Here is a 72,089-nt window from a genome sequence, read left to right as displayed (position 1 = left end):
AATGTTTGTGTATACCAGGTCATGAAGGCTATTATTCAAAATCTTATGAGGCTTGGGACACATACAGCAGCATGCTTCTAGGGACACTTAGGTAATTCAGCAAATATATCCTCACAAACGAATGAACACACAAAAAATAAATAAAATATTTTTGGAGTTTTTGAAATTTGTAATAAAAATAAAATAAAAAAAATAAGTTAGAGAAAAAAAAAACTAATACTTAAAAAAAACTTTGGAGAAAAAAATGAAAAACCGAACCCGAACGTTCGGTTGGTTTCGGTTGGGAAAAAGGTTGAAAAACCGAACCCGAGCGTTCGGTTGGTTTCGGTTCTAGAAAATATTGAAAAACCGAACCCGAACCTTCGGTTGGTTTCGGTTTAGGAAAATTTTGAAAAACCGAACCCGAACCTTCGGTTGGTTTCGGTTCCACAAAATTTTGAAAAACCGAACCCGAACCTTCGGTAGGTTTCGGTTTTGGAAAATTTTGAGAAACTAAGGAATTTAGATATACAAGAGATAAATACTTTTAACACAAAGAAAAACAAAATTGTACAAGAAATTTACAACACAGAAAAACTACCTTTGAAGTAATGAGCGAGTCAGATGGTTGAACCGAACCCGAACGCTCGGTTGGTTTCGCTTCTTACGTTTGAGGTTTAGAGATAGTGTGAGGTACTGACTCTGATTCCATCATACCTAGCCCTTGCAATATTTTATTGAATGATGCTTCAGGAAGAGCTTTGGTAAAGACGTCAGCCAGTTGATCAGTGGTTCTTACGAAGTGAACTTCGACGTTTCCATCTTCCACGTGATCTTTGATGAAGTGATACCTCAGTGCTATATGTTTGGTTTTAGAGTGTTGCACTGGGTTATGACAGATCCTAATTGCACTTTCAGAGTCACAATATAGTGGGATCTTCTTCATATTGAGTCCATAGTCTCGAAGTTGACTCTGGATCCAAATCACTTGTGATGTGCAGGATGCAGCGGCAATATACTCCGCTTCGGCAGTAGACAACGACACACACGTTTGTTTCTTGGATTGCCAGCTGACCAACTTCCCATCAAGAAATTGACAGCCACCAGTTGTGCTTTTACGGTCGAGTCCACATCCTCCAAGGTCAGCATCAGAATAGGCTTGAACGAAGAAGCCTGAATTGGATGGATACCATAGACCTAAGGAGGTGGTTCGCTTGAGATAGCGTAAGATGTTCTTCACTGCAAGCATGTGAGGTTCGCGTGGGTTTACCTGAAATCTAGCACAATAACACACAGAAAACATGATATCAGGCCTGCTAGCAGTTAGATACATCAGTGAGCCAATCATTTGACGATAGAGCGTGATATCAACAGCCGGTTTGTCAAGAGATGGAGTTAGCTTGGTGCCGAATGCCATTGGGACTTTGACTTTTGAGTCTCCCATCATGCCAAACTTCGCTAGGAGAGTCTTCGTGTAAGCTTCCTGATTTATAAAGATGCCTTCGGGTCCCTGTCTTATGTTCAAACCAAGGAAAAAGTTAATAGGACCCATTGAGCTCATTTCAAACTTAGTCTCCATCAACTTTCTGAATTCAGCTGTTAAGCTGGGATTCGTGGAGCCAAAGATGATGTCATCGACATAAATTTGAACTATCATAAGGTGGTTACCTTCCTTTTTGCGAAAGAAGGTTGGGTCAACCGAACCTTGTTTAAATTTAGACATCTTTAAAAATTTTGTAAGCGTTTCATACCAGGCTCTCGGAGCTTGTTTGAGGCCGTACACAGCTTTATCCAGAATATAGCAATGATTTGGATACTTTTCGTTCACGAAACCAGGAGGTTGCTCCACATACACAGTTTCTTCGAGTTCTCCATTGAGAAAAGCACACTTGACGTCCATTTGGAAAACCTCAAAGTTTTTGTGAGCAGCATAGGCCATAAATATTCTAATAGATTCTAGCCTAGCTACTGGAGCGAAACTCTCTTCATAGTCTATCCCTTCCTCCTGACAGTATCCCTTGACCACCAGACGAGCCTTGTTCCTTATGACATTACCTTCCTTGTCCATTTTGTTCCTAAAAACCCATTTGAGACCAACAACCGAAGCATCTGGAGGAGTTGGAATGAGGCGCCAGACTTTGTTCCTTTCAAATTCGTTCAGTTCGTCTTGCATTGCTTGAACCCAATCAGAGTGATCGAGGGCAGTGTTAACTGTCTTCGGTTCAACTTTTGATACGAATGAGTTAAACATACAAAACTCAACCTTTGAAAATAAGGATGTTTGTTTTGCCTTCAGTTGAGATCGGGTCAGAACCTTTTCAGATACATCACCAACTACTTGAGAGATAAGATGATCTCTGGTCCATTTGGTAAAAGGAGGGTAATTCGGATCAAAGGTTGGGTCTAGTTCAGCATTAATCATTTCTTCTGGCTCAGATTGGCTATCGTAATCAAGAATCATATCATCATGCTCCCCCTCAATTGATGAGTCTTGAGAAACATGAGATTCAGGGGTTTCTTGTGGTGCTGGGCTTTCAGGCGTTGAAGCACCTTTGTTTGGAGAGGCATCTTCGGTTGGTGAGGCACCTTCGGTTGGTGAAGGACCTTCGGTTGAAGTTGTAGAGCTTGGCTCCCCCTGGACTTGTGAGCTTGGCTCCCCCTCGACATGAGAACTTGGCTCCCCCTCGACTGAAGCATTGTTGGATGGAGATTCATCAGTTGGCAATTCTCCTTCATGCATTCTTCTTGCAGCATCTTCGACAATCTGCTTCATATGATCAACTTTGTTGTCAGCTGCACCTGCTTCTGAGAGAGAAGCTTTTTCCGGTTCGTCAAAGAGTTCCAGAAATTTCTCGTATAAATTGGCGATCGAGACTGTGACTTGGCCAGTTTGAGGAAAGATTTCCCCGGCAGTGTCTTCTATGGCCTGTAGCTTCTTGACATAGCTATCGTCAAAGGTCACATAGTATGTCTCTTCAATCCTTCTTGAACGTTTGTTTAGGACCCTGTACGCCTTGGATGTGAGTGAGTAACCCAGAAAAATTCCCTCGTCGGCTTTGACATCAAACTTGTTGCGGTGTTCTTTAGAGTTAAAGATGAAACACCTTGAGCCAAACACATGGAAAAATTTTACATTGGGCTTTCTGTTGTTTATTATCTCATATGGTGTGAGCGTGAATCGCTTATTGAGATAGGACCTGTTCTGTGTAAAACAAGCAGCAGAAATAGCGTCAGCCCAAAAATAAAGAGGTAAGGAAGCGAAACTTAGCATAGTTCGGGCAGCTTCACACAAAGATCGGTTTCGTCTTTCGACTATTCCGTTCTGTTGTGGTGTGTAAGGAGCTGAGAAATTGTGACTAATTCCCTTTTCTGCAAGAAACTCTTCAAACTCCTTGTTCTTGAATTCAAGACCATTGTCGCTCCTGATGTTGCGAACGACCTTCTTGAGCTGGACTTCAATTTGCTTGATAAACACTTTCAGCTTTTGAGTCGCTTCAGATTTGAGTTTTAGAAAGAACACCCATGTAAATCGTGAAAAGTCATCAACAATAACAAGAATATACTTGTTACCACCGATGCTTTCGATAGATGAAGGACCACACAAATCGATATGAAGCAATTCGAGTGGTTCAACAACTTTTGTGTTGATTACAGATGGGTGACTTTGACGACTCTGCTTCCCCATTTCGCATGCAGCACATAAATGCTCTCTGTCGAACTTGAGCAATGGAAGACCCCTAACATGACCTCCAGTGACAAGTCGGTTGATATCTTTGAAATTGAGATGAGAGAGTCTTCGGTGCCACAACCAGCTTTCATCGGATTGAGCTTTTGATAACAGGCATATGGATGGGTTTCCTTTGATGGGTTTCATGTTTAGAGGAAACATTTCACCCTTTCGCTCTGACTTGAGAATCACTTTCTTTGTCTTTTTCTCTATGATTTCAGAACCTTCATCATCGAATGAGACTTTGAGACCTGTACCTCCAACAAGCTGAGATACACTGATGAGGTTGTGTTGGAGTCCTTCCACATAAGCCACCTTCCTTATAGTGAAGTCTCCATTTTTTATCATTCCATATCCCTTTATGGTGCCGAAAGAGTTATTTCCAAACTTGACGTTGCCACCATTTGCAAGAGATCTGTATTCCCTGAGCTCCTCTTTCCTCCCTGTCATGTGACGCGAGCAGCCACTATCGATGTACCATTCTTCGTCAAACTGCTCGTCACTTATAACCTGCAAAAATTAAGCAGATTTAGGAACCCAAAGTTTCTTGGGTCCACGTGAGCTTTTCATGGGAACGGGAACAGTAAGAGAGATGTCAACTAGATATGTTCGTTTTATTAGAGTTGTTTCATCTTTCTTTTTAATGGTAAAAACTTTTATTTTGTTAGGATTGGTTGTGTTCGGTTTGGACTCTGGTTTGGATTCATTGACCTTCTGCTTTCCCTTTTGTTCAGCTGATGAATGAGGTTTTTGAGAACAAGCGGAATTAGCTTTAGAGCAAGATGGAGATGAATAGGTGGAAGTAGAATGAGAGGACTTCCTGGCTGGTGACTCTAGGTGACCCTTTTGCTTTTGATCATTGGAGGGACTGACCTTAGAGTCTTGTTCTCTTTTGACTTCTGGACCGAACCTTTGCGTTCGGTTGGAGTTGTTCTTGGAACCGAACCTTTGGTTTCGGTTGAAGTCTTTTTCAGAACCGAACCTTTGCCTTCGGTTGGTATTTTCTTGTGAACCGAACCTTGACTTTCGGTTGTTGGAACATTCAGGCTTTCTTACAGGATTGTTTTCATACTTCAGATTCTTGTCTTGGTGTGAGTAGTATGCATTCTGGGAGTGCCAGAATTGTTTCCTTTCAGAAAGGTTTTTCCTGTATCTTTGGTTCCTTTCTATCTTCTTATTCCTCATCTGCTTAGGTTGATGATGAACGTTCGCTTTCGTTTTTGTTGTCTCCTTGGCTGGTTCCTTTTGAACTTCAGGAGTTTTACTTTGAGCCGAGGGAGCAGAGGGAATATCCGAAGAAGATCCAGTTTGCACTGAGGGAGTTCCACTTTGAGCTGTTGGAGTAGAGGGAATGTCCTCTTTTGCTGAACGATCATCCTCCTGAGGAATATCTTTCGTACCACTGGTACTTGGCTCATTGAAATTATCCGGCTTGTTCAATGGTTTAGGGATATATCTTCCTTTGCTCATCCAGGAGGTTCTTTCAGAAAAGCCAACGGTTTCGTTTGCATTATCAATTGGAGCTTCCCAGAAGTACTCATCACAGCCATCAACATTGTCTTCGTTAACAATAGCTGTGAGTTCAGTTGTTTGATGTTCGGTTACTCCAGTCACCTTGTATACTTGATTCGGAGTGGTCCTGACCTTTTGATACACAACTGCTTTCTCTACTAATTTCGGGGACTTTTGTTGGGACAATCGAGCGAACTCCACAGAATTTTCAGAAATTAGATTTTTGTGGTTTTCAGTTTCGCTTTTAACAAATTCTGAGCAGTCAACCGTATCCTCTACAGAAATTTCACTCATGATTTCGTCCTCGTTAAGCTCAGATGCATTTTCAACATCAATTTTGTTTTCTGAGCTTACGTTGGCGTTTAGAGAGTCAAATTTTTGCATGGTTTCGGTTCTCAGTTTAAGTCTGTCATTTTCATCCAAAAGATTTTTGAGCATGTCCTTGTGGTCTTTGGATTTAATGAAGGACTCAATTTTGTCCAGTCCATACATGTAGGTTGGATTGACATCATCAGACGATATCACACTCTCACAATTGTAGGCTTCGGCATCGATTTCATCCTCCTTAAACTCTAGGAAGGGCAAAATCATGCGATGGATCTTTTGGCCTATCTCACAGTCCAAGTGAAGTTGAGTAATATTGGGATACAAACGTTTAGCAATTAAACAAAAAACATTTCGTTGTTTTAACAATTTTAAATTGTCTCTCTGCAAATAAATGTTTTCGTCTTTAACTTTAACTAATTCCGACTCTTTTAACTCAATCCACATTCGCCGCTCCTCACTCTTCGACGCCACCCTGCTTAATTGATCAGTCAGGTTAGAATTGGTGACTCGAGTTTGAGTTAAGCTACTATCTAAATGAGAAATTCTTGTATTAACAATTTTTAGTTCTTTCTCATATGAGGATGGTGGTACTTTAGATAAAATAAAAACAAATTGTACCTTCTTTATCAGTTCATCGAGCTCATTGAACTGCTGGCTGAGTGGTTTGGCCGCAAAGCACATATCCTCCTGTACCTTCGGTCCATCGCTTCCTCCATCGGTGTTGTATCCCCTCATTTGAGATACATCAGTCACCATGAAGCATTTTCCTCCACTGCTTTCCTCCTTAGCCACATACGCCTTTCCATGGGTAGGCTTCCTCACTTCTTCGTCTTCTGAGTCGGTAGACCAAACTTCTGTGCTACCGAACTCATCGTCATTAACCGAACCCTGCACAATAAGAGCATTAATAGAAGGGTTAGCGGTAGACTTCTTTTTTCTCAACTCATCCAGTCTCTTCTGCAGCACGGCTTCCTCATCATTTCCATCGTCCTTTTCAGCCATCTTCTTAAGAACACAGTCCTTAGCATAGTGGTTCTTGCTACCACAGTAGAAACAACTTACTCCGGAATCGCCATCTGCCTTCGGTTCCTTCTTGGGCTCCTCAGCCTTCGGTTCATTGTTCATCTTTTCAGAGCTGTAACTCCCCTGCCAGTTTCGGTTTTTGTTGCTGGGGAATCTCTTCTTTATGAACCTCTTAGGATTGGACACCATCATGGCATAATCCTCAGGCGTGAGGTCATATTCCTCCAAGTTGAGCTCTTCATCCTCCATCACAGCTTTACTTTTAGATAGGAGGGCCAACGAACCAAGACTAGAAACAACGTTCTTTTCTTGTACCACAATCTTCTCTTGGGACTTTAGAATACCCACCAGTTTCGCCAAAGAGTATGATTTAAACTGCTCATGGGCTTTGACTGTGGAAACCACTGCTCTCCATTTAGACCTCAGTCCATTCAAGAAAGTAACCTTCTGTTCGATAAGCTTCCTTTCAATGTCGTGTTTGATCATCTTGCTGAGAAGATGATTGAAGCGATCAAACGTCTGGGTCATCGTTTCTTCGGCCCCTTGCCTGAATTCTCCAAACTCAGATAGAAGCAAGGTTTGGATAGAATGTTCAAGATCTTCGTCTGTGGAATACAGTTCGCGAAGTCTATCCCATACTTCCTTCGCCGTAGTACATGAGCTGACCAGTCTGAATGTGTCGGACTGAAGGGCGAATCTGATCAACCTTAACGCCTTAATATTGCACTGGAATTTGTCTTTTTCATCTTGTGCAATATCCTTCACGTCCTTAAGCAGATCGTTGTACTCTTTTTGTGTCTTAATGATTCTGGATGTTGCAGAATGAGAAAACGGTCCATTGATGATGGCTTCCCATATGAGGTAACCATTGTCCTCCGATCCAATCACGTAATCTTCAAAATGATGCGCCCATACTTCATAGTCATGGGTGTATAAGATTGGAATCTTTGTCGTCGAACCGATGCTGTTGGAAATATTAATAGGGTTTGATTGCGTCGCGTCCATTATGATCGTAAAAAAAAACCTGTTCAAAGATCAGACTTGTAATAAAGCAGATTAGGGCAAAACAATAAATATTAAGATACGTCAATTAAGATGACGGCTCAATAAATATCGATGATTGCGGAAAACCCTAATGGAAATTTTTTTCACAGAAAAGATGTGTATCAATTACACAGCCTCCTGCTCTGATACCAATTGATGGGATTAAAAATGACTTTTAATCTATGAAGATCGATTAGATCTTGAACAAGTATATGGATATAAAAACAGTAAGAACGCAATAAAAAGAACAAGACAAGATTGAATCAAACGAGTCGAATGATTAAAACAAAATCCTCAGAAGAGCTCGATTAAGAACATCAACTGTAGAGGATTGGTAGGTTACAAGAACGATTAAAGAAACCTTGAAATTACTATCGTTAAGCTCTCTATCGTTATTCTCTAAATCGTTAACCTAATATGCATGCAAGCATTAACTTATATACAATACATAAAAGGCTCTCGGTTGGACAGGCCCAAACCGGAGTGTACAAGGCTAAACTAACGAGCCCAAAAGACGCAACATCAAAACAATCTTCAGCCCAACAACATTTCATCATACACACAGTGAAACAAAGGGTGATACAGTCACACATTTATAACTGCGAATAAAAAAATAAAATGACAGTTGGACGTTATAGAAAACAAACCAAGTAAAGTAAATTTTTAATCCTTGCATTAAACCATTTTCATCTAAATAAAAAATATAAAAATAATGAATCTATGTGGTATAGAATATTGATGCCATTGATTTATCCAAAAAATAGCTTATCTCTGTTATTTTACAAATAATCAAACTATATGTTAAAACAAAGTAACCAATAAAATATTTCAGTTTATGGTACATAACGATATTTATTATTATACTTTTTAATATTGATGTAAATTTTATGTGGTTGAAAATTGGTGCCATTGATATTTGAGAAAAATAATATAAAAAGATTAATGCATCTTGAAGAAAATGTTACAGATCTGTCATATAACCTGAGATTTTAAGGAAGCTTTTTGGGCCTCGGATCCCTATGCATTGCATTGCCTTGCTAGCTTTCAAATTCAGAAAAAAAAAATACTATCTAAGGACCATAAGACAAAAAAAACCAAGCTTTTTCAAAGATCGGTTATTGATCTAGTCAACTGATGTGTTTTAAACAGCTTCAGGCATAGGCATATGTTTGACACATGTTGAATTCTTTTACATTGTTCAATACCAACATTCTTCTCATTGTCAACTGTGAAAAAAGAGATCTCACATGTAACCAATGTGTGTCAGTTACCAGATCTGTACCACATTATCATATTTTTTGTAAAATGCTAATGAAAATGTCCATATAAGTAAGAAAAATAAGGACGAACTAACCTCATAGGAATTATCATGAGAACCTGTATACTTCATTGAAGCCTACAATAATCAAGAAAGAAATAAAAAATTTTATTAAAAAAGAAAAAGTAAAAAAGAATCAAGAACAATAATAATTAACAAAAACCAAACTCCCCCTTTCTTGAAAGAAGCTCCACAAGGCTTGTATGAACAACAACAAATGGCTTTTTACCATTAATGGCTAAAGTATATGCATTAGGCACTGGACTTCGCCTCACATAAAAATCAAGAGCTTCAATTTCTAGTGCTTCTGCTACTATCTGTACCATTAATCGTTAACTGATGAAGTTTTAAAAGCTAAAAAAAACATAAACAATTTTGACCTATTAATAATATTATTTCTGATTTCTTCTATAGTCTCATGCATCTACAAGACAAGTCCTTTTAATTTATATATTAGCCAAAAAGTGGCAGTTTATAAGATATAGAGAGATCCTTACCAAGAACTATCTCTCTTTAGAAGCTACCAAACATTTAAAACACCTAATATAACCCAATATAAAAGAGGCTCTTATAACTTTTTTCTTAGAAAATGGTAACTAAAACATGACCAAGAACCAACTAAATTAAAAATATTACATTCTCTTGGGCATTTCGACAAACACTTTATGTGCACTTTCTTTGAGCATGCTAATAGCTTCTACAATCCAATTTTTAGAGTCCTTCCCATGAAATCCTCCCCTAGCAACCTCTATAACTCAATTGAAATACACCCATTTTGAAAAATAATTGATATAACATAAAATCATTTAAGAAGAAGAAATTTAGTAAATATTAAGCTTGAAAATCTCCAACAAACAAACCAAATCAAACCAGTTAGAAAACAATGAGCAAACGTGTGTTGAAGGACATATAGATAGAGATCGTTGATCTTGGGGGGATTATTTTTAGAGATAAGGGAAGCTATACCGTGAGAATGTGGGAATCCGCAGAACGAAATGAAGAGATTGTGCAAGAACCAACAATTGCATAATGGTGTTTGATGTGGTTCTCAGAAAGCATTATCTAACTGATGTTGGTCACAATGTTGGTGTATGATGGTACTCTGCCTGTAAAAACTGAATCCAAAGAGAACAGTGGAAGAAGATGAGAATCGAGCTATATGTAAATACCCCCAAATCAATTACGTGTAATGTCGAATCTCAAAGAAGCAAAATCGTGAAGGGTAAATTGGTTTGCATATATTTATAGGCAAAAAGACATGAACATCATCACTGTGAAAGTAAAATTGAACAAACTGCATGGGTGGGTGTCCTCCATCTGTTTGGTCGATTCCTAGTCATCGTTGATCACAGAGATTACAATCAACCATTCATTTCCCGTTGAATCTCTAAGGATGTTCATCCTATAAATAGCTTCACATGGGTATAGAGTTCCGATCCAATCGAATTACAATCAAATTAACGATTCAATCTACTATCATAGTTCCGAAATTATAATTCAAATGTAAAAAAAAAACTTAGAAATTTGTGAAAACATGAATTAAAACATACCTTGGATAGATTTCCTTCAAACGGAAAAACGTTTTTAATTTATCTGTGGTCCATATTATCGTAGGCTTAAGCAATTGAAGCAAATGTTGAAACGACTTAAGCAATTAGAATGAAATCGAACTCTTATATAGAGAATCGCTGGCAAGGGAAGTTACATAATTGTGGAAGAGAACCGTGCTTTGTGGAAGAAGAAAGAGGAACGTGGGTAGAAGGAGCTGAAAATGGTTGAACCTCCGATTAACCGTAATTCTTGAGTTATTACGACTGAGATTGAAAGAAGGGGGAGTTTTAACGGCCGGGACGAAGGAGACAGGTTTTCCACTCACCGATCGTCAATATAATTTGATGCCTGGATTATTGGGATTGCTGTTCAAATCCAAATTCAAAAAAGAAGATAATCTTAAATCGCACGAAGAAGACGAAAAGCAGGAGGTTTATAATAGATAAGGGTAACTTCGGAAATTCACTTTGATACGCAGAGCGCTGATAAAATGACACGTAGGATAAATTATATTGTTTTATTAGGATAGGGGATATATATATATATATATATATTCAAATAAAAGAATAGTTTTTTTCTTTTTGACATGTATCATCATATTATACCTCGTAATTAATGAATATTTTATTCTTCTTTTTCCATGTGTCACCTTATTTTGTCTCCTAATTACTATTTGTCACTTATCAACTTATTGATTATTCATTTCAAATTTTAAATTTTAAATTTCCCACTCTATCTACATTAAATTAATAGCATTAAAATAAAAATTAAAATAAAATTAATACAAATTATAAAGTGATATAATTTCACATATTTATTTAAATCAATGATTATAATTTTATATAACTAAAAAAATCTTTTAAAATAATTAATTAATAACTTTGAATTTTTAGTATAAAAGTACAATTAATTTTGTAACCGTGGTTTCCCACGGGTTATAAACTATATATATATATATATATATATATATATATATATATATATATATATAGAGAGAGAGAGAGAGAGAGAGAGAGAGAGAGAGAGAGCTAGGTTTAGGTATTAAAAGTAAGTATTGTGTTATTTTATGCATCAAGATAGGCCAATCACAATTAAATAAATAATTAAATAATCAAATTAATAAATAAGGGTAATTTAGTAATTTGTTTATTAACTTCCAAAAATAATCCCTATAATCATGTTATTGATTTATAACCTAAATAAATAAGGGCGTCTTTGCTTTCAAAAAGTGGATCTGCTTAAAAGATTAGGGATTTTAAACCCGTGTTTCTGTTGATTGGGCAAAGATGAACGTAGTTGCGTTTCCAACGAGAGCAGGTCACGGAGACCCAAGAAATCGGGTGCAGGAATCGTTTCGGGGTGTTGTCGATTGGTGGAAGGCCGAGGTTGTGTTTCCGGTGGTGGTAATCGATCACTCATAGTGGTGCCTTATGAACGGAATGGACACAACGAAGGCTCACAGAGGGCACAATGATTTGCCGATCGATTGCGAGCGGAGGAAGCGGCATAAGGCAGCGACTGATCGATTGACACCGCCGTTAAGGCCGTCGATTATACCAAGGCTATGCTTTGATGAAACAACAAATAGAACTTGCCGCTAAGTCTGAGGTTAGGTTTTTGTTTATTTCTACAATTGATTTTGCGTTTGTGAAATTCTCAATCCGATTAATGCTTTCCATATTTGATTTGGTTGAGGAGTGATGAAAAATGTATTTTTGCTTAATCAATTTGAAAATTGTGGTTGTTTACACTTATAATAACTGAAAATGTTGATATAAATGTACTCATTTGTAGAATTTCGAAGAGGCTGCTAGGCTTCGTGATTCTTTGAAATCATTCGAAGAGGAGGAACCAGTTCTATGTCTACGAGGTTTGATGAGAGAAGCCATTGCAAACGAGAAATTTGAGGTACTATTTTATTATTATTATTATTATTATTATTATTATTACTATTATTATTATTATTATTATTATTATTATTATTATTATTCTGATTTACTGGTTGCCTTACTCACTAAAACAAAGTATCATCATACAAATTTAAGCTTTTCCACTTGGACATTAGTTCGGGTATATACGATTACAGTTTACAAAGGAAAGTTGTTGAAAATGCTTTTACTATAATTTCTCCTATTACGCTCTTTCAGAATGCAGCAAGATATCATGATCAGATCAAAGAAATTGCTCCTCACTATCTATTCAAATGTTCAAGTGATGCTACAACTTTGGTACAATAACTCTCTCTCTTTTTCTTTCGTTCTATTTTACTTGTTTACTTTCTTTAGAATCAGTGCCTTAGATATCATTATATTTAAAGTGTAGCTCATGGGAGTATGGGGATTTAGTTAAATACATGATGAATTGACAAAAAAAATGATCAATTATTTTAGGGGATTAGGGTTCAAGTATAAATGCATTTTACTTCTTGGCATCTTTTTATATCTTTAAAAGACTTTATAAATGTGACCACTATTTTGACTATTTTGAAAGTGAAGGTAGTTTGTCATTATTTTTGTCACAACTAGAAATTTTGTGTCTTGTAATCACTACACTCAAGTAAAATGTAGAATCAAAAACTTAAGAGCATGTATGATGCTTACTCTATGACAACAAAACTTCAATCCAATACACCATACAAGTACTACAAATAGTCAACAAGCAATTGGAAACCCTAAAAGTTCTTGTTAGGTCCATTTTGGGCTAGGACTTCCTTATTGGACTCATTGGACCAATAAGCTTCCAATTTGACTATCATGGGATTAGAACCTTTAAATGGGCTCTAATTGGACCCAATTCCATTTAACTCAATATTTTGGGCCATATTGGGCCTAGATTGAGATAGATTAACTATATGAACCATTTTGGACCATAATTAACCTAATCTAACCTAATGGGTCATAAAAATCATATTTATATTTTTTTAGGCCAAAAATCATCCAACCTAGCTATAACATGGGCTTAAGGGAAAAAGCCCAAAAATCTCCTCTCACCCTCCCCATTCTCGGCCCAAGCCCAAAAGAAGAGGGGGTTGACTTTGTGAGTGACACCTCATAATTATCCAAGGGACTTCCATGCAAGAGGACTCATACTTCCATGCACCATCCTTTCATACTTCTCTCTTCTCTCCTTCCTTCTTGATTCTCAGCCGATCCCACACACACACACACACACAACATCAAAACTCTTCCAAACTCTCTCAAATATTCTCCTCCTTCCCACTTCAAAATCTCGAAATTTTGCTTGTGCATTAAGAGGATTTCAAGAAAATATCATCACTTCTTGGTAAGTTATACATATCCAAGGATTTTATAACTCTTTTCTCATGATTAGATCCCTTCTCTTAAACATTTGTGGTAATCATACTTTTCGAATCCCCTCAAGTTCGAGATCATCATCAAGGTGTTGCTAGGGCCGAAAACAACATCAAACTTCTTCCATTCTCCTCCAAAACCGAAACCACACCCAAAGGTGAGCTTCATACCCCCTATTTTTCGGTTTTTATAAGTTTTGTGTGTGTGGGGGGGGGGGGAATACAAGCAAATGTGTAGATCTATGAGTATATGTATGCTTTGTATGATTTTTATGTTTGTTTACATGTTCTTATGTGATTATGGTGTTGAAACTAGTCAAAAAGTCCTTAAAATCGAGATTTGCATTAGGATGTATGAAACAAGTGTTAAACATATTATTACACACAAATCATTTCTAGAAAAATAACCAAGTTGGTTAATATGAACTCATTGGGCTAAAAATCCCATTTTTGGACTCAAAATGTTAAAAATATAAGGTTAAAGGGCCCAAAATGACAAAATACAAATTCTGATGGATGAAATGAGTCAAAACAGTTTCAATAAGGTATTTTTCTGGAAATTTTCTCTTTGAAGGATTAAATGTGAAATTTTTAAGCATAATGGGCCAAAAATGAATTTTCCGGCCCAATAAAGCCAAATATGCGAGATTTTCAAATTAGAGGGGTTGAAACTGTGATTTTCTGTAAAACAGGGGACTACTAGTGCTCCAAGTCCATTTCAAGGGTTAAATATGCTTTTCATATTTAAAAGGGACCAAAAATGCAAAAAATTTCTATTTTGGGCTAAAAGTGTAAAAACTGCGAACATAAGGGTTTCAGTCGAGAAAAAATTCATTTGGTGGACTAAAACTGTTTTTCAAATAACTTTGGGCTGAAAAATAACTTTTCTACAAGTTTTGATACTAAAGTGTCAAGAAAAATGGTTTGAGGACTAAAATAGAAACTTATTTTATACAAAGGGTTAAATGTGTAAATTATCCAAAAGAAAGGGGCTGCAATAATGAAACCTCCTAATGTTTTAAACAATAAATCCGTCATGATGAAATACTAGCACCTCGACTATCGGCAAATTATAATACACCTTCAACACCAAAAATCGTTATCAAACGAATTGATTCGGTCTCGAATCAATAATGAATCCGAAATTACTAACACGACGAAACTTCAATACACACGCGGAAATTTCGGGAAGTCAATACACACGTGAGAATACACCAGACGTCGATACACCGTCTTTGGGCCCAAAAGTTTCAAATCGTGTTTGTTGGGCCTAGCTAGCCCAATGACATGATCTTTAGGTCCGAAGGAAACTCGCTTACATGTAGTTGGGTCTTATATGACCTAATTTCGTGAAAGGACTTTTACAGGCTTTGTGCTGTTGGACCCCAAGGGCCCTCTGGTGCTGCTAGTAAAGTCGAGAATTCACCAAATGCGAGTCGGGCTAAGGGCCCTTCGCATTCACGATAGCCTTGAACGACTTATGGAAAATATCAGGGCTTCGCACCCTCTTTTCCTCCTCGGTTGTGGGGCTACATGAAGTCCGGGTGTTTGGATTAAGTGAATAGTGCGAGCGACGCCTAAGGGAATCGTTTGTATGGTTGTAAACTAGTCATTTTCATTAATGTGTGTTTATAACAATTCACAATCCATAATTAATCCAACGTCACCGGGACTCAACGAATACACCTGTCGTAACGAAATAACAAGACATAAATCATTTGATGCAAAGTATTAGGAAAACATCGGGTTTTCCTAGGGTTTTCAATTAATACACCTACGAGTTACATACCGAGTTTTACAAATCGTACTTTTACATTTATAGAAACAAACAAGCATACTTACGGATCTTCACACTTTTTATACTAAGTTCTTTTCAGAAAATATCGGATTTTCTGGTGATTTTCAAAACAATACAAACCACTATATTTCAAACATTACTTATGAACTCACCAACATTTCATATGTTGACATTTTTCAAAATACTTGTATTCTCAGGTAACAGGTAAATCGAAAAGGAAAAATGTACTCAGTAACGTCTTGCTGTTGTTTTTAATTAGTACCGAACAATTTACTTTTGGGCATGTAATATTATGGATCAATGTACTGAATGTAAACGCTACAAGTTGTAATATTCCAATGTTTGGTATTGTATGATGTTATGTTTCATGTATATTCATTGTGATGGTATTCAATTGAGTCACAATAGCCCTCGGACGTTTCCGCCGTCTGGTTCGGGGGTGTGACAGGTTGGTATCAGAGCTCTGTTTATAGTGAACTAGCATATCGAACCATACATTGATATGCAACTATAAACCAAAAGAGGGCCTAACATAACTCTGAACAAAACAAGTAAAATACAACAATAAAACACCTTTGCTTGCATTAGGAACAAGGAACATAACGCCGAACCAAACAAAATAATGCTAGTATCTCGGTTAATTCAGGACTGTTCTTAGTGGTACCAAGGAGTGGATGTAGCATGATCAACTACATTCTCTCCAAAGTATAACTAACACACGTTCTGATGAGATCGGGATAGCTAGGGAACCTAAAACTATACCCCTTTATCACCAAAAAGAGAACGTCTGTTTAGTATATATCATAGTCGTGGGAGTGACGATAGTTTATACTTTCCCCCAGTCGTCATGGAGGGAGATCGGCCGGGTATCCAATTCCATCAAGTCCTAGTGGCTCACAGGATGCTTGAAGATGAACCAGAAGGGAATCCAGAGGAAGTACACGACGTACGACCTGACGAATACATAGACACCGACTACGAATTTGGAGAGACTGACGATGACGCCGAGGAAGGGCAAGACTTGGACAAGGATCACATCCCGTCGTGTGAGAACGAGGCGCAACCAGACCACCCCGCCCCACCAATGAACCCCCCAAGGGAAAACCGTTCCCCCGAAGTTGAGGTCGCCGCACTGCGACAACAGTTGTATGCTATGGAGGCTCGGGCAGTGCGAGCTGAGCATGAGAGGGATGAGGTTATTGGAGACATGACGGAGATGGCTCAGTTACTGGCGCAACATTTCGACATATGACCCCGCCACTACGTAGGACGCAGATCATCGCGGTTAGGGATAGACTTATCTTAGTAGGTCATTAGGAACTATGCTATGTACCCCGACTCTATGTTTAAGTGACTACACTACTCATAGAGCCGTTATGCTGTCGAACTAGTGTCACTCATGTATGCTCTTACGAGCAAAATTTTCATATATCAAATGCGGATAATATTAGTAAACTTTTACGTGCTTTGTTATGATATTACAAATTGCTATGTGTTGAGAATCTATGATTGTATGTTAAATGGTAGGAGTGTTTAAGTTCGTACCTTGCACCTAGTCAGTAGGGTCACAACCTCCCAGAAACCCCAAACACTCAACATCATTCCGTTTCATGACAGAAAGATGCCTCGCCGACCTACTCGCGGAAACCCTGGACCAACCCCACCCGAAGTTGACTCCACTGCATTCCAGGCGGCCGTGTCTGCTGCGGTCACCGCAGCTATGGCACAACTTCACCAAGGAAATAACGGAGGAGGCAACGGGCAAGGGGCCGGGAGTTCGAACAACGGGATGAATCAAGGACCCACCAAAACATGTACCTACAAGGACTTTACAAATGCCAAACCACGAACTTTTAATGGCACTGGAGGAGTGATCACTCTGAAGCGATGGATCGAGAAGGTGGAACAGACAGATGAAAGTGAAGTTCACGGCCTGCACTTTTGTCGATCAAGCGCTCACCTGGTGGAACGGACATGTGGAAGCCATGATACTCCCTGTAGCCAACTCCATGCCGTGGGCGGAGATGAAAGAAATGTTGATGGCTGAATACTGCCCATGAGGTGAGATTCAGAAAATGGAGCAGGAGCTGTGGAACCTCACTGTGCAGAATGCGAATATCGATGCCTACATATCGAGATTTAGTGAACTATCTCTGTTGTGCCCGGGTATGATCACCTCAGAAGGAAAGAAGATTGAGCGATTCATCTGGGGACTAACATCACCAATCCAAGGAAATGTGATAGCCGCAAACCCCGAAACATTTGACAGTGCAAAAAGATTGGCGAAGAAGCTGTATGACCATAACAACAAGAAGGGTGAGAAGCCAGCGGAGGCTGAAGGAAAGAAGGAAGGTGATGGCAAGAAAGGGAAGAACAACAAGAGGAAGGGGCGTCAGGGCCCCGAGACCTCTAAAAAGCAGCAGACAGTGGCAGTTAATGCTGTCACCGCACCGGTTCCAGCCACACCACATGCTCCAGCCTCAGCTGCTTCAAATGCTCCCAGACCTTATTCTGGTAATCTTCCCAAGTGCAACAAGTGCGGTTTCCATCACAATGGAGAATGCAAGGAGTTGCAGTGCACCAGTTGTAACCGATTTATGCATGTTCTATAATTTTTGGTTAATGGTTTTGGTGCAATTCACAAGTCCACGTATTTTTCCTAAGGAATTTAGTTTTTTATTTTTCATTTGCTAATGCATTATTGGAATCTAAACTACAATTTGGTTTTGTTTTCACAGAAGTTGATGCTTGAAGAACGGACCACAAAATTGAATGTGATTCTAAGAAGCATTATTCTTTTAGAATGTATTAGTATCGTTACATTTTGATGTTTTCTTTCCCGTTTTGAAAGTTTTTTTAGTTTTATTCTTTAACAATAAATGTAATTCTTAACAATTGTTACCCGTATTCTATAAGAAATAATATATTTTTTGTTTTTATTCTTCAATTAATTGTTTAAGAATTTGTTATTCTACAATAAGTTTTTAAAGTCATGATCAAGAAATAGGTTCAAGATTATTTTTATTATTTATGGTCCAAGAATATTTTTATTTTTGAATATACTCATAAACATATTCTGTCAGAATGTCTGAATTAAAAGAATTGTAATTCATAAAATCAGATTTTTAAAATTAATAGAATCTATGATCCTTAAAATATGCAATTTTCCTTTATTAAATCTATATTAATTGACTAAAATACCCTTGTAATTAATTTAGATGATATTTTTCAATTTTATTTAATTCAATAATATATATTAATCACTTTTTTAAAATAAGTAAAATTGATTGACCCATATTTATGCATACAATAACACAATAATTACTTTGAATAGAATAACCTAAGTCTATATATATATATATATATATATATATATATATATATATATATATATATATATATATATATATATATATATATATATGGACAAGTTCAATAGAGAACTATAATTATTGGTTCTTCAAGGAACCAAATCTTCTTTTCAATTTCTAGAGTTTATTCTTTATCGAAAAAAAATCTAAAAATATCTAAATTCATATATTAGCATTGTGAATGTGAAAAATATTTTTCGGATTCACCGTGTGAATCCGGATTCACGTTGTAAATTTTCAAAGATTCACATTGTGAATTTGACATAAAAAAAAATCGAATTTTATATCATTGGAAAAATGATAAAAAGTTATGAATTTCTGTATTTTAAGTTTTTTTTTTGATAAAAAATAAGTTCTAAAAGTTGAGAAAAAGATTGGTTCTTTGGTTAATTATGGTTCTCTATTGAACTTCACCCTATATATATATATATATATATATATATATATATATATATATATATTACAAAGTAATCTCTTCCTGATATGGTAAACGAGACTTGTACGTATAGGCCATGAACTCTGAATTCCGTAAATCAATATTACCACTTTTGAAGTACAATCATATCACTACTTAGCTATTTAAAATATTGCAACTTCATAAAGATCCATTAATATGTTTCAAATGAAAAGTGAGTTTTTGACTATAAAGCCATAAAACATTCAGTTTTTGATTCCTCTTGAAATAGAAAGTCCATGTGAAATAGAAGAGTAAACTTTATCTTTCTGTTCCGCGTGAAATAGAAAAGTAAAGTTTTTATGTAAAATAATAGACAAAAAGTCCATAAAAGTATGCGGGTTTTTAATATGTAACAAAGAAATGATAAGATGACGATAACATATAAATCTCTAAAATTTACTACATTACATTTCAAATCTTATTTAATATGTGTTTTCTAAATGTCCCAAAAATCAATCAGTTTTTCGTTTGTAATCGTGTTAAACTTCTTTGATAGTCAATAAAAAGAAAACATACAGTTTTAGGCTCATAAGGACCCACATGGCCACATTCTCACTTTCTATCTACATGTTATGTGGTATTACAGGAGTCATTTTAGCTTAATGGTGAATCTAAAACTAAAATCTTTATGTTTACTCATTTAAACTAAGGTATATCGTTAATTTTTTTCTAATACTAAAAGATAGGTCCTAAAAAATTTCTATTTAATTTTTAAAAAATATTAAAATTTAGATAGGTCATTAGAACCACCTTAAATGTATGTAGATATGCCCTACATAAGGAAATAAATTAAATTACCTTCAAAGCAAAATAAATGATGTTGTTAGAACATAAGATCTCACTTATGAATTTATCTTTTCAACAGGAGAGTCTTTCGAGTTTTGAGGTTGACTAGGAGAATTAACATGTTATGACTCAAATTGTTTAATAGCACTTATGATAAAATCTAATTTTCAAATATCTATTCAATAAATTAATGAATTTTAATATTATTTCTTGTGATATTCAGATACTATTAATTATGCAAAATATTATTATAATTAAATATGAAATATGTTATTTATAGAAAATATTTTCTTATTCAAAAATATTAAATGCATTCATTATAAACAATATCATACATATTTATAAAGCTAACATTTTTTTCTTGAATCTCATGCATTTGAAATCCCCATTCTTTTTTCCTTTCACCATATTAATTTGAAACTTCTATGACTTTTCAATTTCTTTATAATAATAAGTATAATTTGGTAATTAAACTAAATTTCGATATTAAAATAATATCTTTAATTCTGCTTATAAAATTATGTTTTTTAACTTTTAACATATTATATTTAATTTATTAGTTTTAATATATTGTTGGATGTAAACCATTATCGTTTTAAAGGTATAATTTTTGAACAATTTGTATAAAATACTTAAATTATTAATTAAAATATAACATTATAAGCTCAACTTAAATATAAATTTCACTTAACTTAAACAACCCAAAGATTATTTTATAAATAGTTAAAAGTGATAAATTGTATTATCTTTCTAATAATGATTGTAAGTTGGTTAATAAGGTTAAATAAATATCAAACCTAAAGTGTAATCATAAATAGACTAAATTTCAATCTTAAAATAATATCTTTACTTCTATTTATAAAGTTATGTCTTTGCATTTGAAAACCCCATTTTTTTTTCCTTTCACCACATTCATTTGAAACTCTCATCACTTTTCAATTTCTTTATAATAATAATTATAATTTGGTAATTAGGTTCAATAAACAACAAATCGAAAGTGTAATCATATATAAACTAAATTTCAATATTAAAATAATATCTTTAATTCTACTTATAAAATTATGTTTTTAACTTTTTACATATTATACTTAATTTATTAGTTTTAATATATTATTGGATGTAAACCATTATCATTTTAAAGGTATAATTTTTGAACAATTTGTATAAAACACTTAAATTATTAATTAAAATATAAAATTATAGGCTCAACTTAAATATAAATTTTATTTAACTTGAACAACCCAAAGATTATTTTATAAATAGTTAAAAGTGATAAATTGTAGTGTCTTTCTAATAATGTTTGTAAATTGGTTAATAAGATTAAATAAATATCAAACCTAAAGTGTAATCATATATAGACTAAATTTCAATTTTAAAATAATATCTTTATTTCTATTTATAAAGTTATGTCTTTAAATTTTAACATATTATACTTAATTTATTAGATTTAAAATGTTGTTGCATGTAAACCATTATCAGTTTAAAACTACAACTTTTGAACAGTTTGGACAAAATACTTAAATTGTTAATTTAAATATAACATTACAGTATCAACTTAAATATAAATTTCAGTTCCACTAAAAAAACCAAATAATATTTTGTAAATAGTTAAAAGTGATAAATTATAGTGATAAATGCAAAAACTAAATTGTAATATCAGTTTAACTAAAATATTTCCTAAATATATTTATATAATCGTTAAAAAATTTCAAATAAGTAGCTTAAAATAATTTATAATAACAATAGTTAAAAATAAATCTATATAAATGATTATATTGTTACCTTAAAAATCAAAAAATAATGTGTGATGTTTTAAATAATTATAATGATAGAAATTAAAACATTAAGCAAATAAATTTAAAAAAATTAGTTAAAAATAACAACAACTATAAATAATATTAAACCATATATAATATTTAATTTTATTGATGTGTAACTCGCGAGTAGAAGTCATTCAAACGATTGAGATTATGACGTTATAATAGATGTATATATTATCATATAATTCAAAATAATCAATATATTATATCAAATTAATACACGAATTATTATATCAAATTTAACAACATTAGTGTTATATTTAAAAATATATATATTTGTAAAGACTTCAACTATATAGGTGTTTCTGCGTATTACAATGTCAACTCAAATATAAATTTCAGTTCCATTTAAAAAACTAAAGAATATTTTGTAAATAGTTAAAGGTGATAAATTGTAGTGATAAAAGCAAAAACTAAATTGTAATCTCAATTTAACTAAAATATTTCTTAAATATATTTTTATAATCGTTAAAAGTTTCCAAATAAGTAGCTTAAAATAACTTACAATAACAATAGTTAAAAACAACTTTATATAATTGATTATATTATTAGCTTTAAAATAAAAAAACAATGTTTGATGTTTTAAATAATTATAATGATAGAAATTAAAAAATTAAGCAAATAAATTTTAAAAAGTTATTTAACAATAAAAACAACTATAAATAACATCAAATCATATATTATATTTAATTTTATTCATGTGTAACTCACGGGTAGAAGTCATTCAAACGATTGAGATTATGAAGTTATAATAAATGCATATATTATCATATAATTCAAAATAATCAATACATTATATCAATTTAGTATATACAAATTATTATATCAAATTTAACAACAACGTTATTGTTATACTTAAAAAACTATATATTTGTAAAGACTTCAACTATATAGGTGTGTTTGCGCAACGCGCGGGCATTCGCCTAGTTTCTTATAATTAATGCATTTTTATGCCATGTGGCATTCTCGAAGCCCTCTCCTAGCTTATATTCTCACTTACTAGTTTATAACCCGTGGGAACCACGGTTACAAAATTAATTAAACTTTTATAGTGATAACTTAAAATTATTAATCACTTATTTTAAATTAATTATTAATTAAGAGATATTTTTTTTAGTTATATAAAATTATAATTGTTAATTTAAATAAATATGTGAAATTGCATCACCTTATAATTTATATTAATTTTATTTTAATTTTTATTCTAATCTTATTAATTTAATGTAATTAGATTGAGAAATTTAAATTTTTAAATTTAAAATTGAGAATTAATATGTTGATAAGTAGAATGCATTAATTAGGAAGCCTAATAGGGTGACACACAGCAAAAATAGAATAAAATATGCATTAATTAGGAGGTCTAATAGAATGACACATGTCAAAAGAAGATTAAAACTATTCTTTTATTAGAATAGGGAGATTTATCAAAGTGAAATTCCAAAATTATCCCTTTGACCCTTATATGTTCATTTACCAGTCAAATACTTTCCTCTTCAATTTTCATATTTCAATCGGAAAATCAAGAAATTATCTTCTAAATCTTCAATATCCGTAAATCTCGGTCCCTTGATTAGTTGTGATTTGGATGTCAAAATCCCCAATTCACTCATTTCAGTTGTAAAATCAGTTGCCCCTTTAATATTTCGAAACCTTGAAAGTTTACTTTGACGATGTGTTAAATTCAAGAAGATGAAAAAGCCACGATAGGTTTTGTATCTTCCTCACATTAAAATCCCAAGATTTTTAATTCTGGAGGTACAACCTTCTCCTTCTTCCTCCAAACACTAAATGTATTGTGTGTGTGTGTGTTGATTTCATAACTCATAATATTCGATTTCGGCATGACTGGTTTCTCTCATTTCATCACTCGAGAGTTGAGAGCGAACGTTATCTGGTACGTTTTTTTCTTATTTCATCAATCTTCCGATTTCCTCAATTTTCAACCACATAACTTTAAAATAAATTTGGGAAATTTATCACTTTTGCTTCTTCTAACAAAGCTGGTATGTGAAGAGATAATAAAACTAATTTTGGGGATTATTATATTCTTTTTTGTGTTTCAAAGTTTGTTGCTTTGAAGATGCACGCCAAATGCTTGATGAAATGCTTGAAAAAACCTATAAGATTTAGTTTGAATTCATGATTACTATGTTGCTTTGTTAGCTAATTTTTCAACATTGAGTAGATATATAAGAACTTAGACTGATTATAAGTTACATCTTTTGTGTTTTTTAATATCGCTTGAGACCAAGAATGAAGACGGGAGCCGTTATCCCAAACGTGCAGTATATATTGATGTGACAACCCGAAGTTTGCTCCATCGCCGTAACCCGTTTCCGTCCATAAAATTCATCTTTTTCAAATTGTTTCCGTTTAAGTTTTTAAATTAAGTCATTAATTTTTAGACTTCCATTATGACTTAATTGTTATCCAAACATGTTAGAAACTCATGAAAACATCCCAAACTATTATTTAGAAAATTTTTAGTTTCGACCATATCGAGTTACGACAACTTAATCGGGTGCGACCAAAAGTCTTGCTTAACATCGGTATCGGGTAGAATTCCACCGTGTCCCAAACTTTAACCATATATAAAGTTGAGAGAGCCTTATTTTAAGCCTTTTTCCACTCTCTCTACCCTCTCTCCTCAATCCAAGTTCTAGGTTCCAAAATCATCAAATTCAAGCCCCAAATCTTCAAGGTAACTATCCTAGCTTATAGTATAACATCTTTAGCCTTCAATTTCGTGTTCAAATCATGGAATAGGACCATAAACATGTGTTTACGGCCCTGGAACAACCTTAGGCCGTGAACACATGCAAATGGGGTTTTTGAGCCATAAAACCCTTCTAAATCACATTTGGAGCTTAGATATGACTTAGGGGCTTACCATAATGGACTTAGAACACCTTGAACTCATCATTTAGGTTGTAAACATGATTTTACGGCCCAAGCGCATGCTTGGACCGTAAACACCATTTCTTGGGTAGTAAACTCCTTTTAAAGTGTTAAGATGTCCCTTAAACACCTCCTAAGCCTTAGAACAAAGTCTAGAAGCAACTACAAATATGTTAGGGACCTTAAACTTGATAGAAACCACCCCCTAAGGAGTTCACAGCCGTAAACCCCCAAAGAATGGGTTCCTGGGCCGTAAACTCCTAAAACATGGTCAAATGATGCCCTAAATTCCATCCAAGGCTTGTAAAGGACTTAGAATCACATATAATTAATCTAGGGCCACCAAAACATGAAAAGAATGAGTACATAGGAGCTTACGGCCGTAAAATCCTAGTTCACATCCGTAAACTCCATTAGATGGTCCATATGTTGGTTTAATCCATTCCTATACCCTAGATTTGATCCTAGCTAATTTTCCCAAGTGATATAAGGCCATTTAGCAACCTAGAACCCACCACCCATGAGTTTACGGCTGTAAACTCATGGGGATATGGTATTAGGGCTATAATCTCTTCAAGGAGTTTACTCTTGAAGAGAAAACTCCATATCTATGCCCCATACGCCCGTAGATGCCACCCAGGTCACTCCAAACACTTATTTTGAAGTGTTTTCGCGTCTTGGAGTGTATAATCATATCTAATTAGTGGTTCAAAGTCTAATTAGATACAATTGTGTATCATTTCATATTACATAGGAACCTCGCGTGTTTTCAAGCCTCGAACTAACGTTTAGCACCCAAACCGACACAATTCTCGTCTAGTGAGTTCATACTCCTACCCTTTTTCAGTGTTTTTCAATGTTTTCAGGGGGGGGGGGATACAAGCAAAAGTACAAGGATATCTTGTACTCAAACTTATTATTTCATTTGAAATGTTTCATATTCCACATGCTTTTAACAAACGAAACCGTATTAACCAACATTTTGACTTGTAGAGTTAGTTTTCAGATATTATTATATATTGTTATAATATATGTTTCTCACATGATTTTCCACTTTATTATTGTTAAAGGCATTAGTTTAGTACTTTTGATTTGTCCTCTGTAACACTCCATAGAGATACGCAATTGGAGGACCGCCCTTTGTAATCAGAATCGAAAACAGGATTTTCCACATTATTACTTGTAAATTCGTTAATCTTAATAATTGGAGACACGTCCTCTATAACACTCCACAAAGATACGCGAGTGGAGGACCGCCCCCGTAACCAGAATCTCCGGGAGGGAGAGCGTGACTTTAGTGTATAGATCTATACGGAGCTAACTACCCCGCACCTGGCTGCTAGCTACAACCGAACCGAAAGGTTCATGGGTGACGGAAGTCATAAATTGATGATGGACTACTTATTGCCATTTTTAGTCTATCGTATGGTTATGGAACTCGCAATTTAGATAACGGAGATTTACTTGTTGGTAATAATGAATTTTAGTAAGCTAATAACCTTAAGAATTAGTTTACTTTCCACACAATAGTTTTATATACGTGTTAAAACTAACATACATTTCAAGGATAACCAGGCATCCAGGAAACTTCACACAAAATTTTTAAGTATGGTAGATACTTGTACATTACATTTGGATTCGGTAACCAAACACAAACTTTTAGGAAAATAAGGGGTTTTCCTGGGATAACTGAATTGTTCTTAACTAGACCGTGTAACTAATGGATAACTAAACTTTACTTTTAAGAAAATATGGGATTTTCTTGGATTCATAACTTTTACAGAAAACCAAAGGAAACTTGTTCATTTTTCAGAAAAACAAACCGCTTATGAACTTACTAGCTTTATTCTGATTTTTAAACTGCTTGTATTCTCAGGTCCACATTAGACAGGTACCCCACGATCTTTTGGAAGTCGTAGTGTATAGAAGTGTCACAACTGGAAATTTTGTGTCATGTAATCTATACATTCAAGCTAATGTGAATAAAAAACTTAAGAACATGTGTAACACCTATGATTATGACTTCAAAAACTTCAATCAAATACATCATACAAGTACTACAAATAGTCATCAAACAATTGGAGACCCTAGAAGTCCTTGTTTAAGTCCATTTTGGACTAGGACTCCCTTATTGGATCCAAGTGGACCAATAAGCTTCCAATTAGACTATCATGGGCTTAGAACCCTAATTGGGCTCTAATTGGACCCACATTTATTTATTTCAACATTTTGGGTCATATTGGGCCTAGAATGAAATGAATTAAAAGCCTTGATACATGAATAACCTAAACTAGTCCAATAAAAATATAAAAAAATCCTACCACATTCCTTTAGACTTAAAACATACCCAAGATTAACTCTAATAGTGGGCTTAGGGGCAAAGGCCCAATTTTTTTTCTTTCCCTCCCAAAAATCTCGGCCCAAGGCCCAACTCCAAGAAGATAAGAAGAGAGTTGACTTTAGTATGCCACCTCATTATTGTCCCTTGGATATCCATACAATTTAGTCCATATTTCCATGCAACATCACTTCAAAGATCACTTCTTCCTTCTCCCTCTCTCACTCTTGGCCATACTCACACACACACACTCACAAAAATCTCTCAAACTCTCTCAAGAACACTCCTCCCTCTCCACTCTAAAATCTCGAAAATTAGGAGGCTTTCAAGAGGATATTTCCACCAACTCTTCATCCAAGGTAAGGTTATGCTTGGATCTATGAATTAAATTCTTTGTTTTATCAAAATCCTTTCCTAATCCATGCAAAAATCGTGATCTTGCATCCTAGAACCATCTCAAACTCGAGATCTTCAAGAAAAGGGTGCTAAGGCCAAAAATCACCAAGTTTTCTTCCATCTTTTCTTCAAGAACCGAAATCACACCCTAAGGTGAGCTTCATGCCCCCTATTTTCTGTTTTTATGAGTTTTGTGGGGGGGGGGGGGGGGGGGAATACAAGTGAAAGCGTAGATCTATATGTGCTTTGTATGCCTTGTATGATTTCCATGCTTATATGTATGCTTTTGTGTGTTGTAATGTTGGATCTAGCCATAAAACCCCTCAAAACCGAGATATACCTTATGTTAAATGATTTTAGCATCAAATATATTCTACATACAAAGTATTTCTAGAAAAATAGCTAAGGGATTTAGTAACTATTTCTTTGGGCTAAAAACACAAATTTTTGGACCTAAAATGTGAAAAATACAAAATTAAGGGCCCAAATTGACATATTACAAATTCTGATGGATGAGGTGTGTCAAAACAGTTTCAATAAGACAATTTCTGGAAATATACTCATTTAGAGGATTAAAAACATAAACTTTAAGCTTAATGGGCTAAAAATGACATTTTCGGCCCAATGAGGCCCATTATGCGAGATTTTCTGTTTTGGAGGGCCAAAACTGTGTTTTTCTGTAAAACAGTGGACTATAAGTGTTCCAAGTCCTTTCCAAAGGTTTAAAATGCTTTCTAAATTTAAAAAGGACCAAAGTTGCAAAAATTTTACAATTTGGGCCAAAAGTGTCAAAGTTGCGGAAAAGAAGGGATATTACCGAGAAAACTGCAATTTCAGGGACTAAAACTGTTTTCTATGAAAAATATGCTGAAAAATATTAATTTCAATAATTTTTGGTGTTAAAATGTCAAGAAAACTGATTTAAGGACCAAACCGGAAAGTATTTAAATAAAGGGTTGAAAAAGTAAATTTTACAAACAATGAGGGGCTGGAAACAGAAAACTTTCAAGGCTAACTCAATACATACAATTTGATCAAATGATGGCACCGCGACTATCGACGAAATACAATACACTACAATACCAAAAATCATTGTGAAACGAATCGGTTCGGTCTCGAACCAATGAAAATCCGAAACTACTAACACGACGACGCTGCGATTCATACAAATAACGTTTGGGAATTCAATATACATGCGAGTGTGCACAGACGTCTACGCACCATCTTTGGGCCCCAAAAGTGTAAAATCTTGTTTGTTGGGCCTAGCTAGCCCAATGACCTGATCTTAAGGCCCGAAGACATCTATCTTACGAAGTGTTGGGTTTTACCGATCTAACACAACGTAAAAGGACTTTCAATGGCTTGTATACTACTGGTCCCCAAGGGTCCTTTGGTATTGCTAGTAGAGTCTACCTTTTTATGCGAGGCGGGTCTGGGACCCCTCGTACATTTTTATCCCCAACCGATCAATGGAGTCATTGAGGTCTTCGTGTCCTCTTTCTCTTCGGATGTGGGACTACACCTAGTCAGGGCGATTGGATAACATGATTAGTACGGACGACGCCTACGGGATCGTTAGTATAGCTATAAACTGGTCGTTTGTGTAACGCGTGTTTGTAGCAAATAATCATGCTCAAAAATAATCCAACGTCGCCTGGGACTGACACTACACGCTATGCAATGGTTTCAATGTAACTTCATGGAATTCAAGGAATTAGGAAAACATCGGGTTTTCCTAGGGTTTTCAATACATACGGGTTCGAAATACATACAACTTTAATGAACAATTTTTACAAGCATAGAAACAAACAAGCATACCTATGGATCTTCATAAACGTTTTCAAAAGCTTTTCTTTTCAGGAAATATCGGATTTTCTGGTGGTTTTCAAACGACACGAAACATTGTTTTTCAAATACCGCTTATGAACTCACCAACATTTCATATGTTGATGTTTTCAAAATACTTGTATTCTCAGGGAACCAGTGAATCAAAGGAAATCATATTCAGTGATGGCTTGCAGTTTATCTATGTACGAATCGAACAACTTATTTTTGGGAATGTAATGTTTAAACAATGTACTTCATGTAAACTCTACTAGTTGTACTATATTAATGCATGGTGACGAATGTTGTTATGTTTCATATATATTCAATGTTATGGTATTCAATTGAGTCACGACAGCCCCCGGACGTTTCCGCCGTCTGGTTCGGGGGTGTGACAAGAAGACCCGTCTTATGTTTTGTTTATATAATATATATATATATATATATATATATATATATATATATGTATGTATGTATGTATGTATGTATGTATGTATGTATGTATAACACATGTAACTCTTTGTTTTCAGACAATGTAAATGAATCTATGTAATGTAAAGTTTTGTGTTTACTATGCTTACTATGTACATTGGTTGCGATACTTCATGACGTCCTCCGCCCCGGAACGTTTCCGCCACGGTTTCGGGGTGTGACAATTGAAAACTCTATACCACATCAGGTTTCCTGGTATGTCTCTTCCCCCTAAAATATAGTCTTTTTATAAGACTGTGGAATGAAGACTAATACATTTTTTGAAATATGTTGCTCTATTGGTTAGATACCCCTTTTAACAAGTTTGATTTGGAAAGTAGGTAAAACTGTTTTGTGTAGATTTTAATGATATGATTTATCCATCTCAAAAAACCTCATGTAAATCTTGGAACATTTAGACATGTTGATCATGGACAGACAACACTGACTACTGCAATTACAAAGGTTGGATACCTTGATGTTGGCTCTCACTCCATGTTCTCTTTGTTATTTCTCTCTTATGTTCAAAAGAAATCATATTTTATCTGGGAGCCCGATTTTAGTTGGCTGAGCTATGTGCTTTCTCTAAGTGTTAGCATATGAAGGGAAGGTCAAGACGATTGCCTTCTAAAAATTAATCGCATTGATGATGATTGTAATATTACCTTTTCAGTTAAATGCAAAACATAGCAAAGAAAATTGTTGTTGTTTTATATAGTGATCTTTCTTCTACAATTCACTAAGGCTTGATGTACGAATGTGTAACTTCCCTTATATTTTTAAGATAAAACTGGGTGAAACTGGGTACAGATATGAGATATTAATTGTTGATTACCAAACATTTGTTTCCCATCTACTAATGAAATGAAGGTTTGAATTTTCATATGTTTTAACAAAAATCATCCTAGTTTTAGTCGTCATGAAGGGAATGATGAGAAGGTCATGGTTGAAATTGCTTAAGAAGCCAGAAATATGGAGAGACAGGCCAATTAGAGGAATTGATGTTCTTTTTGTATGGGTAAGTGTTTTTTCGGGTCAGAGTAGTTTAATTTCTATAAGTTTAAGTTTTGATAGAAATATGATGTATTAGCTTATTTTTTACTTTTTGGAATAGTTTTCTATGATAGAAGAAATATACTGTGACAACCCGATATTTCAAGACGATATGTTGGGACGCAAGTCAAATTAAGGTCAAAATTTAACTTTCCTAAAATCTTATTTGGGGTAAATAAAGTAGAATGAATAGTATCAAGGTTTCCAAGCATATAAAGAACGCTAAAATCCGAGTTATAACGAAGGAGTTATGACCATTCTAAGTTTTTCCGTCAGAAAAACGACAATACGAAGTTACGTAAAACTCGAATCGGAGATCGAGCGAGTTTTGGCCGAAATGACCTAAACGAGAATTGAATGTCTCGTCAATGGTATTTCAGCGGTAAAAAGTCTAGCAAAAACCGACGTCAAATAAAGATGTTATGAATTTTTAAAGAAATTTCTTAATCACGTCATTTTAATAAATAAATAATAAAAATTATTTCATAATTTGCCAACGGAATCTAAACAAAAGTTGTAGATCATAGTCTCACCTTCGCAGGGATATAAAGAACGTCGAAAACGGAGTTCGTATGAAGGAGATATGAATTTTTGAAGTTTAATTAAAATAATTATAAATTTAATTAAAAACCCCCGGTATTATCCGAAGGGGAGTCATCGGATAGGACCGAAGTACGCCCTGCGTACATTCGTACGCCCCGCGTACTGAGATCAAGGGCCTCGGATCGTCCACGTCGCCCTATCCGAGGCATCCGACCCGTCCGACCCGTCCGAAGCGCCCGACCCGTCCGACCCGCCGACCCGTCCGACCCGCCGTCCCATCCGACCTGCCTCCCTAGCAACCCGTCCCATCCGAAGCCGAGGCAGTCGAGGCTTCGGTCATGCATGACGTACGCGTACGCGCTGCGTACGAGCGTACGCCCCGCGTACCGAGGCGGTTCAGCCTTCCTATAAATAGGATGCGAGGCTTTCCGAAAAATTTGCTCAATTCTCTCATTTCTCTCGCGGTCTTGCCTCGTTTTCCGTGCCCGTTCAAACCCGAAGCTCTGGCCTTTTTTGCTCAAGTCCCGAGGGTCGATTTTACTCCCAAGATTCCCGAGAATCCCGAGAAAAATCCGTTTCCCGAGACGAAACTCTGCCCGGTTTTCCATCTTGCTATCTTCAAACTTTCAGGTGAGTTCATAACCCTATAATCCACACTTTTAAATGTTTTATAAATATTTTTATATGCTTTTAAGGGGGGGAATACAAGTAAAACACACGATGATTATCGTATGTTATATAAAGTTTCGTTTTATACTTTTTATCAACGGAATCTTATGTGATTTATAATTATTATAAAGAAACTTTCGTATGCAAAATGTATCACGATAACATCATATCTTTTGAAATGAAAAGTGTTGTTATTTATATATAAATCAAACACACTGCTTATACTGTATGTATATGTGTCCACCTATCATACTACAAACATACGATTATTTTGGCACGAAAAACCCCAATATTTTGGGATACTTCTTGTTAATAAATCAATCTTATGCGATTTATAACTAGTATACAAATGGATTTACTACAAGTTTAACAGTTTCACTAAACATATTACTTCAAATGACTTTCTTAAATGTTTTTACATGATTAAAGCTCGTTATCAAACTGTCTTACATACTGTAAGATTCCTTTCAAAATCGGTTACAAAGGTGTTTTCAAACAATGGTTTTCCGTGTACTTAAACTGTCTTATCAAACAAAATACTTTCAATCATTTTATAAACTGACATCAAGTCACAAATTCTTTATTAGATTTTTCAACGGTTTTACAAAACTTCTTTATGCTTTTATATTATAAATTGCATGCCTCTATATGTATAGTTATATAAGAAATGTTTAAAAGACTTAGGAAGGCTATCCACCCTATTTCCTTTTCGCGCCTTGAGATGTGGTCTGGTGGGATATTGGGCATTCGTCCAAAAGTCGTTTAAATATTAGTTATATATCATGTATACATATATGGTCATAAATGTTCCATCAGTTAATTTAGTTCCGATACTCGTAGATAGCAATGGTGTATAAACCTACTTGGTCACTCATCAATTACATTCTAGTAAACTATTATAGGAATAGTTTAGAGTAAACAAAACATTTTCCCTACTACAAGAAATTACACCAGAGTCAGTTCATTCATGAGTCCAGACTACATGTTATATGAAGGAATACTCTTTCATGAATACTTATACATGAATACTTTTACATAGACATTATATGGCAAATTACTACTACATGTTATATGAAGGAATACTCTTACATGAATACTTATACATGAATACTTTTACATAGACATTATATGGCAAATTACTATTACATGTTATATGTCTAGATACGGTTATATTGTTTGCCTTTCTATCTTTACCTTGTGATTCAATCACATCATCGACGAGATAGACTGGGACTTTATCTCCTAGTACCACATCATACTTTGAGGGACTAACCATTCCGACAACCACTATTAGCTACAGAGGTAAATGAACAATCTACGGATGTTCTAGGTTGATACCATCGTGGGTATACATAAGGGACTAACTATTCCTAAACCCGGCTGTTAGCAACAGAGGTAAATGAACAGTCTACGGATGTTCTAGGTCGATACCATTTCAGGTATACTTAAGGGACTACTAATAATAGTTAAACAGGGAAAAACCATCACATTTTCAAGAGATGCGTTTCCGCCGTTCTTGGTTTTGGGGTGTGACAAATTGGTATCAGAGCATTGTTTATAGTGAATTGAGTATATCAACCCATAAAAGATATACTAACTATAAATACAATGGGATTAAAAATATTCTGATTTAGAGTATATACTTTAAATAATAAGATATTTAAGTAAGTATACGTGCTGCATTCATACTAAAATCAGTGTCACTAGGACAGTACAAAAGAATTACGATTGTTGGGCAACACAAGTAGGCTTAGAGACATATGGTCAAAACTGGGAAGATATAGCCTGATCGCCTATATTATCCAAGGGTTGACTAGCATGTGCCTAAGTTTAAGTGTGTAGTCGCAGCAATGCTAACATCTTACCAACCCTACCACAATGAGAACAATAGAACATAACATAAAAATTAAAATACTATAGGAGTATTTGGTGTTACTATAAGTACTTTATACTTGAGAATTAAAATGGGATCCTCATTACTAAGTTGATAGTTGCTAAGAGGATACACTAAGGCTACATGTAATTAGGATGTTATAGACTTAGAATCAGTGGTAATTTTGCCTTACCCCTATTCTGTGTGAATTTGGAAATAAGGTCACTTATTCGAAGGTCTATCCTGTTTAGATTACACATAGCTGGTATGCACTTCACAAATAGTGATGTAACTAATGAGGGTTTTCTAAATAATTATCTAGATAGTTCGTCTAATAATTATCCACTTACCCTAAATTCTCGCATAGAAATCATAGTTGGACTCCATCCCCTTGACAACCAGTATCTTCCGAATGAAGTCTTAGCTGGTTGGTTTGGAGAAGAACCAGAGAATTGATCATCATATCCCTTTGGATGATCACCATGATGAAAACCTTTTAGTCGATGCTAATTCCGAGCTAGAGGTTGAGAACCTACCCCGAGCAACTCCCTTTCCAATTCCTAACCCCCGTCCGGCTCTTCATGGCCCGACGCCTGATTCGGTGGAATGCTTGGAAACATGGAGCCAAGAACAAGATCAGCCCATGCCATTTATTGGCGACCGAAACTTTTGCGACCTGAGCAATGGGGGCTCAGCAGGTAGAATCTTGCCAATTATGGTCCGCAGAGTGGCCCAAAACGAGATTCAAGGCAGGACAGCCCAACATCAGATTGCCGAAGTTGTCACCGATGCGAGAATGCATACCCTCCACACCACTCATCTAGAAGATACTCACAAGAGATCAGAAAGAAACCATGAGAACCTGCTGCAAACACTAGCTGAAAACCCGAGCCAAAGTCATAGAGCTCCAAGTACGCCAGAGGGTGTACTAGAGACACCTACTTGACATGGAACGTCAATTGGTTGAACTGAGAATTCACCAGAGGAATTACCGTCGCCAGTAGTAGACGCTTTACTTTATTTCCCTTATAAAAAGAGGAATCGTATTTTCTGTCTATGCCTGATGTGGCATTTTCTATGAAATTATCTGGTACCGTAAGTACTTTAGTTAGGTCTTTATGCTGTCAGGAACTATCTCCTGTGGATATGATGTAAGACCTTTACAAGGTCATTTTCCTAAACCTTTACGCCGTAAATATCCAAGATATTGGCAGCCGGCTAACTTTTGTGTCATTTCCTTCATTCAAGTACTCTTATCATACTCTCATTGGAGTCTATCTGAAACCTGCTTTAGTTAAGTCATTGGACCATAGCAAGTTAAATACGGAGACGTTTCCAAGTCTCTTTCAGTGGTTGGATCTTTGTTATTCACCAATCCACGATACCTCAACTGGTACAACAAACGTCTTGAGAACATTCTACGAACTTACCTCTATTCATTACTAGGACTACATCATAGGGATGTAGGTCAAAACTTCGCGAACATACTTTCATTCTGTACTAGGACTGCATCATAGAGATGTAGGTCAAACTTTCGAGAACATCGTCGTACTCCTTACATGAACAATCCAAGTACATCAGGGTCAACCCTTTATACACACACTTCCATCCAGCACTAGGAGTGCATCATAGGGATGTAGGTCAATCCTTCAAGAACATACTTCTATTATTTACATGGACGATCGAAGAACGTCTAGGTTCAACCATACTCGCTCACAAATTCATTTTTCTTTTCGTATAACAGAATCATGTCGCCGAAGAAAAACGAACAACCCATCTACCAAACACCAACTCTTCAGATTGATGCAGCTACCTTTCAAGCTGCAGTCTCGGCTGCCGTGTCAGCTGTTCTGACCCTCCTTAACGCTAACAACGCGAATGTTAGCGGGATCGTTAACAATAATTCCAATCCAAGTAACAGTCAAGTACCTCAACGAGAAACAAACTACCACGACACCCCGAATCCCAAGCCCAAGAATAACAAACGAAAGTTCTGGGCTAAGACTAAAGGCAAATCACCTCAAGGGATGAGCAAAAGACAACAACATGTGGCAACCTTCGCAGCCACGACTTCTGTACCTCATATTACCATCCCTAACCCGGCCAAACAATATGCTGGCAATCTCCCAAAGTGTAACAAATGCAAATATCACCATCATGGATTTTGTGGGAAAATGCAGTGCTTAAACTGCAATAAAAAGGGACACACCGTCCGTTACTGCAAGAGTCAGATCCAACACATTACTTCAACCACCAATGTCGAAATTTCTCGAATATGCCATCTATGTGGCGTCATGGGACGCTTCAAGAGGGACTGTCCAACAGAGGAGAATGATGGTGAATCCGGAGAAGTTTGAACTCATTATGGAAAGAGACAACGAAGGACCCTACTATAGTATAGGTTCACTTCCAACCGTCAGAAATATGTATGTTTTTATAAACCATCTAGAACTAGTGCAACTAGAGTCTTTGTCTGTATAGGAATTCTCGTCCTGCGTATACTTGTCTTTTGTAGTATATCATATTCGCAGCATTAGTCTTGTAGTAAATCTAAAGTGCCGAAACACTGTTGATGATTGCACGGTTGTTTTGTCTGTAAACATCTTTTGTTCAAATCTAATGTCTTTAAGTTTCCTTATGATTACGACATTATCATACTACTTGATTCAATTCTATCCTCACAAAAACAGCTTCATACGTACATCTATTCCTCCAAAATCGTCTTTCTAGCAAAACCGTTATTCCGGAACAACAAAGTACTCGTTCATAGAGCACCTCATGTTTCTCATCCTCTCCAAGGAGAAACTTAGCAAACCGCCCGAAGTACCACTCGTTCAATACGTCAAGTTCAATCCAAAGACCCACAGTTTCAAGCTTATTTATATAGGACTCGTATACCCGAGACTACGATTGGTGAGCCTGATATAGGTTCTACTATGAACTTCAGGACGGAGACTGCCCAAGATTTACAAGTGATTATGCTACCATGCGAATAAACTTAGAAGCCAACACGTGCCCTTTCTGTCGATTGGGACAAGAAAGTCAGATAGAACAAAAGTACCTATCCTTTTTCCTTAATTCATGAGTAATCATACTTTATTTTTGATCTTCACGTCATCTACTCAACCACAAGGTTATGACTTCATAATCAGTATGAATTGGTTTTGTTCTTATACAAGAGGAAAGGTCACTGCCTATACCTCGAGTCAGCTTAAGACGCAGGAAGTTAACTATACAGCACATAATCTTGAGTCAGGGATAGCGATAATTGTATGGAAGATCTGGAGGCACTGCTTGTAGGATACAAGATGTACTATCCTCGCAGTCCACAAAAACATTCAACATACGTTCGACCGAGAGGAGTTATCACACCGGTGAGGCCAACAAAAGAAACAAAGCCGTTCCCCACTAGTGAAAGGTTCGCTGGAAGGCCATGCGAGGATCTAAATTCACTTAGGAATACAAAAGATCAAATAAAACTTCTATCTGTAGCGCAGTATCAATTCTGCTTAAACTCTAATTTCAGGACGAAATTCCCTCTAACGGGGGGATGATGTGACAACCCGATATTTCAAGACGATATGTTGGGACGCAAGTCAAATTAAGGTCAAAATTTAACTTTCCTAAAATCTTATTTGGGGTAAATAAAGTAGAAGGAATAGTATCAAGGTTTCCAAGCATATAAAGAACGCTAAAATCCGAGTTATAACGAAGGAGTTATGACCATTCTAAGTTTTTCCGTCAGAAAAACGACAATACGAAGTTACGTAAAACTCGAATCGGAGATCGAGCGAGTTTTGGCCGAAATGACCTAAACGAGAATTGAAGGTCTCGTCAATGGTATTTCAGCGGTAAAAAGTCTAGCAAAAACCGACGTCAAATAAAGATGTTATGAATTTTTAAAGAAATTTCTTAATCACGTCATTTTAATAAATAAATAATAAAAATCATTTCATAATTTGCCAACGGAATCTAAACGAAAGTTGTAGATCATAGTCTCACCTTCGCAGGGATATAAAGAACGTCGAAAACGGAGTTCGTATGAAGGAGATATGAATTTTTGAAGTTTAATTAAAATAATTATAAATTTAATTAAAAACCCCCGGTATTATCCGAAGGGGAGTCATCGGATAGGACCGAAGTACGCCCTGCGTACATTCGTACGCCCCGCGTACTGAGATCAAGGGCCTCGGATCGTCCACGTCGCCCTATCCGAGGCATCCGACCCGTCCGAAGCGCCCGACCCGTCCGACCCGCCGACCCGTCCGACCCGCCGTCCCATCCGACCCGCCTCCCCAGCAACCCGTCCCATCCGAAGCCGAGGCAGTCGAGGCTTCGGTCATGCATGACGTACGCGTACGCGCTGTGTACGAGCGTACGCCCCGCGTACCGAGGCGGTTCAGCCTTCCTATACATAGGATGCGAGGCTTTCCGAAAAATTTGCTCAATTCTCTCATTTCTCTCGTGGTCTTGCCTCGTTTTCCGTGCCCGTTCAAACCCGAAGCTCTGGCCTTTTTTGCTCAAGTCCCGAGGGTCGATTTTACTCCCAAGATTCCCGAGAATCCCAAGAAAAATCCGTTTCCCGAGACGAAACTCTGCCCGGTTTTCCATCTTGCTATCTTCAAACTTTCAGGTGAGTTCATACCCCTATAATCCACACTTTTAAATGTTTTATAAATATTTTTATATGCTTTTAAGGGGGGGAATACAAGTAAAACACACGATGATTATCGTATGTTATATAAAGTTTCGTTTTATACTTTTTATCAACGGAATCTTATGTGATTTATAATTATTATAAAGAAACTTTCGTATGCAAAATGTATCACGATAACATCATATCTTTTGAAATGAAAAGTGTTGTTATTTATATATAAATCAAACACACTGCTTATACTGTATGTATATGTGTCCACCTATCATACTACAAACATACGATTATTTTGGCACGAAAAACCTCAATATTTTGGGATACTTCTTGTTAATAAATCAATCTTATGCGATTTATAACTAGTATACAAATGGATTTACTACAAGTTTAACAGTTTCACTAAACATATTACTTCAAATGACTTTCTTAAACGTTTTTACATGATTAAAGCTCGTTATCAAACTGTCTTACATACTGTAAGATTCCTTTCAAAATCGGTTACAAAGGTGTTTTCAAACAATGGTTTTCCGTGTACTTAAACTGTCTTATCAAACAAAATACTTTCAATCATTTTATAAACTGACATCAAGTCACAAATTCTTTATTAGATTTTTCAACGGTTTTACAAAACTTCTTTATGCTTTTATATTATAAATTGCATGCCTCTATATGTATAGTTATATAAGAAATGTTTAAAAGACTTAGGAAGGCTATCCACCCTATTTCCTTTTCGCGCCTTGAGATGTGGTCTGGTGGGATATTGGGCATTCGTCCAAAAGTCGTTTAAATATTAGTTATATATCATGTATACATATATGGTCATAAATGTTCCATCAGTTAATTTAGTTCCGATACTCGTAGATAGCAATGGTGTATAAACCTACTTGGTCACTCATCAATTACATTCTAGTAAACTATTATAGGAATAGTTTAGAGTAAACAAAACATTTTCCCTACTACAAGAAATTACACCAGAGTCAGTTCATTCATGAGTCCAGACTACATGTTATATGAAGGAATACTCTTTCATGAATACTTATACATGAATACTTTTACATAGACATTATATGGCAAATTACTACTACATGTTATATGAAGGAATACTCTTACATGAATACTTATACATGAATACTTTTACATAGACATTATATGGCAAATTACTATTACATGTTATATGTCTAGATACGGTTATATTGTTTGCCTTTCTATCTTTACCTTGTGATTCAATCACATCATCGACGAGATAGACTGGGACTTTATCTCCTAGTACCACATCATACTTTGAGGGACTAACCATTCCGACAACCACTGTTAGCTACAGAGGTAAATGAACAATCTACGGATGTTCTAGGTTGATACCATCGTGGGTATACATAAGGGACTAACTATTCCTAAACCCGGCTGTTAGCAACAGAGGTAAATGAACAGTCTACGGATGTTCTAGGTCGATACCATTTCAGGTATACTTAAGGGACTACTAATAATAGTTAAACAGGGAAAAACCATCACATTTTCAAGAGATGCGTACTTTCAAAACAGTTAGGTCTAGGTAAAAGACTACTTTCAAAACATTCGAGTCTTGGTAGAAGACTACTTTTATACTAGTAGGAAATATGGGATTTTCTAGAGCTTTTCATACTTATACTAAATGTTTCATCATTCATTTACCAGTCTTTCATATCAACTAATCAAAGCAATGTCATTAAATACTTATGAACTCACCAGCTTAAATGCTGATCTACTCTTTCAAAATAACTTGTATTCTCAGGTTACAAATAGACAGGTGTCGATACAAGGTTTAGAGAAGACAGAGCAGTCAAGACTCGTCTTTTATTTTGATAAGTTATCATCATGTCTTGTATTATGAATGAAAACACTTGTAACTAAAATTATACTATTAATGCAATGGATGATGTTGTTGCTTGTTTACTACTTTACATTGTTGTTGATATTATACATGACGTCCTCCGCCCTAGAACGTTTCCGCCGTTCTTGGTTTTGGGGTGTGACATATACATTTCATTAATTTTTTTATTAAAGTATCCCACTTTCATTTCTATGTGTTACCAATTATGAAATGGATCTCAGGGTACTTAAAGATCTGACATTTTGAGCGAGGGTGTTGTTAACTTAGTTGATGATGTCGATGCATTACAACCAATTGATATGAAGTCCCCTTTAATGGACCTAGTCAAAATATAAATGTTGTAGCTCTCTTAAACACTACAGATATCATTTCATCTTTCATGAATTTAATCAAACTTCTATCAATTTATTTTTTATTTTGTTTGTATTTGATCAATACAAATTATTAGTCAATTGTACAAGTAAATAATCTCACAGATCATGTGCTCCTTTGATTTATATGTTACTTTCTTCTTGATTGTTTTGATGGACATTTCTTTAAATTTGTTTGTGATTAGAATTCATACTTGATTTTTTTACATATTAATATTAAGTTTTGACATCTGCTTAAGTATTTTGTGGATGTTAGTTGTGGTAATAGTTGATTGTTATTTATATTAATTGCCTAAAATGTTATATATATATATATATATATATATATATATATATATATATATATATATAGATATATAAAGGTTTAGCACTTAATTATTGTTAAACAATTGATTGTATATATATATTTTTTTATTTTTATATTCATCTCTAAACAAGAAAAGAAAAAGAGAAATATGAAAAATAAATTGGATAATTACTTTATTGTTACTTGTATAATTGCGAAAAACATAATTAGTTTTCCAAAGTTATTTTTTGTATTAAACAATTAGTTATATGAAGTATGTTTCATTTTTTTTAAAATTCATCCAGAAGGACACCTTTTATAAGAAAGCTTACATGTGTGTCTAAACTATTTCAGAACTTACAACAATAAGTCTCAAATGTTTAGACCTTTTGCCATTTCTCACAATTCGAACTATGAAGAGGGATGCCGCAATCATAATTAAATTTGAGGATGCAAATATCACAATTGCTAACTCTTTAAAATCTAATTAGTGAAAGTGTTTCCTCACAATCATTTTCATGAAGCGGAGTGAAACCTTATGACACTTAGACTTTATGGTGTATGTGTACCTATCCATGTGAAACTGTCATTTCCAACCATTATCATAAGACAAGGTCTATGGCAGATTCAGACTCGTATGGACTCAACTTGTTCAATCTTAATTTCTTTCCACTTGGTAGCACGAGGGACTACCATGTCTTCCAAATTGTTCAACAGATCACCCTTACTGATCAATAAACTTTCACTGCTCAAGGTGCTTTGCCTTATGCAAACAATTAAGAACTCATAGAACTCACATGAATAATCAACTTTAACTTGAATGGGCACAAAAACAAAAATATGTCAACACGATAGGTTTCAAACCTCAAGTCGTGTGCTAGTGATTAATAGCAGGTTTATTGTTGATTTGTTCTTGAAACTTTTCAAGATCTTTTAAGACTCCCACTGACTTCTCGACATATAATACTCTCTTGTCAAGAACATTCCTTGACAAATAAATATTCAAGAGTTAGTGAGATTTCTTATCAAGATTAACACTTGACACACTTGGTCTTAGTTGGTCTTTGTCTTATCCAAGACATCACAACTTACCAATTTCAAATGTACAAGAGTAAGAAAAATTTTACTCTACATTTCATAAGTGTTATAAATCTTTCTTAAGATTATGTCACTCAATGTACAATCTTGGAGTATGACTCTAAGATTTGATCTTGGAATGAAGTATGAATCATCTTCTTGATTTAACAATTTCAAAAATTCACGATTCCTCTTCTTAGCCATACAAATGCACTAAGGTATCCTTAGAGGATCAATTGTGACATGGTCCCATAATCATAAGGATGATCATAAAGCACGATACCAAAGTACTCTCCTTTCCTTTCAGATTGGAGGAACTTTTATCTTTCTGCCTAATTGATTCTTCTTATTCGATCTGCTATACCTTGAAACTTTTCCAATGGTTCAAAATTATACTCAATCTTGTAACCACAACCATATTTACTAAACTTTAGTAAATCATGTCGAATAGTCTTATCGTTCTTTGTGGTGGACCTAACCAGCGCACAACCAAGTATACCCGATCCCCTAGTCCTTCACTTGACTCATATATACATGTGAAAAAGGAATTAGTCTTAATTTCCCAAAGATGAAAATTCTCATCCATCATGCAATACAAGTTGCATGATTCGAAGTTTCTATGCAATTGAAACTTGGGTGATGAGAATATTTCCTTATTTGGTAAATTAAGACACCACCACAAACGAAAGAATCAAATCCATTTTCAACATTGCTAACAATATATAAACACCAATTTTCACAAATGCCATTGCAAGGAAATATAAATAAGATAAAATCAAAATTTTATTCTATATTTATAAAACGCGGAAAACTTGTCCTTATAATGCAAATACATATGAAAACTATGTTACTACATATTTCTAAGCAATCTATCATAACTCCAACGCATCGTTCCCGAGTTTAACAAAAGAAAAGAAGAGAAGAGAAAAAAAAGTCATGAGAGAAAAGAAGAGAAAGAAAAGGAAGACAAAATTTTCTTTTGTGTTCCCGAGTTGGAGAGAAGCGGAAGGAAAATGAATCATTTTGTTCTTTCTTTCCAAATCCTCCCAAATCGGAAGGAAAGAAGGGAAAGTGATCCTCCCATTTCCCTCCACTTCCTTCCACTTTCCTCCTTTAATGAAACTCGGGAGCACCAATTTCTTTTATTTTCTTCTCATTTCCACCCATTTCCATTCCTTTCTCTCGTTAAGTTGAACTCGGGAAGGGGGTGCTAAGTAGCAGCTCAAAACTCTGATGATCGAAACATGCGATTGAAATCCATCTTTTCACGATCAAACTCAACCTGGTCTTTCTTTAAGCTTCCTTTCTCTTCTTTGATCCTACAAAACATCAAAATGTAATCTGATCACATCATGTGTTAAGAATCTAGAAATAGGAACTTAATAGAGTTAGATAGTGGAATTACCTGAAGCAGAGTCAAACTTTTTGAGTTTGCCATCCCTATGATCCTTCAGGTAGATACGGCAGCTTCGCAACCAATGCTCCTTCTTTTGGCAATAGAAATAAACAGACTCTTTCAGAACGATACATGGGACTGTTGGATTAATGTCTAAGTCCATAACTATAATTGGTAAGACTTGACCCGACCCGACATGGTCCATTTGGGTTGCATACCATCATGCACTTGGATATACTATAATGAGAGAAATAAGACACTTATGGTTATTAATATATTATAAGTTCTAGTATATTAATAATAAGAATAATAAGATTATTTAATTAGTATTGATCAAGAATTAATCTAGGATTAATTAAGTGATCAAAAGAAGACTAATTAAATATATGGGTTGATTGTGTAAATCATCCATACTTGTATAGTGGGCTAATGCTCCATGGATAATCAAGTTGGGCTAAAACCCATAGGATGGTCCATGGATGCTCCATGGTGTATTTGTACCCATGGATCATGGAAATGAAAGGCCATGTCAATTAGGGTTTACATGGTGTAACCCTAACTATATAAGCATCTTATTCTTGACCAAAATCGGCACTAGATTGTGAAGTGAAAGGGCTAGCCGATTTCATGAGTTGTAGAATTCTCTCAAGCTATTCTAAGTGTTTTGATGATTGTGATTCCATTTGAGGTGTCACACTTGGGGCACTAGGCACTCAAGCTTCATGAAGACTTTCTACACAAAGAGGTATGTATTCTATCTTGTTATATTCATTGTTTTATATGCTAGATTAGGATAATACCTTGGAAGTTCTTATTTGCATGTATAATAGAGAAAACATAGATCCAAGGTATTTAAGGTTGCATGTACACTTAGGAGTGTTAGAATGCTCAAAACCCAACAGTGGTATCAGAGCCTAGGCTTGTTTTCTTGTTATACCTGCAATAGAAGCTAAAAAAACGAATTTGGTGCTGTCTGATCATCAGACTCGGCGAGTCCATCAGAGGACTCGGCGAGTCCATGCCTAAAATGTGATCAATTCGATCCAACTCGCCGAGTTGGTTCATGCACTCGACGAGTTGGACCCCCAGACAGCATATTTTCGAGTTTTTTGGCTAGAAATGGACTAGGAACATTACCCTAAGTTGTTTTTGAATTTATAAACTTGTTTTTGATGTGGTAATGTTCATGCTAGTCCATTTTCAAAGATAATTGTCAATAGATTCATGTTTTGTATTAGTTTAAGGTTTAGACTAATTACATGAAAAAGTTTGATTTGAATTATCTTGTACTTATGAGTTGCTTAGATTAATAGAAATGTTGAGTGAAATAGTTGTTTTCAATCCATTTTAATCTAAGAGTTGAGTATAAAATGTGTTTGTGTAACTTGTCCTCAAGTTACATGAAGAGTCACATTAAAGACTCATAAAATTCATAAGAGTTGGCAATGGTTACAAAATGAAGAGTCTTGTGTCATTGAATAATTTTTATGACTCCATAACTTGTCCTCAAGTTATGGAAGTTCAAGAGTCACTTCATTAAAAGAAAAATATGTAACCATAATTAAATCCATAAGTTATAAAATAAAGAAAAAGTTAGTTCTTTTATTAGTTTAAAGTCTTCCATAACTTGTCCTCAAGTTATGGAACTTGAAGAGTTTTTGGATTAAAACTACTTTAAACACATAAGTTATGGAATTAATTAGTTTTGAATAGTTTCAAAACTTGCCCTCAAGTTTTGGAATTTGTAAAGTTTTCACTTATGAATACTTTAATTCCAAGTTAGCCCTTAGAATTTTAAAAGTTAAAATTCAACCCTTATACTTTATAATATTATAAGTTAATAATATATATATATATATATATATATATATATATATATATATATATATATATATATATATATATATATGTATAAGAGTAAAGTCAGTCTTACCGCTAGTACGCCTCATTCACGAAGCCGGTCTATAAGGTGGGTATAAGGTTGTTGCCTATAAAATGGAAACTTAATGGGTGTCCACTCTCACCCACCGCTTGCTTGACTGGTGGAGGGTCGTTAGCCGAACGGGTTTGACAAGACTATAATTCTCCTTCATTAAAAGTATTAATGATAATACTAAGTAACTAAACTCTTAATAATACCCAATCTTAGTTACTTAGGAAAAATGTGAATAAGGTGCTAACCCATAAAATTACACTTTACACTTTGTCTAAGTCGTTAGTGGAGCGTGTGTGGTTAACCGGCACACTAACTTGGACTTAACAAGGTAGGTAAAGGGTGACTTAATATTTATCATAGTATCGATGGAGCGTGTGTGGTTAACCGGCACATCGATTGAGGGGTAATTTATTAAGGGTACCAAGTGATTTGCATGGTTACTTCACACCTTGTTTTGTGATCCTCGGCATCCCAGTCACAAAACCTGAAGGGCACACTCGAGATTGAAACATGCCATTGAACAGTTCAATGAATCTCAAAGATCTAGGAGTTTCAAAACCAATTAAAACCTAATAATACATTTCGTTTATCTTGGTGGAAATTGGTGAATCGTCATTCACCTACCTTCAAATATTTTATAGCTTGGATTACGGCATACCTCTTCTAAGTTATAAAATAGTTTGTTGGGTCCTAGCCTTAATATTTCATATTGGGTGTCATATTAAGGACTTTAAATCAACTATCTTGAATATCTCCCAAAAGATGTCTAGTTTAGACACCTATGATCTTCCCAAATCTCTTGAAACAAGGTTTCCTAATGAAGATGATGTCCCATGGATATCATACTTCTTTCACCTCCTCCAATTATTCTCCCTAACCCACAAGTTCTTGAAAAGTTTAAGGTCACTCAAGCCCTATTGGCAAGGCAAGGTCTAGGTGTGATCACATCTTGGAGATGTAGTCACATATTGACAAGCCGGGAGAGTTGGGTGTCAAAGTCTTGAGAAAGTTGGTGGTTCAATCACTTTCTAAGTCACATAGTGAGTTCCTTTGGGACACCTATGAAACAGACTATGACAAGACCCTTAATGATCTTATCTATTTGCTAAGATCAACTTCCTAAAACTTTATGGACATTGACAATGATGACATTGGATATCTAGTAAAGCTCTCTCTTCCCGATGGATAGGGATCGGCCATAGTCAACTCGGTTGACCAAATGGTAAAGAGAAAAGCTAATTTTGTGATAATCCCGTGTACCATTATCAAAGGGTCCATATGTTTATATTGCCAAAGGAAGGGGCATTGGTTGCGAAGCTGCCAAATTTACCTAAGGATGTTAAAGTCAATAAGTTTGACTCTACTTCAGGTAAAGTCCACTATCTAACTCTGTTAAGTTTCTATTCTGAGATTCTTGATACATGATGTGACTGGGTCACATGGTGATGTTTAAGAATCAAAGAAAAGTAAAGGAACTTAAAGAAAGAATATGATGAATCTGATCGCGTAGACGGATTTCTATCGCATAGTTTGAAGATCGGATTCTTGAGCTACTTCTTAGGAGTTATGAGATATTGCTTAGGAATAGATAACAACAAGTTTTCATATGGATTGTAAGGATAAGTTTTTCCGCAAAAAGTTTTAAAATAAAAGGAAATTTTTGATTTTATTTATTTTAAAATATCCTTACAATGGCATTTGAGGAAAAATTGTTGCTTATATGATTCCATTAAGAGCAAGAGTGGAAATATGAAATTGATTCTTTCATTTGTGGTAATGTCTAAATTTACCAAATAAGGAAAGATTCTCATCACCCAAGTTTCAAGTGGACCGTAACTTGGAATCATGCAAGTTGTATAGCATGATGAATGAGAACTTTCAAGTTTTGGAAAAATTAAGACTAATTACTTGTTCACATGGATGTGTGAGTCAAGTAAAGGACTAAGGGATCGAGTACACATTCTTGTGCACTGGTCAAGTCCACCACAAAAGATTGATAAGACTATTCGTCATAATTTACTAAAGCTCAGTAAATATGATTATACTTACAAGCTTAAGTGTAACTCTGAGACATTGGAAAAAGGTTCCAATGTATGACAGAGCGAATAAGAAGAATCAAATTAGGCAGAAGGATAAAAGTTTCTCAAATCTGAAAAGATGGGAGAGTACTTTAGTATCCGTTTTGTGATCATCTTAATGATTAAGAAACCATAGCACAATTAGTTCTCTAAGAAAATCTTGGTGCATTCTTATGACTAAGAAGAGGAACTTGAATTGTTGAAGTGGTTAAATCAAGAAGATGAGTCATACTTCGTTCCAATACAAGTCTTAGAGTCATACTCCAAGATTGTAACCTGAGTGACATGCCTTAAAGAAAGATTTAAAACACTTGTCAAATGTAAGAGTAAAAGTTTTCTACTCTTGTACATTTGAAATTGGTAAGTTGTGATGTTTTGGATAAAACAAAGATCAACTTAGGCCAAATGTGTGAAGTGTTTGTCTTGATTAGAATCCACACTATCTCTTGGATATTTGACAAGGGAGTCTTATAGGTCAAGAGGACAGTGGGTGTCTTAAAGGTCTTGAAAGTCTCAAGAACTAATCAAGAATAGAACCTGAAGTTCTTCACTAGCACACGTCTTGAGGTTTATAACCTATCGTGTTGACATATTCTGTGCCCATTCCAGTTAAAGTTGGCTTTGCATATGAGTTCTTAGAGTTCTCAATTTGTTGCACAACAACTTGGAAGCAATGGCAGGCCCTTGAGCTGCCAGGGGGCAAGAAATTAAGATTGAGTTCAATCCATATGAGTTTGGGTTTGTCATTATCCTTGTCTTGTGACTATGATTTTGACCATTCACATGGATAGGAACTCATACACCATATAAATCTAAGTGTCATAAGGTTTCTCTCCGATTCATGAAAATGATGGTGAGGAAACACTTTCACTAAGTAGATTTTATCTAGATAGCAATTGTGATATTTGCATTCTCAAAGTCGTTAGTGGGGCGCGTGTGGTTAACCGGCACACTAATATGGACTTGTGAGAAGTGGAAAAAAGGTCTAACCATTATGATTACGGCATACCTCTTCATAATTGTTTAGACACACAAGTGTGCTATCTAAGGGAAGGTGTATGTTTTTGATAAAGTCTTATCAAAACAATCTAGTATCAGAAATCTGAACTTTGGTAAGAAAGTCAGCTGATTTCTGAGTACATGTCAAAGCTAGTGGGAGCATAAGTGTTATGCTAATAATCATCATGTTAGTGGGAGCATGATAATTATGATAAGTATTGCAAGTTAGCAATGTTAATTATAGAAAACAAAAGTTTCAATTGGAAAAAAGTTGTTTTGCTATAATTAAGGGAGAGGAAATTATACTTCATCTCAAATCTATAAGCTTAGATCGTGAGGTTTTAATCATTTAGTCAAGGATATATATATATGAATTTCATGTTGGAATGGCTCAACATAAGGAAATTCTGTATATGGGTCCATTATTTGCGTTCTAAAATTCGATTATGATTACGGCATCCCTTTTCATAATCTGAATTATGAGAACTTGGCAAATTGAAATGGAAATATTATAGCAAAAGACTGGTTTAGTCTTTATGTAAGACATCATGAATCGTGTCCCATATGCTTCAGATATAGGATCGATTACATGTGCTATATTCATCCTTTCTAAAAATTTTCCAAATTCCTGGGGCATTAAGAAGGGAAAAGGTTTAGAACTGGATATGACTAAAAGGATTAAACAATTGTCGAGGAAAATCTAAGGTTTACCAAAGATTGGTTGCTCAAGGACAGTTGGAAGTATAGTGATAATTCTGGAAGGACCATATTGACATAATCTGTAAGGAGGCAACTCTTGTTCAGAAGTGATAGTCAAAAATGGAATCTAGAAATGTTTCAAAGTTAAAATTTTCAATCTGTGTAAGATTAAGGAAACTTAATGCAAGAAGGATGTTTCCAAGGAACTGATCTCCTTTGGAATACTCTGTAATGATTGTTGCCAAGTCTTTTGGAGTTTGTGCATAATCGTTACAAGAGGATCAATGCATATGAGTTTAGAATCTAACAGATTTCAGTAAATGGCATGAATTTGGAATTCTTGCATTTGCAGTAAGGATTTGGGAGTGTGAAAAGAGAATCATTGAAGTTATGTTCAATTGATCTAGTTCACAAAGTAAAGATCATAGACAAACATAGTATGCATACTTGGTGTGTGGCATGACTAGTGTTTAGAAAAACATAGTGTACATGCTTGGAGCATGGGACAACTATTGTTTTTAAATTCAAGAATAAAGTTGATAGCTAAAATAGTATACAATGAATAATGTGTAATCATATGGTGATAAATAAAAAGGTGTTTTATTTATATTCATAAGTTCTGAGACCATATTGGATTCGATTATTATTGTGTTTTATTTTGCATGTTTTGACTTCCCGAATAAACTAGGTTATTCTTTCAGAATGACTAAGTTATTCAAACCATCCACAGTCGGTCATATGTTGGAAGTAGATATGAATTAAGACTGTCATGAGTTGGCTTGTAGAGGTCTAAGGTGTTGGACAAAGGGCTACAACACTCATGAGTGCTCATAAGTTCTGAGTATTGGATTCAACCCGCGCTCATTGGAATCACTTCATGGATTTTATCACGAGTGATCATGAGACGATAATATCTTATATTCTTCAAACCTAGAGATATGAGTTGTTACTATGAGTTGATAGTACATTGATTGCACGAAAATGCATATGGTAACTCGGTGCTATAAAACATGCTTTTGTGTATGATTCAACAAGTAGTAGAACAAGCCATATGAGTCGAAGTTTATCCGTTCCTTTTACCTTCGAGATAAAAGCGATATCTGTGGGCCCCTCGATGATTTGATGATGACAAATGGAAGTGCTCGGCCGGGCCAGGACTGATTTGATTTGTTCAATTAGTCAGTCGTCATAAATCGGAAATCGGGAAACAACAAATGGACAGAGAGAATGATTATAATCCATGTCTCAGTCCATATGATATCTAGAATGGAGGAATATATGATCCCTTATATAATGGACAAGTCACTGACAAAGGTCAGAGTTCATCTACAAGGTCAGAGTTCGACAGAAGCTTTTGAGAGCTACGATTGCCAGTTGGTTCCTGAAGTCATACGCAATAATAGTTTTAGACTTATCCAAGTGGGAGACTGTTGGATTAATGTCTAAGTCCATAACTATAATTGGTAAGACTTGACCCGACCCGACATGGTCCATTTGGGTTGCATACCATCATGCACTTGGATAGACTATAATGAGAGAAATAAGACACTTATGGTTATTAATATATTATAAGTTCTAGTATATTAATAATAAGAATAATAAGATTATTTAATTAGTATTGATCAAGAATTAATCTAGGATTAATTAAGTGATCAAAAGAAGACTAATTAAATATATGGGTTGATTGTGTAAATCATCCATACTTGTATAGTGGGCTAATGCTCCATGGATAATCAAGTTGGGCTAAAACCCATAGGATGGTCAATGGATGCTCCATGGTGTATTTGTACCCATGGATCATGGAAATGAAAGGCCATGTCAATTAGGGTTTACATGGTGTAACCCTAACTATATAAGCATCTTATTCTTGACCAAAATCGGCACTAGATTGTGAAGTGAAAGGGCTAGCCGATTTCATGAGTTGTAGAATTATCTCAAGCTATTCTAAGTGTTTTGATGATTGTGATTCCATTTGAGGTGTCACACTTGGGGCACTAGGCACTCAAGCTTCATGAAGACTTTCTACACAAAGAGGTATGTATTCTATCTTGTTATATTCATTGTTTTATATGCTAGATTAGGATAATACCTTGGAAGTTCTTATTTGCATGTATAATAGAGAAAACATAGATCCAAGGTATTTAGGGTTGCATGTACACTTAGGAGTGTTAGAATGCTCAAAACCCAACAGGGACAATCTCAAACTTAGCCTTTCCCTTTCCTTTGGGAAGATAAATCTTTTATGGACTTCCAATGTTCCATTGTCAATGTCCATGGAAGTTTGGGAAGTAGATCTTCCAATCAAATTTGCTTTACCATTGTGCCAAATCATTTCCGATTCAGCATCAATTAGCAAATAGGCAAGATCAATAAGGGTCACGTCACGGTCTGTCAGATAGTAGTCTTTAACAAACTGAATATACGGCTCGGGAAGTGACTGAAGAACCAAGTCAACAACCAACTTCCTAGACACAATGACTCCTAACATTCCCAGCCTGTCAATGTGTGACTTCATCTCCAAGACATGTGCACACATAGACCTTCCATCTTGGTGTTGGCTTGCCAATAGGGCTTGAGTAACCTTGAAATTTTCACGTCTTTGAACTTATTAGTTAGGGAGTACTATTGGAGGAGGTGGAGGAAGTGAAGTTCCACTACAACACAAATAAGGGATTAATCTTTCACCATGATTGTCTTGTGGAATATCATCTTCATGAGGAAAGCTTTTACCAAAAGATTTAGGAAGAGCATAGTTGTTTGAATTAGACATCTATAATGGGAGAAATTCAAGTTAGTTGATTTAAGTCCTTAATATAACACCCAAAATGAAATATTAAGGCTAGGACCCAACACAATATTCTACAATTCGGAAGAGGGATGCCGTAATCCAATTACAAAATATTTGAAGGTAGGTAAATGACGATTTACCAATTTCCACCATGAAAAACAAAAATGAATTTTTAGATTTTAAATGGATTGAAATTCCTAGATCTTTTGAGATTCATTGAACTTTTCAATGACATGTTTAATCTCGATTATGACCTTCAAATTTGTGACTGGGATGCCGAGGATCACAAAAATGTGTGAATAACCATGCAAATTAGCTTGGTACACTTAATGTTACACATCATCCAATCAATGTGTTGGTTAACCACACACACTCCATTGATCCATGATTAACATCAAGCTACCATTTGCCACATACTATCAGTCCCAGATTAGTGTGTCGGTTAACCACACACGCTCCACTAACGACTTCACAAGGTGCAAAGTGCAATTGCATGACTTAGCACCAAATTCACATTTATCCTAACTAACTAAGATTGGGAATTTATAAGTGTTTAGTTACTCGGTATTTTCATTATACTTTTAATGAGAATTAATGACCTATCCTACCCGTTCGGCTAACGACCCTCCACCAATCAAGATAGCGGTGGGTGAGAGTGGACACCCATTAAACCACCATTTTATAGGCAGTAACCTTATACCGCCCCCTTATAGATCGACTTTGTGAATGAAACCGACTAATGGTAAGACTGACTTTTAACTTATACATATATAATATATTATACTTTTAATTTTATATAGTATAAGGGTGTATTTTAAACTTTTAAAATACTAGGTGGTTTAATCTTTTAATTAAACTAGACTTTTAATTTAATTAAACTAAACTTTTAATTTAATTAAACTTAAACCATGTTTTTATGGATTTATTAAACTTCTCTTTTAGATAGACACTTTAATTAATTTAATAAAGTCCATAAGGTGTAATTGAACTATTCAAAGCATCTAGGTTATTGAAAATTCAAAATTAAAACTATTTAATTAATTTTTTAAGTTATGAACCTAAGAGTTGCATCTTTTGAAACCTTTCAATTACAAGAGTTAATGTTTTCATAATTTGAGACTTTTCAAATACCAAAACTTGAGGGCAAGTTTTGTAACTCTTGAAAACTTTTTATTTCCATAACTTATGAGTTTAATGTCATGTTAATGGATGAGACTTTTCATGTTCCATAAATTGAGGACAAGTTATGGAAGTCATTAAAAAACATTTAGATCAATTTCAACAAACATAATTATCATATAATCTAGGATTGATCTATTTACCTCATAAGGCAAGATAATTCATATCAACAATTTACAAGAAACTTTTTTTATCATATAATAAGCAATTAACTTAAAAATTTAACAATTATCTTTTAATTAGAAGAAGATGATTTACCAAATCATAAAATACAATTTTTATGACACAAAACAATTTTGTGGTAATGATCCTAATCCAATTCTGGCCAAAAACTCGAAATTATGTAACCAGAAGCACCTACTCGACGAGTACATGAACTGGATTCGTGGAGTTCCCTTTTAGTGAGTGGACTCGTCGAGTCAGGCATTGGACTTGGTGAGTTCATCGGTCAAAGGCTAGAAAATCGATTTTTTCAGCTTTGAAAATTAACAAGCATCAAATATAATAGAAAACAATCATAGGCTCTGATACCACTTGTAACATCCCGTAATTTTCGATATAGTAAAAGTCAATATTAGTCAAAAAAATTCAAACTACTCATTTTAATCTATCTTATATTAAGTAGCTTTATATCTAAAATTTGGACTAAAAACCTTTAATTCAAAAGAGTTATGTGTTTAAGAAGAAAAAATTTTAGAACCGAGAACCCTCGCATCTTTTTCTTCTTTCATTCCTTCGGACTGCAAACATGCCTCAGACGCACACATACTTCGGGCCGCAAACGGTTCAAAACCGTGAACTTCCTTCACAGCCGTGAACCCTTCGCAAGTCGTGAACCCTTCTCAGCCATGAACCCGAAGATCTTATCTCCTCGGGATGTGTTTACTGCCGAAGACACTTAGGTATATATACAAATGTGACTGATTTTCTCTCTCTCTCTCTCTCTCTCTCTCATTCCACACACTCCAACCATAAACACTCTCATTCTCTCTCAGGTAGCAAGGGCCAAAACCTCCACTCTCCTCAAGAACATCAAGTATTCTTCATCTTTATAAAACAATCACCTTCTAATCTTCATATACTTGGGACAAAAACACTTGAATCTTCAAGTGTTCATCAATTCATCAAGAGTATCACTAAAAACCAAAGAACATCCTCACTTTATGGTCGTGATCTCAAGAACATCAAGTGTTCTTGGGTCGTGAACCCCTCTTCTGGCCATGAACTCCAGTCAGCTTCCATCTTTGCTTTTAATAGTCTTATTTGTAAGTTAAACTTACAAATTAGTCGATTTCCTATCATATTTGTGATCATGTTCACTAAAAATATGCATATACATTACATGAAATACTTATAGGACTCGAAATCTAACTCGTGGAAATAACATCCTAAATCAAGTCTCCAATCGAATCACTCACAAAAAGGTGAGTTCATACCCCTACATCCTTATGATTCTTAACTATTTTAGGGGGAAATACAAGTGAAACACAATAAAATTGTGTTAATATCTCAAAATATTTTTAAATGTTTTAGTATATTTTAAATTGTTATTATTGTTAAAAATTACATAGTTATATATGTGTAAAATATATAATTCGGATTCAGAAGATTTAGAATATGTAACTTGACCCCATTTCCCGTTCCTTGTTTGGTTGTGGGCTTGGGGTAAAGTTATTTAATCGAATATCTAATAAATCACAATTATATAAATATTACATTTATATAAATATAAAATGGTTTTCAAACTGTTTGAAACTACATGGGTATAAACAGAGAATTTCATGGAATAATAGTACTACAGATTCATAACGGAAAACAAATAGCTAAACTATAATAGGTATAGTTTAGAGGACTCATTCATTGGTTTCAAGTTTCAAAGTACATAACACGAAAACAAACATAGTAAATCACGGAAAACAAACAGATGACAATAGTTAGAAAACAAACAGATTACTTTACTGAAAACAAACCTGTAAACTATATTCTATACAATTTATGAAATTTACTTATAGTGTATTTATTACAAAGTAACTTTTCAATGTTCTACGTATAATCATCAATATAGCATTTGTGAGACTACCTTCATGTACTTTTCTAAGTACCAACCAAGTCCTGAAATTATAACCAGAGTCTCCTAGAGGGAGATTGTGGCACTTGTATATAGATCTATATGGGACTAACTATAACAACCCGAAATTTCGTATCATTGCTTGTACCCCTTTTCGTAACTCATTTCGATAATCCAATCGCCGTATCCAATTTCGTTTCCGATTCCGACATTTAATTAAGTCATTAATGTGCATTTTATGACTTAACGAGTGTCCTAATACCTTTAGAACTCATTCTAACACCTCATATTAGTGATCGGAACATTTCTAGAATCAACCATATCGAGTTACGGCAACTTGATCGGGTGCGACCAAAAGCCCCGTCTAACGCCGATATCGGGTAGAATTCCACCGTGTCCCGAACTTGGACACTATTTAAAGTGATCCAAGCTTCCATTTGAAGCTTTTGCTTCATCTCACAACTCTCTCTCTAACCTCTCTCCTCATTCAAGATTAAGGTCCAAAAACATAGAATTAAGGCTCCAAATCACAGAGGTAACTTCCCTAACTTGTTATTAAACCTTTTAGGCCTTCAAATCTGTGTTTAAAATGTGATTTTGGACTTGGAACATCTGTTTACAGCAAGGAGCATGCTTGGGCAGTAAACACGTAATAAATGGGTTTTTGAGCAATTTAACCCCTCCAAACCAACTTTGGGACTTAGATACGACTATATGGCTTACAAATCCGGACTTAGAACACCCTAAACATGAACTTTGAGGAACAAATATGAGTTTACAGCCAAGGAATATGCTTGGGCCATAAACCCCTCAAACATGGGGAGTAAACTCATTTTTGTATGTTAAAAAGCCATATAACTCCACCAATAGCCTTGGAATAAATCCTAGAATCATCAAAAAATAGTTTGGGGACCTTAAACATGTCAAACACCCTCCATTTAGGAGTTTATGGCCAAAGCTTCCCAAGAAATAGTTCCAGGGCCGTAAACTCCTCTATAGGTGTCAAATGATGCCCAAAACTCATACCAAGGCTTGGAAAATTAGTTAGAATCACATGTGATTGTCCTAGCCTCACAAAATAATTATGGATTGAGCTTGGGGGGAGTTTACGGCCGTAAACTCCATGTTTACTGTCGTGAACTCCCATAAATAATATATAAGCACATTCAATCCATTCCAAGGCTTTAGAAAAATCCATTCCATCATTTCCCATGAGTAATCAAGCCATTTAGCACCTTAAAACCTCCAAACATGAGTTCACGGCCGTGAACTCATGTATGTATGGGGTATGTGGCCGAAAACTCCATAAGGAGTTTACTCTTGAAGAGTAAACTCAATTCCTAAGTCCCACACATCAATACACGTCCGTAGATGTCACCCGGGTCACTCCAAACACTCGTTTTGAAGTGTTTTCGCTCATTGGAGTGTAATATCATATCTAATTAGAGTTTATAAATCTAATTAGATATATTTGTATACCATTTTACATAGGAACCTCGCGTGTTATCAAGCCTCGAATCGACACTTAGCACCCGGAACGCCGCGTTTTCTCGTCTGGTGAGTTCATACCCCTACCCTTTTTCAAGGTTTTTCAATGTTTTCAAGGGGGAATACAAGAAAAAATACGAGGATATCTTGTACTTAAATTCATTATTTCATTTAAATGGTTTCATAATTCGCACACTTTTAAGAATTGACAACCTACTAACAAACTATTTTAACTTGCAGAGTTGTTTGTTCAAACCGATTTTCAATTCTTATTATATACTGTTATGTTGTATACTTCACAATTGATTGTTCACACTTATATTGATAGAGATTATAAAACATTTGTAATGTCTGTAATAAAACACCCTAGGCTCGAGTGTAAAAGACAGACACCATTAGAAAACATAAAACATTTGTAATATCCTTAATAACACACCATATGCTCGAGTGTAAAGGACATACACCATTAGAAAACATAAAACATTTGTAATGTCCTTAATAAAACACCTAGGCTCGAGTGTAAAGGACAGGCACCGTTAGAACTTAGTTAGTCATAGATACTACTTCCCTAGGCACGAGAAGTAAAGAGTAATCTTAAAGATTGGAGACACGTCCCCTGTAACACTTCCTTGGCACGAGAGAGTGGAGGACTACCCCTGTAACCAGAATCTCCAGGAGGAAGAACGTGACTTGAGTGTATAGATCTATACGGGACTGACAATCCCGCACCTGGCTGCTAGCTACAGCCGAACCGAAAGGTTCAAGGGTGACGAAAGTCATAAAAATGATACTGGCCCTGGCCCGAGTCATATCTAGTCTGAAGTATGGTTAAGGACTCACAATCAAGATTATGAACACTTTACACTTAATTATTAGTTTTATAAATGTGTTAAAACTAATGTACATTTAAGGATAATCAGACTTTCAGGAGACTTTGTACACACACACATTCAGGAAAATATGGGATTTTCCTGGGGATAACATTGAACATAATCAGAATCGGTAACAGTTCACACACACATGTAGGAAAATATAGGATTTTCCTGGGTAACAGTAGTACGTAACCAGAAAAGTGTAACAAGTTAGATAACTAAACTTTACGATTCACAAGAACAATCATGTTTTCAGTGTACATCTTTTACATTACATTTTGGATTTGGTAGCCAACTTTTAAGAAAATATGGGATTTTCTTGGATAACCACTTTTTCAGGAAACCAAAGGAACTCGTACATTTTCAGAAAAACTAACCACTTATGAACTCACCAGCTTTATGCTGATTTTCAAACCGCTTGTATTCTCAGGTCCGCATTAGACAGGTACCCGACGATCTCTTTTGGCGAAGACGGAGTGCATAGAAGACTCATCTCATTTTGTTCATATATACTATGTATCACACTTGTACAATTTACTCTTGAAACAAATATAAACTTTTATATATGTAATGTAATGGTTGTTTTACTTTACTTACTATGTGCATTGGATTTGATACTCAACGTGGAGTCAACCCCGGAAATGTTTCCGCCTTCGGTTTTCGGGGTGTGACAGATTGGTATCAGAGACCTTGTTTATAGTGAATGAAGTATACCAAACCTTACATGGTATAAAACTATAAACATTAAGGGGCCTAAGTGCTATGAACTAAAAGTATCCTTCAAAATATAAGTAGTTTCAAAAGTATATAAGTATATCGAACCGTCGAGATCCGTAACTACAAGTAGAACAAAACATAAGTAAATGGGTGTCGTATGCTGCGGTTAAACCTGGGTAGTTATGTAGTCGTGTCTAGGATCAATATAGCCTGGCCAACTATATTCATTCGAGACACGACGAACATGTTCTTGGGAGTGACTGTGGTATGCAGCATGCCTAAAACTTACCCTAATATCACAAACATCGAGCCAGTGTCGTAGCGAATCATGAAATACTATGGGAGTATTTCTCGAGCTAATCCTTGGTAGAAATCCTCTTTCATGCATTGTTCTTTGATCATTCCCTTAGCGATAATTTTCCTGCTTTATCGCTTGTTAGCATATATCTGTCATATCTCTTGATTCAATTCAGAGGACTTATCATCCTCTCTTCCTTGATCTTATTAGATCAAGATGCCTCCAAGAAAGAGACCCAGCTCTTCCACCAACAACCCTCCACCACCACCTCCTCCCCAAATTGATCCTGTAGTATTCCAGGCAGCTGTTACAGCCGCAGTGGCAGCTGCCATGTCTCAACGGAACTCTGGCGGTTCCGGTAGTTCGGGAGGTGGTACCCAAACCCAAAACCAAGAAAGTAGTCAGGGACACCGAAAAGAGGGTTCCTATAAAGATTTCATGAACGCGAAACCCACGTCCTTTGATGGTACTGGAGGTGTCATTTCCCTCACCCGATGGTTCGAGAAGATCGAATCCGTCTTTGAAATTTACGCTTGCTCAGAATCTGACAAGGTGAAGTTTGCCGCCTGCACCTTTATCGACAAAGCCCTGACTTGGTGGAACGGCCGAGTCAAATCCCTAACCTTACCTGTAGCCAACTCCGTGGGTTAGGAAGCCATGAAGGAACTTCTGCTGGCTGAGTACTGCCCTCGGGTCGAAGTGCAGAAGTTAGAACACAAACTCTAGAACCTGAAGATGAAGGGTTTCGATATCATCGCTTACACTTCCAGGTTCGATGACTTAGCATTACTCTGCCCGGGAGTGGTTACCCCGGAGAGTAAGAAGATAGAGAGATTCATCTGGGGGCTGACCCAGCCAACAAAAGGAAACGTCATAGCTGCGAGGCCGGATACATACGATAGCGCCAAACGCTTAGCACAAATCTTAATCGATCATAGTGATGACCCTGAGGAGACAGCTACCACTCCTAAGCCGGCAGAGAGGAGTGGTGAGAAAAGAAAAATTGGGAAGAAGGAGAAAAGTCAGACATCGCAGGAGTCTTCGAAGAGGCAGCAAACGGTGGCAGTTCATGCTGCCACTTCCCCTGCAACTGTTTCTGTTGTTGGATCCTCAGCCCGAAAACCTGCCAGTAGGTATGCTGGAACCCTTCCTAGTTGTGACAAGTGCAACTATCATCACCTCCCTTCCAGTCCATGTATAGAGGTGTTTTGTAACAGTTGTGGCATAAAGGGTCACATGGCGAAAAACTGTAAGACACCAACCCAATCAATCAGTCAAGCTTCCGGAGCGGGCATTGGTCGGGCCTGCTATGGTTGTGGAGAAGTCAGACATTACAAGCGAAACTGCCCCAAGGCAGTAACATCTGGCAACACCGGAAGAGTTCTAGCGATAGGACAAGAGGAGACAGCCACCGATCCCACCGTTGCCACAGGTATATTTCCCCTCGTTAAATTTTATGCTTGTGATTCTTTTCGATTCTAGCACCGAAAGAAATTTGCTAACCATCCATTTGAACATCTTTTAAACCCTGTCGTTCGTGAGTAATCGAAAATGTATACCGTCGAGATGGTTATCAAGTGAGAATGAGAACGCTAACGTCATATCCGTAGATTGTATCCTCAATCCGAACAATTATTCTTTTCTGTTCGATCTAATGGCGAACTTTTCATGAAATGCTTTGATGTCATCTTTAGCATGTAATGACCGAGCCTCATTCATGCTGTTATTCTTGGTTTCGAGAAAGTCATCCGTCTTAACTTTCCTCCGACCCGACTCTCCTGATCTTCGTGCATCAAAGCTTAAAATTTTTTCCCATGTATTCCTCGTCCGTGTGATCATCAAGAACGAGAAGTCTGCAACTCTTTCCACATGCCTTTTCCGAAGATCTCCTGAGAATTTCTTTCCGAATGTGTAGTCAAGTCTCGCATCGACCTAATCCCCGGAATTACCACGTAGCCAAAACCTCAGTGAGGACGATGTATTCAAGGCAGCAACCAGGGCTTGATATGGTCACTACGAGATAGTAGTGGTGCCCTTCGGTCAAACCACTTTCCGGTAATGTAGATAAACAAAGCAGTCATACTCATGGACCTTTCCAAAAGCTAAGTCAATAAAGAATTAGTCGGCACCGGAGGTACCCATAGAAACCCGTCAACTCTTGGGTCCCGTCGACTATTATTGCAAACCCGCCTAGAAATTCCTTTAGAACCATCAGACCCTTAGTTACTCTGCCACATGAAGATGTGCCCTCTTGTTGGAAGTCTTACTCTGGAAAGACATAGTACGCCTTGAGAAGTGCGGAAAACTTAACTCGTGGAACATTAGACCCTTCGAGATCCTCGTTAGGAATCGATTCCGTAGCCCTCTCCGAGTTATCTTCAGAACTCAACAACAACCATTTGGAAATTCCATTCGTAAGGAGTGCCGACCTGACGAAACCCTAGAAATCCCTTTGATGAGATCGAAATCATCGGAAGTCCAAACCTCCATGAATGAAATAATTGGAATCATGGATTGATCGGTTGACCGTACGAAACAAAGCCGCATCCCGACAGTGAGGGTTCGCTGGAATGTCAAGCGGAGACCCGATTCCACTTAGGAGCATGAACAATCGAAGCAGTAGATTCATCCTCATATATCTTTTCACTTCGCGATCTGTGTTCAAATCTTTGAATTTCGGGACGAAATTCCCTCTAACGGGGGGATAATGTAACAACCCGAAATTTCGTATCATTGCTTGTACCCCTTTTCGTAACTCATTTAGATCATCCAATCGCCGTATCCAATTTCGTTTCCGATTCTGGCATTTAATTAAGTCATTAATGTGTATTTTATGACTTAACGAGTGTCCTAATACCTTTAGAACTCATTCTAACACCTCATATTAGTGATCGGAACATTTCTAGAATCAACCATATCGAGTTACGGCAACTTGATCGGGTGCGACCAAAAGCCCCGTCTAACGCCGATATCGGGTAGAATTCCACCGTGTCCCGAACTTGGACACTATTTAAAGTGATCCAAGCTTCCATTTGAAGCTTTTGCTTCATCTCACAACTCTCTCTCTAACCTCTCTCCTCATTCAAGATTAAGGTCCAAAAACATAGAATTAAGGCTCCAAATCATAGAGGTAACTTCCCTACCTTGTTATTCAACCTTTTAGGCCTTCAAATCCGTGTTTAAAATGTGATTTTGGACCTGGAACATGTGTTTATGGCCAAGGAGCATGCTTGGGCAGTAAACACTTAATAAATGGGTTTTTGAGCAATTTAACCCCTCCAAACCAACTTTGGGACTTAGATACGACTATATGGCTTACAAATCCGGACTTAGAACACCCTAAACATGAATTTTGAGGAACAAATATGAGTTTACGGCCAAGGAATATGCTTGGGCCGTAAACCCCTCAAACATGGGGAGTAAACTCATTTTTGTATGTTAAAAAGCCATATAACTCCACCAATAGCCTTGGAATAAATCCTAGAATCATCTAAAAATAGTTTGGGGATCTTAAACATGTCAAACACCCTCCATTTAGGAGTTTACAGCCAAAGCTTCCCAAGAAATAGTTCCAGGGCCGTAAACTCCTCTATAGGTGTCAAATGATGCCCAAAACTCATACCAAGGCTTGGAAAATTAGTTAGAATCACATGTGATTGTCCTAGCCTCACAAAATAATTATGGATTGAGCTTGGGGGGAGTTTACGGCCGTAAACTCCATGTTTACTGTCGTGAACTCCCATAAATAATATATAAGCACATTCAATCCATTCCAAGGCTTTAGAAAAATCCATTCCATCATTTCCCATGAGTAATCAAGCCATTTAGCACCTTAAAACCTCCAAACATGAGTTCATGGCCGTGAACTCATGTATGTATGGGGTATGTGGCCGAAAACTCCATAAGGAGTTTACTCTTGAAGAGTAAACTCAATTCCTAAGTCCCACACATCAATACACGTCCGTAGATGTCACCCGGGTCATTCCAAACACTCGTTTTGAAGTGTTTTCGCTCATTGGAGTGTAATATCATATCTAATTAGAGTTTATAAATCTAATTAGATATATTTGTATACCATTTTACATAGGAACCTCGCGTGTTATCAAGCCTCGAATCGACACTTAGCACCCGGAACGTCGCGTTTTCTCGTCTGGTGAGTTCATACCCCAACCCTTTTTCAATGGTTTTTCAATGTTTTCAGGGGGGGGGGGGGGGAATACAAGCAAAAGTTCAAGGATATCTTGTACTTAAATGCATTATTTCATTTAAATGGTTTCATAATTCGCACAATTTTAAGAATTGAAAACCTACTAACAAACTGTTTTAACTTGCAGAGTTGTTTGTTCAAACCGATTTTCAATTCTTATTATATACCGTTATGTTGTATACTTCACAATTGATTGTTCACACTTATATTGATAGAGATTATAAAACATTTGTAATGTCTGTAATAAAACACCCTAGGCTCGAGTGTAAAAGACAGACACCATTAGAAAACATAAAACATTTGTAATATCCTTAATAACACACCCTAGGCTCGAGTGTAAAGGACATACACCATTAGAAAACATAAAACATTTGTAATGTCCTTAATAAAACACCTAGGCTCGAGTGTAAAGGACAGGAACCATTAGAACTTAGTTAGTCATAGATACTACTTCCCTAGGCACGAGAAGTAAAGAGTAATCTTAAAGATTGGAGACACGTCCTCTGTAACACTTCCTTGGCACGAGAGAGTGGAGGACTACCCCTGTAACCAGAATCTCCAGGAGGAAGAACGTGACTTGAGTGTATAGATCTATACGGGACTGACAATCCCGCACCTGGCTGCTAGCTACAGCCGAACCGAAAGGTTCAAGGGTGACGAAAGTCATAAAAATGATACTGGCCCTGGCCCGAGTCATATCTAGTCTGAAGTATGGTTAAGGACTCGCAATCAAGATTATGAACACTTTACACTTAATTATTAGTTTTATAAATGTGTTAAAACTAATGTACATTTAAGGATAATCAAACTTTCAGGAGACTTTGTACACACACACATTCAGGAAAATATGGGATTTTCCTTGGGATAACATTGAACATAATCAGAATCGGTAACAGTTCACACACACATGTAGGAAAATATAGGATTTTCCTGGGAAACAGTAGTACGTAACCAGAAAAGTGTAACAAGTTAGATAACTAAACTTTACGATTCACAAGAACAATCATGTTTTCAGTGTACATCTTTTACATTACATTTTGGATTTGGTAGCCAACTTTTAAGAAAATATGGGATTTTCTTGGATAACCACTTTTTCAGGAAACCAAAGGAACTCGTACATTTTCAGAAAAACTAATCGCTTATGAACTCACCAGCTTTATGCTGATTTTCAAACCGCTTGTATTCTCAGGTCCGCATTAGACAGGTGCCCGGCGATCTCTTTTGGCGAAGACGGAGTGCATAGAAGACTCATCTCATTTTGTTCATATATACTATGTATCACACTTGTACAATTTACTCTTGAAACAAATATAAACTTTTATATATGTAATGTAATGGTTGTTTTACTTTACTTACTATGTGCATTGGATTTGATACTCAACATGGAGTCAACCCCGAAAATGTTTCCGCCTTCGGTTTTTGGGGTGTGACACTGACAATCCCACACCTGAACTGCTAGCTACAGTTAGGCAGACATGGCTGGGGTAACAAATGTCTTACATATTATGACGCCTGAAGAACGTCGTGTTCAGGCAATCCTTGGTCATCTAGTATGGTTATAATAACTCACAATTTGGTATTGAACAAAATGATTAGTTATAATAACTCACAATTTGGTATTGAACAAAATGATTAGTAACACTTCATATAGTTTTATTTAATTATAAAACTATAATATATTATTGTACAAGTATAAACATAGATTACTATATCAATACAGAGAAAACATATTTTTCATGGTTTTATGAGAACTAAACTACATTTTACAAAATCTTAATACAGAAAGTATCACACATTTTTCTTATAGAATAACATAGCAGAAAATTTAGGATTTTCTGGGAAAAACATGTTTACTTTATCAATGAACAAGAAAACAAATTTCAATTGCAAACATACTTATGAACTCACCAACTTAATTGTTGACACTTTTTCAAAACTACTTGTATTCTCAGGGAAACGGTAATACAGGTACAACCACAACTTTTGAGAAGACGGAGACCTATAAACTCATGTCTTTTAAACTTGTACTTTTGAGTTCATATACATTATGTTTTGATCACAGTTGTAAAACTTATAACTTTGTAAATACAATGGTTGTTGTACTTTTATTACTATTATGCATTGTTGTGATACTATACATGAAGTCCTCCGTCCCCGAAGGTTTCCGCCGTTTCGATCTGGGGGTGTGACAGATTGGTACCAGAGCATTGTTTATAGTGAACTCAGTATATCAAACCATGAAAGATATACAAACTATAAATGCTATGGGGATGAAGCGCTCTGACTACAATTATACTTTTAAAGTTTAAGTATTTTATAAGAATTATACTAACATGCATATATACGAGAACCAATGTCACAGTAAGAACGATACAAAAGTATTTGGATGATGGACACTACAGTTAAACCTGGATAGTTATGTAGTCATATATGGGATCAATATAGCCTGATCAACTGTATTTATTTGAGATATGACCAACATGTGTTTGGGAGTGATAGTGGTGTTGCAACAAGTCTAAAACTTACCTAAGTACCAGAAGAACTCAAGAATCAAACATAAAAGGTAAAATACTATAGGAGTTTTTTTATGACATTATAACGTAAAGACAACAAGATACAAGAGATGTATCCTTACTAGAAACAAACATGTGAAAACAAAAGAATCATTTTGGTAGAGCTATAAATATTAAGTATATATTACAGTTATATATAATTAAGGTTTTATTGACTCAAAATCTATGATCTAGCCTTATTTCTTGTTCCTTGTTTGGTTGTGGACTTAGAGCAGGATCATTTATTCGAAGGTCTATTCTACCCAAGTTATATATAATTAGTATACACTTTGTAGTTATAGAAGTACCTTGTACAATTCATGCCATACATAATACATTAACTGTTAACCATAATTTTTCTTATAAGGAAACTTGAAATTGTTTATTTGGACATATCAAATCATAAGATGTCTTTGATCTTCCTATTCTCACATAGATAACATGGCTGGTTTTCATCTACCAGGAGATCCGTACTTTCCCAATCAAGGGAATGGGAAATGGCACAATGCTGAACAAGAGGATGATCCTGCAGACCTAATAGAATAGGATTTTCCTGAAGAGTCTGACTCAAAATAAGGAGCCTATAACCCACCTCAAGTTGCCCAAAATCCTAATCCTCGACAAAATTTTCATGGTTCGACACCTCAGTGGGCAGTGAATTTAGATAGGTGGAGTCATGAACAGGGACAAGACCGTCCTTATAATGGAGACGAAGCTTTTACAATCTTGACGAAGGAGGCTCAGCAGACAGAGCCCTTCCTTTGTTAGTTCGTCAGGTCACACGTAACGATGAACAAGGAAGATCTGCTATCGACGGAGTCGTACAAGTTAGTGCTACCACAAGATTTAACACAGTTCGTCTTCACCACCTGATTAGAAACCATGAGACAATAATGGATATTACCGAAACCTTATGAAGGGAACTAGCGGAAAGCCAAACTGAAGCTAGAGAACTTTGAGAATGTCAAGCGATACTAGAAAGGCGTATGTATGCCACAGAATGCAGTTGGCTAGGTTCATGGCTGAATCTAGTAGAAATCCGAATCGTACTCCTCGAGTAGAGCATACTCTACTCACTGTTTTTGGATGTAGTCTAAATCTGTGTATATAAACTAGTGATGTTTTCATGTACGTAGTACGACCTCGAAATTTTATTTTCGATTGGTCAGTATGCTATCAAGTTTTCAGTTAAGTTGCTATATTGTAGACCTACTACAAGGTCAAATTTTCCGAATTCTATGTATCTGATATACCAATATATGACAAGCATCTTATTTCCTTTGAAAAATCACTATTCAATTTCACATTGTCATTTTACAAGCTATTCCTTGTACTGGACTACTATGTGAACTTTTTATGAATACCTGTAGAACTAATATAATTAGTTCAAAGACATTTGATTTTATTATCACTATTGATGTCTTACTACCTTTCCATTTTTATATCTTGAAGTTAAAGATGCCTCCGAGGAAGTATAATAGGAAGAAACACAACAATCCACCAAATCCACCACCACTACCTCTACAATTCGATTTTGATGTCTTCCAAGCAGCAGTAGCTGCCTTCGTGGCTGCTGCCATGACACAAACTAATGCTAGTGGTACCAGTGGAGCTGGAAGTGATGCTCTTAACTCTAATCATGCAGAAAATCAAGGACACCCTCGTGAGTGTTCGTATAAAGACTTTACTAATGCAAAGTCCATAACTTTTGATGGCACCAGAGGTGTTATTACTCTGACGCGTTGGTTCGAGAAAACAGAATCGATGTTTGAAATCTGTGATTGTCCAGAAACAAGCAAGGTTAAGTTTGCAGCTTGTACCTTCCTAGACAGAACACTTTCCTTTTAGAATGGTTTTGTCAAATCCTTATCCCTTCCGTTTGCTAAATCTATGAACTGGGATGATTTAAAAACATGATGCTAGTAGAATATTTTCCTCACGACGAAATTCAAAAGCTAAAGGAAGAACTTTGGAGTCTGACGATGAAAGACTCCGATATAACTGCATATACTGCCAGGTTTAGTGATCTGGCTATTCTGTGTCCAGGGATGGTTCCCATCAAGAGAAATAAAGTTGAGAGATACATCCGGGGACTCTCTCCTCAGATACAAGGAAATGTAATAGCTGCTAACCCTCTCACTTTTGACAGAGCCAAGCATTTGGCACAAACACTAGTAGACCACGGAGTTCGGCAGGGCTCTATGGTACCTATCCCGGAGAAACCCAAGGAAGGGAGCAGTAAGAAGAAGAAATTCTGGAATAAGTGAAAAGGGCAATCATCTCAAGAGCCCTCGAAAAAGAAACAAATAGGGGCAGCACATGCAGTTATTATTCCTGCTGTTGTTCCAACCCCTGTGTCCTACCACTGTGTTTGTCACTACAGCAACTCCAAGTAGATATGCTAGATCGTTGCCAAAGTTAAATAAATGCAACTTCCATCATACATGAGCTTGCAAAGAAATACACTGCAAGAATTGTAATAGAAAAGGGCATATTGTCCGTTTCTATAGGGCACCGGTGTAACCTTTTTCTCAAGTTCCTGCCACGGGAGTGAGTCAAACATTTTATGAATGTGGAGAAGTAGGACATTTCAAGAGAAATTGTCCTAAGTTAAAGAATGCTAGTGGTACAGGGAGAGTCTTGGCAACTGGCTATGAAGAAGCAGTAGCGGATCCTAATATGGTGACCGGTACGTTCCTTCTCAACGATTTTTATGCATGCATTCTTTTCAATACCGGTGCAGAGAAAAGTTTCGTAGGCCATAAGTTCAAACAGCTTCTAAAACAAAATCCCAAATCACTACAAGATACATTCACCATTGAGATGGCCAACAGAAAAACCGAAAGTACCAATAACATATACATAGGATGCACACTTACTCTAAATAACCATTCATTCCCAATTGGCCTTATGTCGGTCTCAATTAAGAGTTTTGACATCATAATAGACATGGATTGGTTAAGTCTTGACCGTGCTAATATCCTATGTTTGGAGAAATCCATTCGTCTTGATCTGCCAAGTAACGAATCTCTCATTATCTATGGCGACAAATCTAGTGCGAATCTTCAAATCATTTCTTGCGTTAATGCTTAGAAGTAGCTTCGTAAAGATTGCTGCGCCTTTTTAGCCAACGTTGTTGATAAGACACAAGAAGCAAAAAGAATCAAGGATATCCCTAAAGTCTGTGATTTTCCTGATGTGTTCCCTGAGGATACCACAGGAGTCCCTCCTGAACGCCAAGTCTAATTCTGAATCGCCTTGATTCTCGGAGCTACCCCTGTAGCTAAAGCCTCATATCGTTTGCACCTTTAGAAATGCAAGAACTGTCCAGCTAATTGAACGAACTACTCAGCAAAGGTTTCATTGGACCAAGCTTCTCACCTTGCGGAGCACCGGTCTTGTTCGTGAAAAAGAAGGACAGATCTTTTCGCATGTGCCTAGATTACCTGGAATTAAAAGAACTTACCATTAAAAACTGAAACCCTTTACCACAGAAAGATGACCTCTTTGATCAAATCCAAGGAGCTAGTTTTTTCTCCAAGATTGACCTAAGATCAGGATGCCACCAACTAAGAGTCTAGGAGACAGACATTCCAAAGACTGCTTTCAGAACTCGCTACAATCATTACGAATTTGTAGTGATGCCCTTTGGTCTAACGAATGCACCTGCAATATTCATGGACCTTATGAATCAAGTGTGTTGACCTTACTTGTACAAGTTCGTCATAGTCTTCATTGATGATATACTAGTATATTATTAGAGTAAGGAAAAACAGAACCAACACTTGAGACAAGTCTTGGAAACTTTGAGGTCAGAGAAATTGTATGCGAAGTTCTCTAAATGCGAATTCTGGATTTGAAAGGTGGAGTTCCTAGGTCATGTAGTTAGCAAGGATGGAATACATGTTGATCTTTCCAAGATCAAGGCTATCGAGAGTTAGGCGACCCCATGAACCCCAACAAAAATTCGATAGTTTCTAGGTCTCGCTGGATACTACAGGAGATTCATTCAGAACTTCTCCAAGATTGCAAAGCTACTCACCACCTTGACTCAAAAAGGTGTGTCATTCAAATGGGCAGAGAAACAAGAAATTGCTTTCCAGACTTTAAAACAAGCCCTCCACAGTGCACCGATCTTGTCCCTCCTAGAAGGGACGGAAGATTTTGTAGTCTAATGTGACGCGTCTAAGGGGCTAGGTTGTGTTCTTATGCAGTGAGGAAAGGTTATATCCTATGCCTCGAGACAACTTAAGAACTAGAAAGTCAATTATACTATGCACAATTTTGAACTGGGAGCAATGGTTTTTGCCTTGAAGATCTGGAGACATTACCTATATGGTACAAAGTGCACGGTCTTTACTGATCATAAAAGCCTTCATCATATCTTTGATTAGAAAGAACTCAACATGAGACAACGAAGATGGGTAGACCTACTAAATGATTATGAATGTGAGATTTGTTATCACCCTGGCAAGGCCAATGTGGTAGCAGATGCCCTTAGTCGGAAAGAACACCTGGGAGGCCGAGTAAAGTCTCTAACTATGACTATCCATTCACACTTATCGACACAGATCAAGGAGGCTCACTTGGAAGCCTTGAAACCTGAGAACATAACAGGCGAAGCCTTAAGGGGGGTGGAAAAGAACTTGGAAACTAAGGGTGGTAGAGTACGTTATTTCATGAATCGAATCTGGACACAGAAGTTTGGTGGCTACAGAGAAGTTCTCATGAATGAAACCCATAAAACTCGATACTCTATTCACTTGGGTTCAGACAAGATGTATCTGGGCCTAAAGAAACTCTATTGGTGGCCAAACATGAAAGCCGAAATAGCTACTTTTGTGGGCAAGTGTCTAACTTGTGCCAAAGTCAAAGTAGAAAATCAGAATCCCTCAGGTTTACTTCAACATCCGGAAATACCTGAGTGGAAGTGGGAGCGAATTACAATGGATTTCATAACCAAGTTACCCAGAACAACGGGTGGTCATGATCCCATTTGGGTTATTTTCGATAAATTAACCAAATCCGCTCACTTCCTACCAATAAAAGAAACAGATAAAATGGATAAGTTAACAAGGACATACATAAAAGAGATAGTACGGTTGCATGGTGTGCCAATATCCATTATCTCTGACTGAGATAGTAGATTTACCTCTCGGTTCTGGAAATCATTGCAAAAGTCCTTGGGAACAAATCTTGACATGAGTGCAGTGTACCATCCTAAAACTGATGGGCAAAGTGAGAGAATAATTCAAACACGGGAAGACATGTTAAGGTCCTGTGTGATAGATTTTGGTAAAGCTTGAGATACCCATTTACCACTTGTTGAATTCTCTTACAATAACGGCTATCACACTAGTATTAAAGTTGCACCTTTCGAAGCTCTCTATGGCCGTAAGTGCAGATCCCCTCTGTGCTGGGCTGAAGTGGGCGATACACAACTAGAAAATAACCAAATACCAGATAGTACTCTAAACGGTCCTGAGATTATTCGTGAAACTACAGAGAAGATAGTCCAAATCCGGGACCGGTTGAAAGCTTCTCGAGATAGACAGAAGAGTTATGCGGATAAATGACAAAAACCCTTGGAATTCTAGGTTGGAGACCGTGAAAGTCTCACCATTGTAAGGAATGATACATTTTGGTAAACATGTCAAACTAAATCCAAGTTACATTGGACCATTCCAGATCATTGCTAGAATTGGTCCAGTTGCTTACAAACTCAATCTACAGTATGAACTCGATAACATTCATCCTGTTTTTCAAGTCTCAATTCTCAAGAACTGTTTACCCAATGAGACTCTTGTTATCCCACTCAAGGAAAATAAATTAAATAAGAGTCTCAACTTTGTAGAACAACCTGTACAAATCCTAGACAGGGAAGTGAATAGAACTAAACAAAGTCATATCCCGATAGTGAAGGTTTGTTGGAATGCAAAACGAGGACCTGAATTCACTTGGGAGCGAGAAGACCAGATGAAATAGAAGTATCCACGTCTTTTTCCCTAGTCTTAGAGTATCTGGATAATTAAAAATTTCGGGACGAAATTCCTTCTAACGGAGGGATAATGTAACATCCTGTTATTTTCATCATAGTAAAAGTTATTATTAGTCAACAAAAGTCAAACTTCTCATTTTAAACTATCTTATATTATGTAGATTTATCTCTAAAATTTGGCTTAAAAACCTTTAATTAAAAAGAGTTGTGTGTTTAAGAAGGAAAACTTTTAGAACCGAGAACCCTTGCATCTTTCTATTCTTTCTTTCCTTCGGACCACTAACATGCCTCATACTGCACACATACTTCAGGCCGCAAACGGACCGTGAACTCCCTTCACAGCTGTGAACCCTTCGCAGCCGTGAACCCTTTGCAAGCTGTAAACCCTTCTCGGTCGTGAACCCGAAGATCTTATCTCCTCGGGATGTGTTTATAGCCGAAGACTCTTATGTATATATATATATATATATATAT

Source organism: Lactuca serriola, chromosome 5 (genome assembly GCF_051521515.1).
Source record: "Lactuca serriola cultivar US96UC23 chromosome 5, Lser_US96UC23_V15, whole genome shotgun sequence".
In the NCBI taxonomy this organism is placed as follows: domain Eukaryota; kingdom Viridiplantae; phylum Streptophyta; class Magnoliopsida; order Asterales; family Asteraceae; genus Lactuca; species Lactuca serriola.
The sequence above is the reverse complement of the archived record's forward strand: the minus strand, read 5'-3'. Positions refer to the sequence as shown.